At 40.1% G+C, this 71,889-nt stretch overlaps 4 protein-coding genes across 4 annotated transcripts; 1 reads left to right on the forward strand and 3 right to left on the reverse strand.

The window, feature by feature from the left end:
- Window positions 1–4,200: 4,200 nt before the first annotated feature.
- Window positions 4,201–7,843, reverse strand: LOC118795545 (elastase-1-like). The gene is made up of 7 exons (XM_036554116.1): window positions 7,810–7,843; window positions 7,404–7,510; window positions 6,944–7,050; window positions 5,858–5,986; window positions 5,486–5,622; window positions 4,782–4,927; window positions 4,201–4,398 (listed from the first exon to the last, which is right to left on the reverse strand). The coding sequence occupies exons 1-7, from the start codon at window positions 7,841–7,843 to the stop codon at window positions 4,201–4,203; spliced, it is 858 nt and encodes a 285-aa protein (XP_036410009.1).
- Window positions 7,844–9,818: 1,975 nt separating this feature from the next.
- On the reverse strand, window positions 9,819–26,247 carry ttc21a (tetratricopeptide repeat domain 21A). The gene is made up of 29 exons (XM_036522365.1): window positions 26,221–26,247; window positions 25,837–25,966; window positions 25,265–25,375; window positions 24,769–24,935; window positions 23,865–23,987; window positions 23,293–23,450; window positions 23,040–23,124; window positions 22,788–22,886; window positions 21,581–21,773; window positions 21,303–21,400; window positions 20,946–21,140; window positions 20,581–20,710; window positions 19,746–19,903; window positions 18,863–19,072; window positions 18,149–18,387; window positions 17,498–17,570; window positions 17,186–17,296; window positions 16,836–16,974; window positions 16,273–16,373; window positions 15,829–16,017; window positions 15,271–15,381; window positions 14,977–15,058; window positions 14,486–14,636; window positions 14,229–14,390; window positions 13,563–13,743; window positions 12,862–13,086; window positions 11,115–11,235; window positions 10,293–10,360; window positions 9,819–9,982 (listed from the first exon to the last, which is right to left on the reverse strand). Exons 1-29 carry the CDS (start codon window positions 26,245–26,247, stop codon window positions 9,905–9,907), a joined length of 3,915 nt encoding a protein of 1,304 aa, XP_036378258.1. The 3' UTR covers window positions 9,819–9,904.
- Window positions 26,248–26,749: 502 nt separating this feature from the next.
- gorasp1b (golgi reassembly stacking protein 1b) lies at window positions 26,750–32,205 on the forward strand. Its single transcript, XM_036521979.1, has 9 exons — window positions 26,750–26,935; window positions 27,720–27,800; window positions 28,330–28,533; window positions 28,752–28,838; window positions 29,207–29,337; window positions 29,543–29,684; window positions 29,988–30,099; window positions 30,478–30,624; window positions 30,807–32,205. The coding sequence occupies exons 1-9, from the start codon at window positions 26,873–26,875 to the stop codon at window positions 31,139–31,141; spliced, it is 1,302 nt and encodes a 433-aa protein (XP_036377872.1). The 5' UTR covers window positions 26,750–26,872; the 3' UTR covers window positions 31,142–32,205.
- Window positions 32,206–42,160: 9,955 nt separating this feature from the next.
- Window positions 42,161–57,680, reverse strand: wdr48a (WD repeat domain 48a). Its single transcript, XM_036521019.1, has 19 exons — window positions 57,609–57,680; window positions 53,786–53,926; window positions 53,397–53,475; window positions 53,163–53,245; window positions 52,873–53,002; window positions 52,156–52,244; window positions 51,076–51,177; window positions 49,829–50,053; window positions 48,811–48,885; window positions 48,179–48,281; window positions 46,605–46,702; window positions 46,399–46,506; window positions 45,533–45,629; window positions 45,031–45,126; window positions 44,731–44,836; window positions 44,504–44,591; window positions 44,218–44,294; window positions 43,714–43,906; window positions 42,161–43,599 (listed from the first exon to the last, which is right to left on the reverse strand). Exons 1-19 carry the CDS (start codon window positions 57,654–57,656, stop codon window positions 43,504–43,506), a joined length of 2,034 nt encoding a protein of 677 aa, XP_036376912.1. The 5' UTR covers window positions 57,657–57,680; the 3' UTR covers window positions 42,161–43,503.
- Between the last annotated feature and the right edge of the window lie 14,209 nt (window positions 57,681–71,889).

A 71,889-nucleotide genomic window follows, 5' to 3' on the forward strand; every position in this document is an offset into this window, starting at 1 on the left:
TACAGGTGCTGAAAAGTTCCCATAATTCCGCAATATACATAATGGACATAGCTGGTGTCAGGCCGCTTGAAGCCTTGGAATGGCAGCACTGCAGTTGAGAAAGAATGTTGCACTTTATTTTGTGCAGTCACACTTATTTCCACATGCATAAATGGCATCAATGTTGCACTGAATAATACCCCAATTACAAAATAGAAAGGTTTTTTTTTACATAACACTGCAGAAAGAATTGTGTCTTCCTGATCACTACTCTGAAACATGGCAGGTTACTGAGACAGCAGGTTGACCCGTGGGTCTGAGGTCACAGGGAGCTCCCTAGGTGTAATCCTCAGTGGAATCCTTCTTCAACAAATAATGTGTCACGGCGGTTTAACAGCCAAGATGATCTAGACTTTTTTTTTCCAGCATCACGATTCCAATGAGATATGATCTCAACACCTTTTTTTGTGTTCATGAAGTCCCCTAATGTTTGAAGTTCATGGTGCTGACGTGTTGTGTCTGCCCTCATCCTTCTAAGAAGCTTCAGTTCAGGAGACTTCGCCAAGCGCTGACTGCGAATCAGGACTCCTGGAAAAGCCAACACCTTCTGCGGCCGCATAATAACCGCTCTAAGCAGCTTTACCATGAAGCAGTTGTAGAGATGAGTTAGACCTGTTGTCACCTGCTCAAGCATCTCTGTTGTCTAAAGCGTTCACTCTTGTTTTCAATATGGTCCACAGGAAATAGTCAATCTGATAAATAAGACACAAAACAGAAACTGATGCACAGTTTAATGGGAGGAGCAGACCTAACGAGCCAGGAAAGTACATATGCAAAACATGTGGATTATCCAATCAAAATACAATGTGCAATAAAAAATGTTTGGTCAGCATCAGATGAAGTGCCATAATCTTCCTCCATGCACAGATGAGAATTATTATCCCTTATAGCGCATATGACACAGGCATTACAGTAACCTTGTGTTGCATGCAATAATCTGTTATGTTCTTTATTTAAGCTGTATCATGTTTTCACTAATAAGTAAAGAGCAAAGTCACAAAATGTGGGAAAGATATCCAATGCACGATTTTACGGAGCTTTACCATAATGGATAAGATGAAAAGCGAGTGGATCCACCACTTGAAGATTTTGATGTGCATATGGGAAGGCATAGTTGTATTTCAGTGCTGTTTTCATACAAATGTAGTGTATAACTCGACACAAATCAGCGTTAATCAAAAAATAAATCAGGATGGTTAAAACTGCCATATTTTGTTTACTACGGAGTGCAAAAGACGTGTGTAAAAGGAGAAGATAAATGTAGAATTAGAAATAAAGCTATCACTGCCTAATAGTCTCGCTCTAGACATTCAGCTAATTTACTTACCTGTGCATGTTCAGTAACCACACTGCCCAGTGTACATTGTAAATTTGTCCCATCATCCATTGTAGAACAAAACAAATTCAAGAGTGTAGTTTTCACTACACCGTTAACTACATTGCTTGAAAAATAATAAAATATCTGATCATTAGACTGGCAAGTTCCCATTTAGCCTGGCATGTTTCAAATTTGTGAGTCACAAACTTTGCTGGTACACATCCTCCAAACACTGCCATTGTAAAAGGAGTGGTATGCTCCAACTCATCATGAGAAGTCAGCCATGGGTTTTCTTGACACAATACAATAAATAACAATAATACAGACTTTTTCTTATTCTGTCATATACTGACAGGGGCCAAAACACAAACATAAAGCTATGCTTTATCAAGTATTTGTAAGCTCCAGTTGAGAATATTTTCCAGATGTGCACTTTAAAAAAGCTCTCAGCTATGTTGTATTGTCTTCAGTTGTACTAAAATGTATTCAAGACATTCTGAAAGTTGGTCTCTGTGATGTTCCAGCAATATTTTGTTTGCATTCAACCTTTGTAAACATGTTATTGATTAGGTTCACATTATACCTGCAGGGAAAATAATGAATGGCTTTGCTATGATGTTGTGACTGACTGTAAATAACTTTGGTCCATTGGAATTGCATTGTAAAGTAGTACATAGGGATTTGCTCCCAAAAAGCATTTGTGTTGAATGCTATGGTACCCTTCAAGCAAGTTAGTTAATCTCAATTGAATCAATACCTCTTCAGATGAATAATGGCTGATATTTAAGGCATACACATTGCCATGGTTAAAATACATCAATAGCAACATGGCACCCTAAAAATACTGCATGGCCACAATCAAGCCACAACATACAGTAGCTTGATTGTTGCAGATATACTTGGGTAAGCTGGGTTTCAGAAAGTTGGCTTGGAAAGCAAAAACACTGAGAGAGAGGGATTATTTTTCATATATAATAGACTGCCTAATTTAAAATTCAGCATTGAGCAGAGATTGTTCTACAAAGCAAGACAGGTCCTCATGGGTCAGTCCACTGGTTGCATGAAATCTTACATAATACATCAATATGCTGAAGAGAACACATGTACAGGTTCACTACATAGTTCAGATCTGGAATACTTACATTCATCTCTAATGTGAGATGGATTGCAGACTATTACATACATACTGTAATAAATAATGTAGCTCCACCTGGGGTTTTTTTAAGAATAGTGGGCAGATAAGCGTAGTTAGTGTGAAAATACAGCAATACTATCACTATAGAGGACTGGATCATAGGGTCACAGACTATCCTTTGAAATCAGCAAAGATCTTTTTCTTTGTCTCTTGTCTGCTTCAGACATAAACTTGGCTGGTGAGCTAATGTTGGCTTGGAGAGAGCACCATATACAGGCTATGCTCATCATAATTGAGTCATTCAATAGAATTGATTAGAGCATCAGAAGTTCTGGCCCTTAGATCTGAAAATGGCCACAAATTAAGGATATTATGCTTGTGGCTTTTGGCATTCTTAATCATACGAGTTGTGCTGCAACTATCATCCATGGGGAAGTGCCTCCCTCTTCTGTCTTTGGAGAGAAGTGCAGGACATTATTTTTTTTCCCACATTGAGCTCTTTGCTCCACTTTGAATAGCTTTCTGAATAAACACTGACTAAAACAAATAAGATTATTGACAACTCATTAGCGCAGAAGGATAAATGTTGGTAGAATGAATTTTAACGGGCAAACATTTTCTACACATTTCATCTGTAACTACCTTCAAAACCTACCCTTATCATCATAAATTTTGCAACCCATACAATCACTTCATTTTCAAAGCTGCACCATCAGTAAATAGACATTTTGGAAACTGCTATTAAATGAGCAAAACTATTGACAGAACTCACACAGATTGCTAACCTATATTTCTATAGCAAACATACTATGGATGTTAATTAAGCAAAACGTTTTGTGTACAAAACAACTATTCCAAGTAAAATTAATATACGTGTAATGGGTGCAATGTTTAGATCATACTGTTATTGAATATATCATAGATGTTGACAAAAAGCCATCCAACAAACAAATTTTAAATGGTAAACAATTTCCCTTTGATTATATCCAGCATCATTTCCTCTTTTCCATAAAAATCAAATAGGTTTTCATTTCTTTTGCACTGTCCAGAAAGAATGTCACCAATGTCAGAAATACAGTAAAATAATGTTTACCAAAATTCTTTTAAGCAGATCTTAACGGTCCTCAGTTAGCAGAGAGTGATGCTGAATGGAAAACAGAGGAGCAGTGGGTGTGAGGGGGGTAGAGCAGAAAATGACACAACCACAGTGTGCTTTATCAAATGTTGCCTTTTTATTTCCTGCAGAATGTTCTGTTCTAGTCACTTGTTAGCTTGACATGGCCTGTAAATGAAAGTCAGATTGGTTATTGACAGAAATTGCAGTAAAAATCACTAGGCTCTGGTACTCAGAGTTTTGTTTTGCCATCGATAGACCTGTCTGTCCTCCTTTTTGCACAGAGGGGGCAGGGACTTTGATTAACCATATGATGCACACTGAAAGAAGCTGATTCGGGCAATTAAGACGTGGTCAAACAACAATCTAATGTTACCTCTCTAGGGTTTGCCAGAGCTCTTTTGAGTGTTTTTTTGATGTTCTACTGGTTACAACAAAGTTTATGGTAACCGCAGTAAATGCAGTTCTCTGAGCTGTCTGCCACTGAGAAGTCAGGCTATACTTTTGATGGTTTACTGGGAGTCATTTAAAAAAAAAACCTTGAGATCAGTTTCAGAGTTGTCACAAACACACGGTACAGCATCAGGAACAACATCAAAGACAGGCACTGCCATCATGCTGATGAAGAGAGATGACACTCACGCTGTACAGCCACTCTATGAAGGAGGACACCCTGGTGAAGACTGTGGGTTTGCGGACCATGTTACAGTTGGCAGCAGGGCCGTAGCTGACCACACCGTGCACCCGCCAGGCGCCGTCAGTTAAACAGCTCAGGGGACCCCCAGAGTCACCCTGTGGCAGTTGTGGAGAAAAGCGGTCAATTCTACATCACAACACCCTGTCGCCATGACACCACGACAGTGGTAGGAATCTAAAACAAATAGACGGGAGGCTGAGCTGGTGCACTGGTTGAATTACCAGTAGGTAATATTTTATATTTAAAAGATGAGATGGTGGAATCTTTCAAGGGAGGTTGATGAAAAATGTCTCTGATGTGACTGTATGTTAACTGTTCACCCAGCACGCAGCACATTAGTAAAAATGTCTGAGGCTGGGAAACTGGTGGCAATGAGGGGAACCGCGACTCCCATCACAAGCGTGGAAACTATACTGTGCTTCACATGAAAGTGATCAGCGGTCAGATCTCAGTGGGTCTGAAGACAGTAGCGCTTCACCTGGCAGCCGGCTGTCTTCCCGTCTCCTCCAGCACACACCATCGTCTTCTTTGCCAGACTACCCCACCATGCAGAGGAAGAGCACACCGAGTGCTCAACCACCGGGATGGGGGCCTCCTGAAGGATGGCGGGAGTGCTTCCACCAGCTGAGAGGGGGAGAAAACCATAACACTGTTCTGAGCACAGTGGCTTATGCGAGAGGAATACAACCTTGTATCAACGAACATTATATGTATTACATGGGTTCACAGGGAAGAAAAGTATCACTGTTGCCACTGAGAAAGGGTTTGCTCTTCAGCAGCTCAACATGATATCAGTCCTGGATAGTTGAACTGCAAGATTCATCTACGCTATATGGCTGTTGTCCCTCAACCTGTTGAAACCATTCAAAAATCTGCTGATAAATATCATGAATACAACTGAATCAGTCCAGGCCAGCAAGATCTACATGTTCAGAACATAGGTGTCTGCACACATTCAGCGTACATCTTTGATGTTCTTGGCAAACTAATTGTGGGTAAAGCTTTACTTGCAATTACTTGCCATTATTGTTTTAATTGTTTCAGATAATTACTGATAGGTAATTCCATAGTGTATATATATATATTTATGTTTTCAGATGAGGCCTGGGATTGTTTGCCATTGGATTTGGGCGGTGGTGTATGGCACATAATGCAAAAAGATACTTCTGCTTTCACACTCACTCGCAAGTAGTCCCCATCCAGTCAGATAGCAGGTGAAATCGTGGGGCAGGACCTGGCCAGGGTATGGCAGGTCAGCAATTTGGATGTAACCATTGTCGTAAACTGGAGTCTTCAGCTTCAGCACGGCGATATCATTTCTGTAATACATCAACAGTATGTTCCAGTACACGTCTGGGGTATGAGTGTTGGGTGACTGAGTACAGATGAGCCTTTATGGCAAAATCATTGTACACATGCTACATGCTTTAAAAGATTAAAAAAAAATCTGATACATCTGTTTTGATTCCCCCTGCTTCCTTGCAGTGGTTTGGTCCTGATTAAGAAGAATTCTAGGGTGAGTTCTGAATTCCATATTTCCATTTTTGTATTTACCCATTGCCAAGGTCCCCTGTCCAGCCAGGATGGATAATGATTTTTTCCACAGCTTTAAACTGCTCACTGCCATCGTACTCGTAGAGGTTGTACTCTCCTGTGACCACGCGGTAATATCTGGCCTCAGGGCTAGTGCCGGACAGAGAAGAAAGACCAGAACTTTTAGAAAGACATTACTAACAGCCCATGGCCTCCATACACTCTAACCAAAATCTGTGTTGACCCAGACTTTGAGCAGTACACTTGAGCATCTATTTTATTGTTTCTTAAACAATGCTCTGATTTTGTCACTCAAATAAACAAAAATGTTGTGTAAGAATAAAAACATAACTGATACGAAAAGTTATGGATAAAGTACATTGCATTTACAGACTTTGTAATTTTTTACAGTGTTAAAGTGGAAGACCCCGTAGACCCCCAGATTTAGGTCATTTCACAGATACCAGAAAGTAGTGCTGATCTTTCTCTTGTTAAAAAAGTAGAGAGGCCAGTAGTTTCCAGCCTTTAGGTGGATATTTACTCAATCATGTCCAGACTGATTTTATGAGAAGACAAAAGGCATCAGACAATATTTAATGCATCTTATAAACATTGCTGATGCCCCCCTGAATGTCTACTCGGTCTACTCTCTGTATGTTGGGATTATTTATAGTAAGTGCTGGAAATTTTTTATGTATTCTGAATTTAACCATAGCAACAGTGAATTTTAATTCAACACCATCTTTATTAACAGGAATCTGTCAATGAAATCCATGTCAATCAACATATCTACTAAGGGGCAAGGGTGCCCTTTGAGCTCAACATTAATCCCTCATAACAACAGCTTAATTGATATTCAATTTGATCCAGATCCCTGTTTGTACCCTCATCATTTAATTTTAGTGAAGGAATGTACTGGGAAAAAAGTGCTGTTTATTTATTTATTTTTTTCTAGACCTGGGTGTTGTGAAAATGTTTAAGTGGTGTATGTTGCATTAATGTGCAATGGGAAACAACACAGAATATTTCTGTGGTATCACCCAAAATATCTTACCATGATATTTAAGGAAATGTTGGGACACCAGCTTCAAGCCTTAAAGCGCTCACCTGAGTATGCAGTGTGCAGCAGTCATGATGTAGTACGCAGCAATGATAGTCCCGCCACAGATGTGGTAGTAGTCATTAGAATTATACGAGTCATATTGCAGTGAGACCTGTGGGTACATCCACAGGACGGACATGATTGTGCATGAAGCCCAAAAACAGAGCATCTCAGGACTTACAAAGGGCAAGTCATGTAACTGCCTTATTTGGTTTGTTTGTGTTTCCTTTGGGTGTAAGGGCTTGTACCACTAATACTTAATAATGATCAATTATTAATATTCATGCAACTGCGATTAAATCTTACATAACAGCTAAGCACTCAAATTTGTCTTCATGGAAAGAAATACAACAATACAATACAAATGGTTATTATTAATGACATGCTACTCAGACATCAAATACCGCCCTTTTTCACTGCTATATAATGTCTGTGGAACTTTTTTCCATGACAGAAAATTTTCACCTGCCATCTCCAGGTGTTTGGTGGAGCATCCCAGCCACCGACGACCCGCTCTGTCCGTCTCTCATTATGCACTGCATGATTGAGGGGTGCCCGACCATAGATCACCCCTACACCGCAAGTTCCCCAAAATCAATGGAATTAGTACATTATAATTCAAATGCAACATACAACAGCCAACACAATAATAATTAAGTAGGAGAGAAAGTTGGACAAATTAAGGTAAAAACGACAGCAAGAAATAGTTGTTTTCACAGACTCCTACAAGATAGGAAATGAGTCCATGTAAGAGCTTATTTTTATGTGCAGGAAAGGTAATTATGTGCATTCTTAAAATAAGGTAAGCCATTGTTTAAGTAATGTAACTGCATACATGAACCATCTGAAATATGATTTTAGTGCTGCTTACCAATGCAGGACAAAAGAGCCACAAACCGTATCATCTTGGCCTGGGTCAGTAAATTGGTACATCTGTGGCGAGAGCATTTATACCTCTTAACACAGATGTTGTGCAGTGGAAAGAGACTGTTGCGAAAATCAGGATTCTGATGAAACTGTTCATTTGACTTACCAACTGAGATGTCAAGATAGGATTCAAGGGCATTCTCAAAAAACCGAGTGTACACAATCTTTTGGAAGTGTCCATACTAAAATATTTTCCCAAAATGCACTCTTAAATATACATTAACATCTTCCACTAACATGACCTTACAGTGACGATTTGTTATTAATCTTTAGCCGTAATTATTAGAAGCATTTTTATGAGCAATTTAATTGAATTGAATCCACACAAGCGTTTATATTTGGCAGCGAGTTCTGTGGCTGGATGATGTAAACACTGCGTGTTAAAGGCTGTGTCAGATTACTGTGGGATTCCTGCAGGTGATTCTTCTCTTGCACTGGGTAGCACAACAGCTTTGATTGGAAGACCTCTCTTTCAGATGGAAAAACAAACTATTTATATTTGTGTGGGCTACTACAATGGAATTATTTTCAAGAACAAAGTCCAGAAACATCCATATTATACATGCATTTTTATCAAACAGAAAATGTCTTCATCACACCATGGATATTCTGCTTATTCTATATCATACTTTCATAAAATATCCACATGACCCTTTTTATATAATTTACATACTATATTTTCATATTACAATGGGGATAAAAGGTTCAAACATTTTCTTTCATCACTGAAAGGTGTAACTCAGCAATCTTTAAATAGCTTCACTGCAGGTATAAAAGGGTATTGCTATGCAGTTTTGAAATCTTTTCGATCCACACATCTTCGTTTTTATATTTAAAGGATTAAAATAAGAGCACAGTACATTTCCATATGATGGTGCCATGTTTTCAGTGAGCATCAGAAACAATGACCTCAACATTATCTGAGTTAGAATTAAGAGATGTTGGATCAGTCATGCTGGCACAGTGGTAGGCACTGCTCATTGCTCAGTATATTTGGGAATCCCAGTGCTACTCCACTGAGTGCTTCACCAGCTTTCAACTCCAGAGAGCCTCTAATAAGCTTAATATTGAATAAGCCCTCATACTTACAGAAATAAATATCAGTATCTGCTCCATATTTTTACACCATTTTACTCTAAATGGACTAATATCATAAGATTATCTTCATGTGGTGACGACATACTATCTGACATGAGGTGAAAAAAGACTATCTATCCAGTGTGCATTTGTCTGTGTATACACGAGTATGTGTGGTGTGTATGTGTGAGTGTGTGTGTGCGTGTGTGGGTACGTGTATGCCACTTTGTGTGCAGGTCTCTGGCTCAGCTGTGTAGCGCTCACTAACTTTTTAAGAAATGTCCAGTTGGATGGCATACAAAAATGACAGCTCATAGAGGTGCGTATTACCCCGATTTTTGTGTCTTCAAGTATTTGTTTCAGTCTCGAGTAAGTACTGCTAGTGGCTACAAATTCATTCACTGATATCCCCTTGAGTATGAATTGAAGCATTTAAGCCCACTAGTCTCTGTATTTTTCACATTAATTTACTGACCTATTTTTTCCATTAAAAAAAAACATTCACAAAACAGACCTTTGAAATGACTGCATAATGTTTGGTAAGAAAATTGATATTTACGTTTGATATATAATATTTCAATTAATATTTGATATTTCAGTTAATTTCAGTTTGACATTGTAAAAAAAAAAAAAAACAATGGTGGTAAAACTGAACATGTAGGTAACTGAGAAAAATATACAAAGACATTAAAACCGAAGAAGGAAAACAAAATCAGTCAAAGTGACCACACACGTATGAAAAGTCACATGTACCCCATGTTAAACAAATAAACAGAACTGCGCCACCGCAGCATAAAGCATTGCATAACAAGAGCGGAGGAGGCGATTACCACAGCGGAAAAGGTTCATTTGGGGTTTGGGGATTTTGGCCTGAGAAATAAATGTAACATGAAAGTTTCTCGGAAGAATGCACGCCTCTCTGTGAGGAGCAGCAGGCCTATGTTTGGAGGCCCTACTCGGCACTAAGGCCTCAGCGCCAGCTGGGCCCGCTCCAGAATTTCTGTCCGGATCAGTGGGTAGCCAGGGTGCTCAGTCAGAACCTGGAGGGAATAATAATGTCAGCCTCAGTGAACTGCTTCCATTATTTATATCATTATATTACCATTCAAAGAAGCGCAGGCAAAGCCAGGACAACTGGTCTCTGGATAACACTGCTCTGACATATCACAGCAAGACGTCAGCACTATCACACTTTTTTTTGAAACTAAAGTTTGACTAATTATCTCGGCTAATTAAGAGAGAGAGAGAGAGAGAGAGATAAAGAGAGAGAGAGAGAAAGAGAACAAAAGAGAGAGGCTATCTATTTGGGATACTCAGATTTTACTAAATTTGACAAAGGACCATTCTAACCTTGCGACAAACATCTATTGCTTCTGTGTATCTCTTGTATTTCAGATAATTGAAGGCGAGCCTGAAACCTGTTAATTAAGAGAACAGCACAATTACTACAGAACATTACTACTTCTGATGCAAATACTACTATTGCTACTACTACTATTACTATTACTACTACTACTAATAATAATAATAAAGGAAATGTGTCTCAATACAAATGACTTGATATGAGTTTACATTTTCTGATCCTGTACAGGTTCCTTTTCATCTGGTTTAACTTTGTTTTTATTAGTAGAGCTCACATGTTATCTTGTTAAATGTATATAGGTGTTATTATAACAGTAACAGTAACAGTAAAAAAAAAACTGTTTCTGTATGTTTTTACCACATGTACAGTTTCCCCCATTTCACACTAATGACAGTTATCATGGTCATATAAATAACAACCATGCCACATCCAGAGCCCTGTCCTCTATAGAAATAGCTGACTTTAAAGTATGCTGTCAGAACAACTGAATTATTATTAAACACCTTAACGTGATGTTAATCGTGGCAGACATTTTAGCCAAGTGAAGCAGCAGTTATGGCCTTCTGAGCGTGCATTGACATGAAGTGTGTGAGGGCGTATTTTTTGTGATTCCTCCAGTTGTTAGGTAGGAGGATTTGGGAAACATGATGGATTAAAGCATTCTCTGCCAGGATCAGATCTGTTTGGCTAGTAATGATATCCAGTACATTAAAATTCCAGACACTGTTTGAGTGCTTATTTTGGCAAAATGGGCCAACACTGTGAATAAACTGGCTGGTAATGCTAACTAAACCCTTTAGAAAACTCACCCATGGAGGGGTTCACCCGGTTGCTGTACTTCCAGGCCTGCTCATAGTAACCAGCAGCATCCTTGTAGGACTGCTCATTCTCCATGATGAATCCCAAGTACTCAAACGCTTTGCTACAAGACTACAAAAATGTAAAGATGTCAAATTATTCACACACCTCTATTAATCCATCGCTCCTATTAATATGTCCAGCAGGGCCAATCAATGAATGTGACATATAGCATGCAAAGTACACAGGGGCAGCTGTACGCTAATTACCAGAACTGGAATACATTTTGAATCATGTCCATGCTGTAAGAGCATATTGATACAGATTGATCTACAATCTTGATACAGATGATTGATCTTTTTCATGCTATGCCCAGTAACATTTGTTTGGAGCTTGACAGTATGAATGTGGAAACTGGATTAGGAGGTCAAAACACTCCAGAACTAAAAGTTGGTCGGCTTCCCAAATAAGAATGGTGTGTGAAAAAGAACCAAAAGGCTCATCCACTTACACCACACAAACACTTGTAGTTGATAAGTCTGTACAACTGCATCAGTGAACAGCAAAGCAATTCATGAACTATTGAAAACAAACCATGCCTGTTTACTACCAACTCAGGAAAAGACTTTAAGTGCAATGCTGATGTAAAGAGAGCCTACACCAAGTGACAAAGCAAAACTTGAGCCGTGTGCACTGAGGAGGCGGTGGATGGTACGTGCAGGAATGTTCACATACCAACTGGGTCCTAACTCCCCTCTACCACACTCTTCCAAACATCCTCAGATCTACCGCAAGTGCTGGTATTATTGCATCTCATCCAAAACAGCCATGTGATGTGAGGTGAAGCGTTTCTGTAGATGCTGAAGCAGGCAAGCAGAGTAGGGGGGGGGGGGGGGGGCGATGTGTCTGCTGTGCACTTCCAAGGCCCTTCTGCCAGAGGATGGCACAGACGGCAGCTCGGCTAGGTTTCCGCTTACACGTGACCTGACCTCAGACGCGAGTGAACCCTGGTCTCCCGAGCAGCTGCTGAGGCTGATAAATCATGCCAGTGTTTTTCCACGTGGCACACAGATGCCGCGTTCACACTCCATGGCCGAGACCTTTGCTGACGTGACCCGCGGAGGCCTTTTCATTTGTTCGTCTTTTCTCTGCCTGAGTATTTACGAACATCTGCCACCGAGCGTGCAGGAAAACGAAAATCGAACGTTTCAAAAGAAACAGTATTATTATTCAGGCTGTAATTACTTAAAATTTATCTGTTTCTTAAATAACAGCATGTTATTCTGAGAAAGGTTATGAACTTGGCGAAGATAAAGTGTCAGATGGAATTAGTTTGTTGAGTGGTTGCAAACTATACAGCTCTACATCCTATTGCTAGGACAGTGGGAGATACCCTAATACTGAAAACGTTCAAAAAAATGTCCTAATACTGCCAACATTCACCATATTGATACAAGGTGATCAGAAGGTCACTTATGAATTACAAATTGTGCCTTTGTATCAGCATCAGTGTTTGAACTTAAAAATGGATGCGGGGTACCTATGTAAGCAGAGTCAATGAAAAAACTTTTGCAGTTTATTTACAGTTAACGTGTAGTCTTTCGATGAGAGATTTAGCTATGGAGAGAGGTCCCCTGGACCCGGCATCCATTCCATCAGTCTTTTGTGGTACAGGAATGCACTTTCCTTTTCTTTCCTCAGAAGCATCCAGCGTTCTCAGCATTGCCACCATCACTCTTCAGAGGGCCTGAGACCTACCTTGTTGTAAAGGAGGCAGCGTTTTAGGAGGTCGGTGGCGATGTCATATTTGCCAGACTTGATGTAAATGTCAGACAAGAGCAGCCAGCTTTTCTCCAGCTCCTCTGCATTGTTCTCGGTCCACTCCATTTTCGAGAGTCTCTTCAGCTGGTTCCTGGCTCTGGGCGTCTGTTTGAGGATCATGAAGGCTTGGGCCATGGCTAGAAGATACGCCGCATTGTTCTCCTGAAAACAAGGAAGATATTTTACCTGAAAACGATCCTTTTCTGTATCACACCCACGGGAGAATGGTATATACTGTCAATTTATTACAGACAGTACTACAAGCAGCAGATAGATAGATTAACAAAGAGAACGTATGAATAATCATAGTTCTGTCCATTTAACGTCTAATTACTAATAAACGTAAGTGATTCATAAGGGTGACATCAGGGTGGCTTCAAACACTGGCAGAAGCAATGCCTAATAACAATACCAATATAAAACAGGGATGGATAAAAACATTGAATAACCTGCTAAAAGCTGTTTTTTTATACTCCAAAACAAGTTTCAAAATCTATGAATCAGTAATTTAATCACAATACATTCGGTAAAGTATTCATTAAAAGTATGGGATTATCAGTTTTTAAATTTACATGGGTCCACGACTCAGGAAATAAGTTAATCTACCTGTATTTCTAATTGATGGAGGATAGTTATACCTGTGATGAGGCCATTTCAGTGAAAGCCGCAAGAGCCCTCTCCACCTGCTTAGGCTCCTTGGTGGCCATCAGACAGTGGCTGTAAAGGAGGGCCATTTTGTCCTCCCCCTGTTTTGTGCGAGGACGGTAACCCTTCAGCAGGTTCTGCGCTGTGGTCACTCCCCAGGGCTCGGACTCCCTTCTGTCATTGTTGATCAAATAATTCATGCAAGTATAGGCCAGAGGTAAAAAAAGAGGAAACTTCTTTAATTTCATGGGATATCGCCTTAAGGTTATCTTCAGATCAGAAATGGTAATGCTGCATAATGTGTCTCTCTACATTTCAGAACCAATGCGTCACACAGATCGACCAAAATTATCCTCACAAAAATGTATTTTATGAGAAACACAATGGGCAGGCTTTGCTGCTGAACTCATCCACAACCTTCGGCCTTATATTAAAATATTGATGTGCATGCGTTCACCATTTATACATTTTAAACAAATCAGTACATATGCATTTCATAAATAGGTGTTTGAGTGGAATAACTCAAATAACTTCCCTGGGGATGGAGCACGTGTTGCAATGCTTCTCTGTTAAAACACCGGTTTAAACCGGTTTAAAGCTCAGATTTGTCTAATGCTGGCACGCTCATTTGCTGCTTCCCTCTGCTGCACACCATTTACCTCCATTCCTCCTGAGCCACCTCAAACACCTCCCCTCCGATGGTGTCGTTGTCAGGGTTGAGGCAGATCTGGATCATGTGACACAATGCCCCCTCCCCCCAGTCTGTGTCCCTCCGGGCCTTGTTGAAGTGCATCAAAGCTTCATTCACTTGGCCCACATGCCTAAAGGCGAGACCAAAGCAGAAGACTAGCTACGGGTTCTGTTTTCCTTTCGACTTGAATATGGAGTCTGTGGATCTCGAAAGGACAAGACTAACCAGCAGTACAGTCCCTTGCAAAAGTTATAGCCTGGTTCTATGGGAGCCCTGGGGTGGTCCTTCTCGCATTTTTGAAAGTAGGCTGGGACGTCGTCAAGCTTTCCTGTTCTTCTGAGCATGTTTATGAACTTGGCCAAAACAAAGTAGTTGTCTGTCAAATGGAATTAGTTTGTTAAGTGGTTGCAAATGTGTATGGGTTCCATGTTGCTAGGACAGTAGGACATACCCTACTACTACAAACATTCAAAGAAATGACCTAAGGACACCAACATTCAAAATATTCACATAAGGTGATCAGACTGTCAATTTTCATTTTGGATTCTGTCTTTTTGTCAGCATCAGTGCTTAAAGATCATCTTTAAAATGTATGTGAGTTACCAATGTAGGCCAAATGAAAAAAAAAAACAAAAAAAAACTACAGCACAATGTATCTGCAGTTAATGTGTAGTGTCTGGAAAAGAGATTTATCTGTGGAGAGTGGCCCTCTGTACCTGTGGTATGCTCCATAAGTCGTTTGTAGCATAGGACTGCAGTATCGTATTCTTTCCTCCGAAACAATAGATCTGCCATTAGCTACAGAGAAGATTCCAATAAACAGGCCAGGAGTGAGTAGCAAAGCCTCTATCCCTTTTTGACAATGCACGTGAGAGTTATATTCATTTCCATAGGATATCAAATATCTTTTACAGTATATAAAAATTAGCTGAAGCAAATGTAAGGGGCAGTAGTCAAATATATACACAAAAATAGGTTTTGATGAATTTTCTAATAAATTGGCCAGATACCATGGATGCCTCTTCATTGTCCTCCTGGTTCTTCAGCAACACCTGACACTGCTGATAGCAAGCCTCCATGTTACCCTGCTCTAGGCGCAAATGGGCCAACTCAAGGATTATCTGAGACTGAAACACAGAGCAAAAGAAAAAAAAAACATTCTGCTTCTTGAACCACATTCCTAAAAGGCATACAACCTCTCTGCGTCCTGAAGTGTTGCGTTGCTTCTGTTCTATTTGCCAATCTGACAGGTTCCGTGCAAGTTTGCAGCATTAGGAAGATATTTCACCACTCCTCGCTACATGTCATATTAGTATGCTGCCAGAGCTTGGTAAAAAGACGTTCCCCCCCCATTAGTTTGGGACTCAGAGTGAACCTTCAAACCTTGACCTTGATGAATAATTCTAGACACATTTACATTCACATGTCTGTTTAAAGAAGAGACTTAGGAGCTGTGACTCCACAACTGTCACATCAAATGGAATTCTCAGGCAATCACAAAGGCTTTGTTGATGGTGGAGGGGGCTAGGTGCTGACGCACTCAGGAGACTCATAAGCTGGTGACTTACCTGCAAGTCTCCCTCGCAGTGGGTCAGGGCCTCTTTGTAGGACTTCTTGGCCCTCTCAAAGTCACGCTGAGAACGGCTCAGCTGGGCGATTTGGTGGCAGATGGTGGACGCCAAAGTTTTCTGTTCCTGAAAAGATTCCGGCTGCTCCAGGGGGAGGCGTCTCATGACCCTCATCTGGATATTGTAGGCCTTGCGGGAAATAACCTATGTCACACTCTAGATAGCACAGGTGTCTTACAGAAAATGGTAACACATTGTCCAATATACTGGATGTTACTGGCAACTACACTTCATTGTTACAGGTGTGAAATTCCACATGCTGAATAACAAACGCCTGTGTTGCCTATCAAGCTGTTTAACTCCAAACTGTCACCACACCAAAACTAACTGAAGGTTATGGAAAATTAGTCAGTCTTGGCTTGCTCATTATAGTACTGCTCTAACCTTCTCCAATGTTTCCATAGCAGGAGATCCACACCTCTTGTAGATTGTCGCCAGCAACAGTAAATACTTTACATCATTCATCATGTTCGATAACTCATTTGCTGAGAAAGAAAACAGATGAACACCCATCAGACATATGCATGTATTACGATAAATTATGGAAGCCATACTAACACAAAACATTCATAAATACTGTAACTCACATAAATCTGAAATAAATCATCAATTTGTAAATTAAATGAAAATCACTAGTAGCTCTGTAGTCCATTTTAATTACTGCACCCCCTCAAAGATATTCCCTAAATGTATATATGTTTTATTTTATGTTGTAAGTAAATATTGAACGCTGCAATATTTGTTTGATGTTATTGTGACATACAGGTTCTTTTGTCTATATTTGCATTAATGTATATATTTATGTCCTAAGCTATACATTATCCTGGGTTTGAGCTTGCTACATGCAGCTTAACTTGAAATCTACACTACAAACTCTACCTGAAAATTTAATTCATAAGATGCTGATTGGAAATCTACTATATTGAATGCACAATATTGAAATTTACTTGGTTCATGGTCCAAAGCCTGGTTGAGAATTTTCTGTGCTCTTTCATATTGCCGCATTTTCAGAAGAAGCTCTACCAAATCGCTACGCAGGAAATCCTGTCCGCTGATCTTCAGGGCAGCTTCGTAGTAGCTAAGAGCCTGAAAGTAACGATTAACACATGTCATAATCAAACAGGGATAACTTGACATGTAAGGAAGCATCTTTTAATGTACCTGCAAGAGAATGGAGGAAACAAGTTCACCCATGAAGACTTTGCATATGGAGCCTTTGTGTATTCACAATCACAGACAGGCCAAAGAGGCTGACCCTCAGTCTCATATTATAGTACAGAATAGCACCCCCCAATACCTTGTTGTACTGATGGGTCTTCACTAATGCTTGTCCTATCTTTCTCGCCAAGGCTGCATCTCTGGGAGTCTTCTTCAACGCCTCCTGATAAACCTCAATAGCCTTTTCTGGCTGAGAAAGAGGGATAACACTCAAAACATGACATTCCATTTTCATTTTTGCTAAGGGTTGTATCGGGATATCTCCTGGTCAAATTTATTGTGTACCTCTCTGGTCACAACAGCAAATTAACCAGGTGCACACAGTAAGATCTGTTATAATGTCGTGTATGCTTCCCCCAGATCTATAACATATTGTCTAGAGGTGTAATACCTCTTCCACTCTCATGTACGCATCCCCCAGGAGAACACTGGAGTGAGGCCCTGGCTGATCCTCGTACAGTTCCCTGAAACAAAGAGAGAGAATAGTGACCCACTGCAGGAATGAAGACTAGATGATCACCTGTCTTAAAGCTTCCAAGTCTTAAAATGGTAGCAGTAACTTCAACTTAAATGATAGGCAAAGACACCATAATTTTCCAATATCAAAATCAAACAAAAGAACAATATTATACAGTCTACATTCTCCTAATGTATCTATGTCAAAAAGTGGTAGTTCCTCAGTCACACCACATTAAGATGATATCTTAGCGTTCTGTAATTGCAAGCAATTGCTACATAATTGCCACACGGTTAATGCCTTAGGATTGATTCGAGGTTAGATTTAAGTTTAATGTAGTTAATATTTCTCATAAGGGTTGAAACAGGATGGAGATAAAAAGTATTCAGATAAAATGTAATTACACAAACCACAAAACTCTGTCCCACATTTGTTAACATGTGGCTGCCATGCAACTATTTATTTTTAAATACTAGTTCTTTACAATGCTGTCAAAACAGTCACAAGGTTAGATTTTAACTGTTACCTTTGAGCATGTAAACCAAATAGTAAAACGGGTTAAGCTGGTGTGTATTTCTGCCCCACCTGTAGCATGCGATGTAGAGTTTCTTGTCTTTTCGTTTCTCCAGGTAGATTTTGGCTATCTTTTCTTTGGCCTCTGCATAATGCAGCTGGTTGGGTGTGATGCCACGCAGGAGAGTCAAAGCAGTATTGATGTCGTCTTTGGACAGAGCCAGGTCTACATTTGCCAGCGTAACTTGGATCTCCTCAGGTGTTCCGGTGAAGTTCACGATGGCATCCTGCATTACCTTTATGGCTTCGTGCTGTTGGAAAATTACACTGATTAAGCACAAAACAGTCATGATCCTATGGGTTATCAAAGAGGAGCTCACCTGTCAAGTACAGCCAATGATCAATATTTCAAAGAACGACTTTTTCTTGTAACTATGAAAAATATGCAATCGATTTCACACTTCATTGATTCTACATACAGTTTCTACATGTACAATTTACTGCAGTCACTTCAGTTCCCTCCCACTGTAATTTCTTTATTTATTTGATCAGCAGATGGTCCTGCCCAAGGTGACTTGCAGCACTTACACTTATATGCTATCCATTCAGGCAACTTAATATTTGCTGAGGCAATTCAAGTTCCCAACAAGGGTACAGCGATAGAGAAGCAAGTAGAGCAAGTTCCCCACCATCCTCTACTGTTCCCATTTAACATTTCAAAAGGGTCGTACCTCCCACCACATCATAACCATAAAGCTTGAGTGATGAGAGATGGGCATCATGTACCTGTTCCCCATTCAATCGCAGTGCTTCGGCCAGCTCCAGGTATGCGGACACGCGGTCACTGTTGCTTATGGAGGCCTCTTTGCCTTTCACCTCTCTTCTCACCCCCGGCAGGCTCATGACCATCTTCAGGCTCTGGATGGCTTCTGGAAGGTCTCCCGTCTTCTTCAGGGCTTTGGCTTTGATCAGGTGGTACTGGGGCAGCTCCCGAACCTTACATACGAGAGGGAAGTTAAACACACAACAAGTGTTTAACTGGCCATGAGTTTAACTGGTAATATAGATAAAAATTAAATAGATACAGACCTTAAATCGCACAATAATTTAATACTGAGGAAACAAATCATACAGTTGTGAGGAGAGCTTTTTCTGATATTTGGTGGAAATTTCTTTGAATGTGCATTAGGGTCATTGTTGTTGTATACTCACTAGTAAGATTTTAAACTTTTAAACTAAATTAAAAAATCAGACTATTAAAAGTTACTATGGTAACATGGTACCATAGTTACTATGGCACATGGTAAGTAAAATGAACCATAAATACGCACAAAAAACATAATGTCCCCACTCCTTATTAATTTCTTTCCCACAAAAAAATTAAAGTTCAGAGAGATCAGAAACTAATCTAACAATAACTTAAATTGACCCCTTGGGAAATACATGGTTCGTTTTTGATCCTGAACATTTAAATTTTACTTTACTTCCACATGGCACATATTCAGTAAACAAAAACACTCAGTACACATACACAAAGCAGCAATTTATCAAACATTTGGAAAAATACAGAAATACTCATAGCACACAATTTACACTGAACACTGATAACATGTTTTCATAGTTCTGCTCTGCTCTCACCCAACATAACCCTATGCTTGTCTCAGCTCACCTGAAAGTTGTGGCTCACTCCTGTCTCCAGGGACTGGAGGCATTTTTTGAAGTCCCCCATGGAAAGGTAAAGGTGTGCTTGCAGCAGGTGGACTTCTGACAAGGTTGGGTCCAGCTCCAGACAGTGTGTTAGAAGGCTCTGGGCAGATGTGAGGTCACCTTAAAATGGAAAGGGTTTGACAAGGGCATGTATGATCCACACAATAGCCTGATTCCTAATCAACGGAGAACCAAAATAATAGCCATGTCAATGGGCTGGCCAAACAGGTAAAATCAAGGCAGCACTTTTTCTCCAGATACTGTTCTTCTGCCATCTCCTGGGGAAGACACCGGGCCCCACCCACTGGAGTGATATCTAGCTCTGGTAAGTTGGACATCCTCTCAATGGAATGCTTTAGTCTAAAGGGATACATGAATGCAGATGCTAATGTAACTGTTTTGCCTTCTAGGCCTCTTGAGGGTGTGGGTCCCTAGTTGTGGAATAACACATGGTCCAAGATTCTATGTGGCTGTGTGGCTGGAGGCATACTATCCACCCAGGGAAGTAACGTGTGATTGGTACAATGGGCATTATTTACTCACAGTATAGAGCATATAATCTGGAAATGTCTTGTTTTATCATAACTGTGGACTTCAAACACATTGCTAACATCTATTTTCATTTACAGCTAAAACAGGGTCACTTTTTGTGAGACTGATGCATGTTTGGACTGTAATGATGATTGTTGGTTTAAACTGGATGGGCCTCCTGTCTCCCTCCTCCTTTCAGACCTATGCCAGACATACGAAGGGAACATTTTTCTTTGCTTTTTTGTGTTGGTATTTCTTGAACTTACCTGAAAGAAATTTCACCTTGGCCATGAGGTAGGCACCAGGTAAAATTCCAGGAGCAGTTTTGACCACGGGCTCCAGGATCATGGCAGAGTGCATCAACCCAAATGGCAATGGCTGACCAACAGTACAAGGCTGTCATCAAGAAGGAGCAAAAGAAGAGCCATTATATTTCATGTAAGAAACTGAAACAAATGTAATTATGATTCTGACGTATAAACACGTCAAGAACTGAATGTATGTGAATTCCATTGGATAAAATGCAGATACCAAGATGTAGACTAGTGCCTGTGACAAATTGTTCTGGATGATTCCATCGGTGTAGTCATTGAGAATGAATCTTTCCCCAGGTTAGAGTTGCTCTGTGTACCTGACAGACAGCCAGGTGTGTCTTCACCACCTCAAAGAGGAATGCGGGGTTGAGCTTCTCAAAGTACTCCACCCCCAAGGGCAGCCCCTGAATGGCAGAGAAGTGCAGCTCGGTGGCCTCCTTCAGCAGGGAACTCACGACGTCCGCACCTGCCCCTCTTTTATGGGCTAACATGGCCTGGAGAAGGCCCAACTCCTGCCAGTCAAGACAATGGACATTACTGGCCGTCAAAGAATTCTACGGAATTTTGCTCTATGGAATCTCATTGAAAAAACATGCAGGGAGCAACTATGCCCTGCAAAGCCTTCGCAGAGCAAACAGCGACAGCCACAGAGGCTGGTGACAGTGGTGTCGTACCGCTGATTGGCCGATGGACTGTTGTATTTCGCCAAGGAACTCTAGCTGCTGTGCTGCTTCTTCAAGCTGCCCTTGAAGCAGCTGGCAACGGATCACACCTGCAGGTATACTGTGAGTCAGTATTCTCACGCCTGGTGCTGAGCCGTAAACTATGGCACCATTTTTGGTGGTGGCACAGTGCCGATGGTTAAGTGGGACCTTAGATCAGTTACAGCCATCTGTGAGCTATTGTGCAAGCAACGTGAGTGAGATTATTCTACAGAACGGGCAGAAAGTACCTGCCAAGGCTGGCATACTGCTCCCATCCAGTTTGATGGCAGTAGAGTACCATCTCATAGCCTCTTTAATCTTGTTTTGGAGGACAAGTAGGTAGCCAATTTCAGTGGCTATACAAGCGTCTGTTGGTGCCTTGGCAAAGGCACGTTCCACAAACTGACACAGAGTTTGCAGGACTTCTGTGTTGTTTCCACACTATAGCCAGGAAAGAAGACACAGTACACCATTATACAGTTGTTTAATTGTAAATGGGCTAAGATGCAATAATATCTTAGGGTATAACCTTTCTGTTAGGTTTCTATTTTAAAAAAAAATCTTCTGTACTAGCCGTCTTCTGTACTTCTGTAATCTTCTGTACTGTCTCTATGTTGCAGGTTTTGTTTGCAGATATCTGTTTTATTGTTGCAGGATATACAGGAGCATGGTACTGTAAATAATTAATTTGCATTCCTACTGCGATCTTTTGCCTATGAGGAAGTCAGCTAAACCTGATTGATGCACTAATTGTAAGTCGCTTTGGTTTAAAAGCGTCTGCGAAATGCCAAATTGTAAATCGCACTGATTCAATTCATAAGTGTCCTGTTCCAGCAAACGGTTGATGAAGCAAGGTGAGGTTTACACAAAGAACACATGAAAGCAATAGATTCAGGCTCTCAGTCTCAAATTCCCAAATGTGTATGTTTGCTGGTACAATCTGTTCCGCCTTCTCCATGGAAACATGACTCTAGGGACTGGAGTACCCTCAAAAGGCACCAAACTCAATTACACTTTGTTTAATCAAGCAGAGTTTGGGAAACTAGGTTAACATGTGAGGAATTCAAAATTGTGCAAAGAAGCTAAATCACTTGGTCGTAATTATAAAAAAGAAGAATTTGTGAAAGGATTCTCATGGATCAGATGGTTGTGTCTTGAAGGTTAGGTATTTCACTGCACTAAGCAGTGCCTGAAGATGCTCCCGTGCCTGGATATTTTGGAAACAAACGTTAATGTCAGAACTACCTACTGCTGTAGCACAAAAGGTAATGAATAACAACAATCAGAAATTAGTGCATCAATCAGGTTTAGCTGACTTCCTCATAGGCAAAAGATCGCAGTAGGAATGCAAATTAATTATTTACAGTACCATTTTATGTGGTAAGGGGAAAAATGCTTATCTCCTGAATTGTTGATTTATTTGGCCCCTAGTGTGAGTAAATAAACAATGCTTACCATTCTGCTGATGGGCACTGTAATACTGACATGCAGACTTGGTGTGGAGGGCTCTGTTATCTCCACTGCACTAAGCAGTGCCTGAAGATGCTCCCGTGCCTGGATATTTTGGAAACAAACGTTAATGTCAGAACTACCTACTGCTGTAGCACAAAAGGTAATGAATAACAACAATCAGAGACTGGCACCACTTAAGCTTCTCAGCAGAGCAGTGCAAGCATTTAGTTTTCTTGATTTTGTGTATGTCTTTACCTTGATTAGGTCACCATCTTTCGCTAAATCATGGACTGCCATTATCTGAAGAGCTTTCAAATTATGTCCGTCTTTCTGCAAATTCCTGCAAAATTCAATTTAAAAACGTGTGACTGTGTTCCGAAAAAGCAAACAACAAAAACTGTGATAAAAATTTGTTTCACATTTTATTGTAGAACAATTGGTCTGCTGCTAAATGACCATCTGACAGAGGGGTGAAAGATTACTGAAGGCCTGCGCTGCTTTAACTGACCGGGATGCGGTGTCCAGAGATTGTTCCCAGTCTTGTTGGGCCAGAAACAGATTCATCTTCAGGGTTAAAGCTGGGAGGAAGTCAGGATGAGAGGCAATGATCTGGTTCACCACTTCAAGGGCTCCTGAGAAGTTCTGTTTTCCCGTGAAATACCTAACCTTCAAGACACAACCATCTGATCCATGAGAATCCTTTCACAAATTCTTCTTTTTTATAATTACGACCAAGTGATTTAGCAGACACCCTTATCCACGATATGGCTCGCTTTATACCTCTGAATAAACCAATCAATGCCATTTCTCCAAGCCCTTGGCGTAGCCTATTATGCACATTCTGGTGATTTAAAATGAAAAAGAGCTTTGATTATGCAACCAATTTAACTGTCAAAAGTGAAGACGGACAGAGATTCACATGCACTTTGAGGAAACACAGTAAACCACATGCAGTAGCCAGCAAAAAATGCTGTGGTATTTTTGTAATCTGTGCAGCATATACCCTGATATTTGAATTATTTAAAGTCGTTTCTATATAAGCAAATTAGTACAACAACAATGAAAAACTTCATAAAATACCTTTCCCATCAGCCCAAACACATTCTTGGAGTCTGACATCCCACTGTCGAAGTATCGGAGGGCCTTGTTTCTGTTCAGATCATTCTCAGAAGTGACTTCAATCCACCCCTTCAGAATTAGCCCCTGTTCAGAACGATATTCTCAAATGTTTTTCTTTTATGAAATTATGATATTGGTGTACATGTTTTTTAAGGTGCTTCTTATAGTTCTATGAAAGAACAAACCCAATGAAAAGCGTTTAGCTGCAAGTTGTTTTGACTTGTCAAACATACATAACATTAGGTTTAGGCTCCATTTTCAATAATTAAATTATAAGACAAAATAAAATTACAAGAACAGCCCTTGGTGTACTTTAAGGAAAATAATTAATTCACAGTATACAGTACTCTAAGTGCATACATGCAGAAATATGTACCTTACATTATCAATGATTCCATGCTGTGAACATCTCAGTATCATATCTCACCTCACCCCCTAACCCATGCTACCTGCAGTATTTGCGGTTTATTTTACATGTAGTATTGCAGTGTGTTTTGGATTCAGTGATCTAGTGACTGAGTATGGTAGTATACTTGGCTTCCCTTCTCTAGTCAGGTTGGACAACTTGTGGTATGGCTTGAATAGTGTTATGCTCACACTCACTGGTCTGGGAGTGTTGTAAGATTGGTCTGACACTTGCTTATTCAGCTTGAATGGATACACTTCTGTTCTTTTGTGCTTGAAGTCACTCTGGATAAGAGCATCTGCTAAGTGAATGTAATGTAATGTAATGTAATGAAATGAATGATACATAAACAAGAACGGATAACTTGACTTTTCAGTAGCATGCACCCAGGGGCGATTCTAGGATCAGATCTTTGCTTGAGCACCCCTAAAAAGAGTCTAAAATTGCCAATGCATGTACCTCTCTTGAGGAACTGGACATCTTGAGCATTCTGTCCAGATAGTCCCTAGCTTTGTCACCACGGCCCATAAGCCACAAAAACATGGCAGCATAGTACAGGGCCTTGTCGCCAGCTGCCTTGCGACTTGCTTTCAGCTGAGAATCAAGCTCCTCCACAGCATCTCGATCTTGAAACACAGGAAGAACAGAGACATTTTCCCACAGCAGCTGTATCCTGCCTGGAATAGGATCCCAGAATTCTCCAGTCTGAGGCCCAGAGCCATAAGCGCCCATCTACTCTTGTGACCTGGCCAGCCTTCATTCATTGCCACATCATAAATTCAAACAAATTTGGGAAAACTGCAGGCAATATTACACTGTACACAATTTCGAGTTAAACACATTACAGCAGGTAAGATGGGCTTCATAATACACAATATAAGAGTTTTGCATTGTGTGCAGCTCGGGAGGTTATTTTATCTGTCTTCATGAATGAAATAATGAGGTGTCCACTCACCAACAGTTTCAGTCTGCTTATGCGCATAGATAAGAGCCATGAGAGAGCACAAGGAGACATCTGGCTTGTCTCTTATTTGCTCCAGATCACGAATGGCCTCTTGAATACGACCTATAATTTACCAAGCAGCATGTCAATTCAGTGTATTCCTCACTGATGTCAACCAAAAACCAAGCACAAAGCTAATAACAGGGATCAATCAACTTCTGTTATTACATTTGACTCACAATACAGTTCAACTTTTTTTTTTACAGTTGGTGACTTCATCATCATCGGTTATAATGAAAAAAAAAATTGTGTTGGTATAGAATAAAGAGCTTGCATTTACTCTGAGACATAGGAGAGGACAAATGTATCCTAGACTGAGGCTAGAAGTAGTTAACCCATATTTTCCTCCGTAAATATCCAGCTGTATAAACGGAGAAAACGGTAACCTACGTAAGTTTATCTGGATAAGATATCTGTTAAATGACAATGATATAATGTGTCGATTGTTTCTACGAAACTTAGTCTACATAGCTACTTCACTCATTCACATATGCCGACTAGTCTTGCTATATAAGAGGTGTTACCTTCCATCAAAATTCCATGGGCTTTGAAAAACAGCAGAACTGGATCATTACCGTACAGTTTTAAATACTGCACTGAAGTCATTATGGCTTGGCGGTAGTATTTCTCCCCGAAATAATACACAAGTGATGCCTGAAATTAAAGAAAAGCCATAAGAAAACGACCCAGTCTTATGAACGTGTATACACATTATTATTCTATCTTACAAGCTAGCAAGCTAATTTGGATAAAATAACGACCTAGCTTGCTAATAAGCAAGCTTTCTACACAACCAGAGACTTAGCAAATCAAACATCCTCAATGTACAGTTGTAAGCTACCGTTAACCATTCAATAAGTCAGCCAGTTAACATTCAGAGCAATCCAAGATTTTTTCTTTAAACTTACTAAACATGTTGAATCACTTTCTGCCATATCCCGTATTGATTTGTCTTGTGGGTAAGAATTCCAGCTCGATTTACATAAGTTACTATTAACTGCGATAGCTAGACTGCCTAACTAAAAAACTTAGTCTCTTCTGTGATTCACTGCCCCAAAGTTTGGCGTCTCTGGTTGCTACACAACCTCTAGGCAAATCTCTTTGTGACAGGCCTACTAATCGAATGCAGATGCAGCACAACTATCTGAAAATTACATGGCATATGTGTAACGTATAGAAAAATATGAAGAGAATACGCAGACTTGTAACGTTAATCATGTCAGCTATTACATGTAACGACGTTCGTTTTATCTTTAACATCATTAGATTATTTGCAGAGGGCGTTATTCACCATTCTCCCCATTTATATCACAGACCACGGTGTTCTATGTATGCAATGTAATACTTCCAGTCCGTCTGGGTAAGTACGTTAGGTAGCCAGCTATCGCTGTTTGTCAGCTAGCTACTTTTGCCTTCCTGCACGAGTAATTAGCTAGCTAGCCGCACAGAAAGCGACATCATGGCTACAGAGTAATGAATCCATCTTTCTTGTTTCATTGCTCTATACCCAAAATAATTTTTCTGTGATAGTTCTGAACAGCGTAGAGCATACAGAGCGATATGGGTTTAACTCAAAGCTCGGATGCACCAGAAGGAGGGACGGATGGGTATCACGTTCATGGGGTAAGGCTGGAGCCTAGTACTTGACAACTTTCACACCGTAGCTGGCTAGCTACTTTCTTGGATGTCGCTAGCATGTCTCTCCGGGGCCTTGTCACTCATAACGATGCTACTGGCCAACTCTCAGATATGGCACCTGTGTTAGTAACATTAGCTGTCTTAATTGTGTAAGATTAATCGCTAGTAATTTAGCTAGCTGACTAGCTCACCGAACAGGTTTTAGGGACAGCTTCAGCTTGCTAGTTAGCTAGCTAACAAGCTTGATTTCCAGTCATAATGAAAATAGCTAGACAGCAGTATCTCTAAATTATTACTGTTATTATTAGTAGCTAATATACAGCATGAGTAGTTCGCTTGCTAGGTGTTTTGATACTTCGAGAAGCAAAATGTGTACGCTAATACAACGAATATTGCCACGTCACGGGTTATATTTGAAATAGCTTGGTGTCTTAACACGCATCATAACGTTAGCTGCATGTAACTCAGCTTTGTAGATAAAACATGCACACCCGAATATCTAGCTAGCTGGCTAGGTAGTTATCACATATAAGTTACAGCAAGCTATCACAGACGACGAAAATACCAGTACTAAGTGGTTAACAAAATACTTGCTACGCTATTTGGCTGCAGTCAAGTGAATACTTTGTTTACAGTTATTGATAATGGCATGATTCGTCTATGGTAAACTACTTAAAAATAATATAGTGAATTTGTATTAATACTGAGTGTTTCTATATATTGCTTACAGAAGAAAGTGACATTAGTCATGAAGTTACTTTTTTGACAGGTTCAAGAGAACTCACCTGCTGCGAAAGCTGGTTTGGAGCCATTTTTTGATTTTATCGTATCAATTGGAAATACCAGACTGGTAAGAAATATACTGTAGTCTATTACACCTGCTTCCAGAAAACATGCTTTCTTATATTAGGCATTGGATTTCCGATTTTGGGAAGCACTGTCCAAGCTGTTATTGACTCATTGGTAGCATAACTGCTTCAACTATTCTTCCTATATTGATGGAAACAACATCACTAGTCCTGGTGTTGTGATATATTATTGTTTGTTGTTTAATATTTATTACTTTGCATAGCAGTCCTATTCAGGACACATACAGGGCAGGTTAGTTACATGAGAAAAACAGTTACGGCAAGAACAGAAAAAAGAGGGACCTGTGCAGGTTACTTACAGTTCGGTTTTTTGCAGTTAGTGTAAAAACTAGTTAAAGTTAGTTAAAGATGGTGGTAATAATAATAATAAAGTTTAAAGGTAGCTTGAAGACCTGATTGTCGGAATCCCCCAGGAACAAGATTATGCATACCCATAATGAATGAATAATGAAAGCCATTGGGTGCAAGGGGGCTATTTCAAATGTTTGATCAACTTTGTCCTCTCCAAAGAATAAGGAAAATGACATGCTGAAGGATCTGCTCAAAGCCAATGTGGAAAAACCAGTGAAGCTGGAGGTGTACAGCATCAAAGCCATGAGGATCCGGGAGCTTGAGGTGGTCCCCAGTAACATGTGGGGAGGGCAAGGCCTGCTCGGGGCTAGTGTCAGGTTCTGCAGTTTTCAAGGAGCTAATGAAAATGTCTGGCATGTCCTGGTGAGTCAATCCAGAATATTCTGTTGGAATCATCATCCTTCATAGTGCAGTCTCAAGAACAGTGAAAAATTACATCAATATTTTACATTTCATGATTTTCTAACTCCACCCACCACTTTGGGTGAGCGCAAAGGAGGCTTGATTTAAAGAATGTACCAAATGTTGACTCCTTTTTGATTATAGAAACAAACTAGCTTTCCATGTTTTTTTCCTTTCAGGATGTGGATCCTCATTCCCCAGCTGCTCTAGCAGGGCTGCAGGCTTATACAGACTTCATTGTTGGAGCAGACCAAGTGCTGCAAGATGTAAGATTTTCAGGCTTAATTTCACAAAACTGCCCAAGAGACACAAAAGATAATGTGGAAAAGACTTGCAAAGTCAGTAGCAAGTCTTAACTTAGACCTTTAGTTAAGTTTGCACCTGTTAACATTTACTCATTTATCTTGAGAAAGCTGCATTGCTTTGGTCCTTGAGCTCTGAAAAATGAGAACTTTCTTCCATACTAGCCATACTTCCCACTTTATCCAGCTGTTAATTTCTTAACGGAGACAGTTCTTTCTGTTGTTTGAGTCAGGGAAGTGAACTCAGCATCCACCTAGTAATCCACCTTGTAACAGAAATCCCTCTCCACCCTATATCAGCTAATCAGTTGACCTGGTTGTTGCCCATGCAGTCAGAGGACTTCTTCTCCCTCATCGAGAATCACGAGGGAAAGCCTCTTAAGCTGTTGGTATACAATACGAAGACGGACCTGTGCAGAGAGGTGGTTGTTACGCCCAATGGAGCCTGGGGGGGAGAGGGGAGGTAAGAGGAGTGGCACACACGCTTCCCAACAAATGATCACTGTGATCTGTCCATGTCAACCAGGTCCCAAACTACTGCATCATATTTGTAAGTCCCACTGCACTGTCCCATACATCCACCTACACTAACCTGTGGCAGGTCTGAATGTACACAGCAAGTGCTGGAGCAGCGCAGAGAAGAAGTAATGGATGTTTCCCGTTTTCAGCTTAGGTTGCGGCATCGGCTATGGCTACTTGCATAGAATCCCAACTCGACAAGTATCCCCAAACAGAGATGAAGTCACCCCTGCTCCTCCTCAGCCTGAAGAAAATATTACAGCCGAGATTCCAACCAATGGCTATACGGAGGTATAAATCTGCTTTGTTATATTATTGCCTCAACGTGTGCTGTTTGATTAGTACAGTATCAGAATAGTGTTGCATCCTACTGACCAGACAAGTATTTCACATGCAATATAATGTAAAATATGTTACATACAGACTAACTAGAAATTCCTTGGAGACTTGGGAGGCTGTTTAAGAAGGTTAACAGCAGACTTGTAGACTGATTGAAGGATGGAAAGATATTTTTCTTAAATTGACTTGAGTGTTGAATCTTGAAGCTTGCGGATCTGATTCACACCATTAATGATCTCACTTCCCATACTACAGGTGTCCCTTATGGCAGCTTCTGGCCAGTTAGAAAGGGGAGAGGAAAGCCTGGGTCAGGAGCTTTTTGAGGACACACCGCTGCCTCCCCCGATCCAGAGAGTCATGGATCCAGGTGGGTTCATGAACAGCTGTGGACATTCCGCTTCCTCTTGGTCCTCCTTTTCCTTCTTATAATCTGTCATTTAACACCAGTTCTTATCCAGGGAGACTTGCTTTACCTGAGATAGTTCCAGTACAAAAAAAAGTCAATGTCAGTGTCAAAAATGTATTCTCTAATTGGTGGGTCATTTCTAAATCTGTTTATCAAATTTTATTTTGTTTTGCACCCTTAACCATAAAATTGCCATTGAGAGAAATAATAATCAAAAGCGCCATATTCAGAATTCATAATCACAAATAATGTCTTTTTTGTTTGGAACAAGTACAGTCTTATACTCTTAGTACAGTCTTATATATTATCAAGCATCACTCTGAATTTCCTGTCTCTCAGATCTTTCTGCTGCTCCAGTCCCTGATGTCTCAGAGATATCAGAAAGAGTAGACCTGTCTGTCTCATCCTTCGACACGACCAACACCTCCCTGCTTCTTGGTGATGGTGGCACATTCAGCTCTGATTCACCAAATGTCTCTGGTGTTGGTGAGTTTGATATCTGAATGTCTGCGAGTGGCACGGAAACTTCTGCTGTGGTCTTACTAGCGATTTGGATGCCTAAAAAAATGAAGAGGTTAAGGCTGCACAATGTGAGGTTTTCTGAATTTAAATGGAAATGTGGGCCCTTTCTGTCCTCTCAATTTTCCTGTCTTTTCTCTGTATATCAGAGGAGCTGGGAGATGGTGAACTGCCATCTTCAGTACCAGAGAACCTGACAGAGGCAGTGACTCAGGAAACTACACTGGAGCAGGCTGTGGACCTCTCCCCTTCCCCTCCCCTTGATACCCCCCCATCGGGTGAGAGCATCGATCCAGACGTCACAGGGGCAGCTCAGCCTGAAGCGGTCAGTTTGTCTGAACAATCCTTGGACTTGGCACAGTCTGATGTTCAGGAGGGAGGTGACCAGGATGGAGATGCCCAAGATGGAGGTGCAGAGAATGGAGTTTCTGAGGATGAGGATGTTGGCAAACAGATTGCAGCTCCAGAGTTTGGATTGCAGTAGGCAATCTAACTAAGCTCAGCCTACTGACAGTGTTGGAGAAAATGGCACAAAATGTGAGGACAAGGGGTAGGGCAAGGTGTGACAGTGCTCTTGATTGATATTAATATTGCCATTTTTAGCTTTCATTACAGATCCAAAGCCGCTTAAGTATAAAGTATATAGATTTGCTGGAAGGTGTGTTGGAAAATGGGAAATCACAATTTTATGTATAAAGGCTGTTCTTTTAAGAGAGGCAGTAGTGTTTAGTTTTTTATAAGAACTGAATGTAGTGCATGAAAAGATGTTTTTTGTCATAGCATTAATTGGTTGGTCCTCTTCTCCTCATATGATACAAAGACACACAAGAAAACATTAACCTGGTGTAAAATATCTCAATACACTAATTGGGCACTGCCTAAAATGGACATCCTTTGTCAAAAAGATATGAATCTCTCTTCAGTCAGATGTACAGTATGTTGTGCAGAGTTATGCATAAACAGTTTTTAATTTCATTGTCAAATTGTAAATCTGAAGAGTATAAATAAAACAGCATTATTTTCAGATTATATTATTCAGGCAGGAAATTGTACATAGCACCATTGAAGGTAGGCTATCGAGACACCAATTTGAGAAGGCATTTAATTTAAAAGTGTACCATCAGTTATTGTGTTGATGCACTACATTCAGCTCTACTGCTCAGTAGGTTGACGTGGAATTGTATGAAAATGAAAATGTGTGTATGTATTGTCAAGAGCAATGCTGAGAAGCTGAAATGTCGCCTTACTTATTTAGTCATTACCTCACACTAACTGTCTGCAGTACCTCACACTAGCAAGCCAAAGCTCTGAAAACTATAAACACAAAAACAAGTGCAGCACATGCAGTGGGTGCAGGGAAAGTATCAGTTACATTCACAACCAAACAGTACGCATAGAAATTTCTTTTGAGGTGGGAGTGCTTTTAGAATAACCTGGACCGTTTCAAATGTCCTCTGAACAGTCATTTATTTTATTTATGAGATTACATGCGTTGACAGCCTGAAATGTTTTTTATAATGTACCTTAATTGGACTTTCTTAGTGCACATTTGACAACGATATTTATATTTTAAAAGATCATGTTTATTTACTGTGGTTAACAATGTTGAATAACTCCTTTTTCTAAAACGAGGAATCATTACAAATGTTAATGATGCTCCTCTAGTAAAGAATAAGGTAATATACTTGAAAAAAAAAAAAACTTTGAGGAAAAGTCATTTTTACAAGATTATATTTGGTTCAAGGGTTTTGCTTTGTAAATGAAAAGCAAAGAGCAATTATGCAAAGAATAGCAAATAATAATTATAGTTGGTACGAAGTGAATGTCACTGAATGTGCCAAAAAAAAAAAAAATCAAAAAGAAGGGAATAGGACAATATGCATCTTGGGTAGAATGTGTTTCTTCTCGCATCGAACTCCTTGAACAGAAGCATAGCAAAGAATCAGATGGACCAGAACCTCCACACCCAAATTTATAAGCTTTTCACATGCCCCGTCATATATTACAAAAATGTTTACAACACTAATATTTTACTTAAGCCCACACTGGATGTCTTCTGCGTGTTTGTTAGTCTGAGTAATGGCAGATTGATCTATGAATTGCCCTGTTTTACATGCGTGTTGATTGTGTAATTTGATTGTGCATTTTCAATGTATACAGTCTTTGTATCTATTGTAAATGCTGGTTTCTAGTTAAGTGTGTTCCATGAGTTGTATGTGACTGATTATCATTCAGTGTTATATGAATATAAAAGGCATTCTCTTTATGTTCATATGCACTATTAAGAAGGTCCCCCTCTGACCACTCCAGTAATAGGAATGAGGAGAATGTTTTAGCCAGAACGGCAGAGTAAACTTGATTTGACCAAGTTTGATTAGGTTACTTGATTGCAGCTTTTGGGGTTCTGTAAAATGTATTTTAAGTGTGTCCAGTTTATTGTTTTTTAACTGATCGTATGCAAATGAAATCCAGTTGAATTGTATCACATGGTGTCACTCCCAATAGTTGGATAATTTGACGAATCAATTACCTTGACCCATATTCATGCAGCTACAAGCCTGAACAACTTTAAATGGTTATCTGTACTGCTCCATAGATCGTTCCTTTGCTTTATCCTTAATAAAATGGTGAAATTGACACGAATGTTAAAATATTTGGTAAAGTGTCGTAAATGAGTTGGATAACTTTGGTTAAATGTGTCTGGGAAGACATTCAGTAGGTAGCATAATGTTTTTTTTTTTTGGTTTTTTGTTTTTTTTTGCATCAGCAGTTGGTATTTGTGATATGCCAAAGTTCTTATTGTTTCAACATCATTTCATCATTCAGTGTAGTGTATTTACCAATGTGTAAATGCATTCAGTCATGTACACTGTTTGAGATCAATCAGGGGCAGTGTCTATGCATACATGGGAATTCCTGTTTGTGTGAGGGGTTGCAATTTATAGGCAAAAGTGTACCTTAAGTATGACTGATTTAAATATAAAGCCTACAAAATTTAGCCTTACACATTTTTGTGTATAAGTAATATTTTGTTTGGGGTTAAATTATTAATAGGCCTAAGTATTTCAATTAATTTTAATTTTGTTACGCTAAAATGCTCTGTTAGTCATGATTATATGAACCAGGGTTTCCCTGCTTTGAAAACAAACGCAAAACAAAAACTTATTTTTGGCACTCTTTTTTTAATCAAGTTTGATTATTGATAGAAGTAAAAAGTTGAAAGTACAATTTCCAAGTTCAATCATGGAGGGTGGTAGATTTAACATAAATCAAATTTTAAATTGTTGCAGATTTTTGATGCAGATTAAGTATAAATGCTCACAATTTTTGTGTGGGAATGGTGATGCCGGATAATGGACTGTTTATCTTTAGCTTCGATGTAATGACTAAGCTGTAACTAGCTTGAAACTGAGTCTTGAAAATAAACCTAATGTGAAACTTTTGCATATGGACTGATCTGTTAACAAGTGCCCTCATCGTAAACAACAAAAACAAAAGATTTCAATAGCAAAGGAAGCATACCTGCCTCAGGTACAGACAAAAACTTCAGGGACATTTGGCATCTAGCCCTATGCCTCAACGGAGACAAGCAGGATGCTGAGTTGCTTAACTTAACACACCTACCAATTGTACTTGATTCCACAGATGCATTGGTTGCATCCCTGATGGACCGGTTGCAGCGGCACCTTGTCAGCTCTAAATGCAGGTAAGGATGCTGCCGCATGCTTCAAATACATTTTCACTGAACCGTGCACAAAGTAAGCTTGAATTAAACACTAAGAATAGCGTGCCCTTCTTGGATATCGGTGCTGTGTGTATGATCTGCATACTTTTCTACTTATGTAAGCTTTTGAAAGTTGCCCTCATGGCTTCACCCGAACATTACAGAAATTGTTCTTTCTCTTGAACACCAAACGTGATTGTGGGCATTGTATTGGAATGGTACAATATGGATGAAGCCCAAGACCTTGCCTCAAAGGCTGTCATGTATGTGATCAGGGGCACAAGGAAAAACATCATTCTGCTCTGTTCCAAAGTTGTTGAGGTCATGAAGTCAAAACGCAGGTACTGCGCAGTCTGGTCTGCAGTGTCTCCAACAGAAGTTCCTATGGGTATCGATAGTTATTCGGGAACATAATCAACAAGTTGGCAATACAGGCTCTTTCCTGTTTGCCAGGTGTTGCTAACCTTGGTGGGACTGCAGTTTTTTTTCCCTATGAGAACTGAATCACTTTATTCAACAAATTACTCTCTAACAGAGTCATTAGGTTCTCCATTAGGTTTCATGTTAGTTGTAGGCATGATGGCAAATTATCCAAATGTTTTATTTATCCTGTCTGTTTTTAACCAAAGTAATGTCATTATATTAAATGTGGAAAATCAACATACATAGACAGTTCTGCATGATACAGCCGTCATTACATTTTCATTTGCTCTTGTTTTATTTGTTATCAGTGATGATACAGAGGGTGCCGTATTCTCACACTATGTTAATATCAGTGTAACAGTAGTGTAGATGTGACAGGTCCTCAATGTAAAATCAGTAAGTGCTGTCTAACAGCAAAGACATAAAGTGGCAATGCAAAAGCATTACCCAGCCCTTTAAAAATTTAAGTCTATGCTTCAGAAACCATTTTCCATTCGTATCGATAAAATGGTTCTTGTAAACAGGTTGGAGCACATGGTACAAGTACAGCAGACGGAAATCAACCACCTGCAGAAAGCTGCATCAGCCATCCCTGATCCTCTGGTTCACTGCTTTTCCCCGAGCACTCCCTCCCTTCTTAAAGCAGTCCTCCACACAAGTGTGTTCAGTTGAACGAAAATATGTCTTTGAATATACAAATCACTTCTTATAGCAGACAAGTAACTGAGAAACAAATTAGTGCTTCACTTCTGCTATCCATGTGGTTGACAAAGAGACAGTACACAATATATTTACTGCATTACAAACGTTTTTCTTGCACAATTGCTGTCTTCCCAGATTTGGTCAGTGAGAGTGCTGCATCCTCTGTCAGCATGCTTTAGGGCAAATAATATGCAACCATGCAATTGCTTTTTCATGCTTATGTGTCAGCTGAAACCAAGAGGGAGAACCTGTTTGCCAGGATAAACTCAAAAGGATCTGTGTGTATGTAATGAAATTAGATCCTACTAGTCTTTTTCATTCCTTCAGAACAGAATGCCGATACTTTGACTGAATGTTTGTTAGACATATTTTTTTCTGCCCAGTCTATAACAGGTCCATAACTACTGAGTCTCCTCAAGTTGAGATCAAGACTAGTAAATAATAAATAAAAATTGTAGAGGGCAGTGGCTGCTTAAAAGGGGGACAAAATAGATCACAATACATACGAACAATCTAAGATTACAAAGTAAAACAATGAGAGTTCTCTGTGCTGTTACATTACGTCATTTACATTATATTACATTACATTACATTACGTCATTTAGCAGATGCTCTTACCCAGAGTGACTTCCAAATAAGTTTGCTAAGAGTAGTTAATGAGGAGTATTGCAAGAGGTCAGTAAGATACTGAATTAAGTGCTAAACTAGTGTAGAGTGCTTCTTAAAAACAAAATAGGGATAGATAGGATAGATAGAGAGGAAGGTAGACTAGAGATACAGCTTGAACAGATGAGTTTTCAGCTTTCTCTTGAAGGCACCCAGGGAGTCTGTTCTATGAATCTCAGCAGGAAGCTCATTCCACCAGTGTGGAGCTGGTACTGAGAAGAGGCAGGTCCAAGAGATGCTGCTGTTGTTTTTTTTGGACACAGAGATGATCCGAGGTAGCAGAGTGCAGCGCTCTTACTGGTTTGTAGGCCTTGATCATCTCCTGTATGTATCAGGGGGCAGATCCATTAAGTCCCTTAAAGGCTAGTAACAAGGTCTTGAACATGATCCTTGCTACAACTGGCATTGCCAGTAGCCAGTGGTGGGACTCAAAGAGAGGTGTCACATGGGTGTGCTTGGGGAGGTTGAATGTCAGTCGGACTGCTGCGTTCTGGATAAGCTGCAGCGGTCAGGCGGCATATGCTGGGAGGCCGGCAAGCAGCAAGTTGCAGTAGTCCAGACATGACAGGATAGGGTCTGGATCACCACTTGGGCTGAGTATTCAGAGAGATAAGGTGTGATCTTCCGTATGTTGAATAACAGGAATCTGCAGATCCTGGTTGTGGCTGCAATATGCTCTTTGAAGGACAAGTTGCTGTCCAAGGTTACCCCTAGGTTTTTGGTAGCTGTAGTTGTTATTACCTTTGCATTGTCAATGCAAATTGAGAGGTTCCTCGGAAAAGACATATTTACTGGGACATCTCAGTCTTCTCAATGTTCAGTTTGAGCTGTTGCTTGTTCATCTAGCCAAGGATATCAGTGAGGCATGCTGATATTTGAAGAGTGATGTCCATCTTGGGATGGAATGAAATGAACAGCTGTGCATCATCTGCATACAAATGATTTGACAGCCATGTGCTGTTATGACCTCTCCAAGTGGTCTTCAGGAACCGGGGCGAGAGCTTTAGAGAGGTATTGGAGTAGAGAGAGCGGCCTATAGTTATAGAGTAGTGAGAGGTTCAGAGTGGGTTTTTTAATTAGTGAGTGGACCCTTGCCTGTTTAAGGGACTCGGGGACAATGTCAGAGGTTAGTGATGAGTTCATTACATGACAGAGATATGGAAGGATGGTGGGTGCAATTTCTTGGAGGAGAGGTGTTGGTATTGGGTCGAAAGCACTAGAGGTTGGTTTATGAGCTGAAATCACATCGAGGATGTCAGATTTGGGGAGAGGTGTGAGAAAATAGAGATTGGGGGTGATTTTTAGGAGAGACTGTTACTCCAGAATATGGTTGAAGGATGAACATATCTTATCTACTTTCTCCTCAAAGAAATGAGCAAAATCCTCCGCAGTGAGAGTAGTGACAGGTGGGGGTTAAGGAGGAGAGAGGAGAGAGGAGAAGCTTTGGAAGTGATTACCTTGGTCATTAGCTGCATTCCAAAGCCCTTCTTGGAAGTATTTGAACTTGGCTGAGGCTTATGCAGCAGTGAAGTCCACTAGGAGAGACCTATTGGCCGGGAGGTCATTCTCTTGTCTGCTTTTCCTTCATTTCCTCTCTGCAGCTCTCAGGGTGGATCTGAACTCAAGCAGCACATCAGTCAGCGATGGAGCAGGAGTGGACCTGCGGGGGTTGGGGGGGGGGGGGTCGGGGTTGGGTGGGGTGGCGGTGTAAGGACACAGATGGTGGAACAGGTCCTGTTGATATTACAACGCTGTGTAGCTTCTCCTGGAACACATTATAGGTCAAAACATACTGTGCTTGGCCCGACGCAGTGAAACAATTTGTAACCTGTTATATGGCTTGCTTGGACAATTCTGAATCACTGATAAAAGTGAGTATGTTCTTTGCATTTCCTTTGCCTCTCGCGGTTGTTTGCAGGCTTTTGAAGCTGTATGTCACAGGGATGCAAGTGAGGACACCCCACCCCCCCAAGCTCAAGACTTATGGGTGCTCAATTCAGTCAAGATGGAATTCTACAGGTGAAGCCTGCCTCCATCACCGTGACTCGAGTTGCCGTGGACTGTGGATGCTGTCTCCATCTCCCTGGAGTCAACCCCAGAATGAACAGAGCCGGATGAACCCACACCAGAGTCTGCTGAGCCTGTGTCCGCTGTCACAGGACTTGTTCCATCATCTACTGGTACAGATGACAGCACAGAGGCTACATCTGTCTCCCAGATTCTCTCCAGAATCCCTGTCTGCTGGGCCCTTGTTACACAGGCCTATTAATTGTGTGACTTCATGTAAAGATTTGTATGCTGCATTTAAAAATGATAAAATTATAATGGTTGCAAAACCAAAATGTCAGTAACATTTTTCTGCATGTATCTTTGTTTTATAGGGTTTTAAAAAATCCCTCATTTTAATATGCACTTTGAACACCTGTTAACAAACATTCTGATATTTTAGGATAAACACACCTGTGCTTAAGTCAAATTATACTACATTTTTAAGGCAGAAACAATTTTTGGAGTGTCTTCGTTATTCAGTTTTGGGCAGGAAGGTGAACTGTACTGAACACATGACTTTCAGCAAAGGCAACATTTTAAAAGACTGATAAATATGAAACGGAAACACTAAACAAATATCAACACTGTAGCAATCTATGCTCTCTGACAGGAGCACTGGTGCCAGCAACAGCGAACAGGAACAGAGCAAACAAGTTGCTCACCTCTACAATGTGGGTCACATCCTCCACACCAGTACTCACGCAAGCAGCATAGCTACCCAGCCACGCAGATGGGGTATCACACCACCCACGCTGGGCCATTACAGTCAGAGATTCGTATTTCCCTAGGAGAAGCTCAGGAGTCCCTGCACTTCTCTTCAGAGCAACGCCCACTGGAGGAGGAGCCATCTGAGATGTGTCAGCAAGAAAACAAGATGTCCTGTGAGTTAGGGTTATATTGACAAACAAATGAAAATCCAGTTAACGCAGTGGTCTCGTCTGGTCATCTAAAGAAAATGCTTCCAGGTTTGGAGCCATGCCATCACTGCCCTTGACAGATAATCAATTGTGGTCATTTATTTGGCTGTCATCAATCACTGGTTATGTCTGAGGGAGACAAAAAGGCACCCATAGTTCCATATTTTGTGGTCAGTGGCAGCATGCAGCTCCTCTTGAATTGCTTTCAGTTTTATAGCAATGGCACCCATTGCATTGAGTATTACAGTTGAAAGCTTCAGCTGTTCAGCTTGAGCCATTTGTCTTAGTCTTGAAGAGATACTGACCGTTGAGACCAGGATAGACCATGGCTAACCTTGCTCACATTCTCTCATCTCTCAAGCTCTGACTTCCTGACTGACACCAATGACAGCTTTACCGTATTTCCCTTCCCAATTAAAAATGCCATAATACCATCATCCTTATTAAATATAATTATGTAGAAATTCTGGTTTAGCAAATGCATAGCTGTATTTTCTACTCTTTCTATAAACAACCTCATACTATGAAAATTCTCAGTCAGATGGGGTATTCTCCAAAAGCGCTACCTTGTAAATTAGACTCAGTAGGCATGGTAGTTAAATTGATTAAGCAACTCAATAATGCAAACACTAAACAGTGCAAAAAATAAATACAACAAAAACAAAATGTCAGGGCAGCAGTGTGGTGTTGTGGTAAGGAGCAGGGCTTGTAACTGAAAGGTCCCAGGTTCAATTCCCTGCTGGGATGCTGCTATAACCTTGGGATAGGAGCTTAACCCAGAATTTATCAGCAAATAACAAGCTATCTAAATGGGTACCATGCAAAATTGCAACCTATGTAAGTTACTCTGGACAAAAGTGTCTGCTAAATGACAGTAATGTAAATATATTGTTTATTAAAAATGGCTAAATTTCAGTAAGAAGGTGCAGATGAACTTGCAGAACTACGTTATAATGAGTGGGAATCGGTCTGGAACAGTTCGCTACATTGGCCATCTGGATAACTTTGTAGTGGCCAATGCTGTCTTTCTAGGGCTGGAACTCAATGAACCCAGTAAGTCTTGGACAAATCTATAATCGAATGATCCAATGATCCAATCAATCGAACTGTGCAAATAGACATAGGTCAATATAGATGACTTCCACATGCAGGTGGAACGCATGACAGTGTTCAAGGAGAAGACGTATTGCCAGTGCTTCCAGAACTGTGGCCTCTTTGTTCCCATCCATGAGGTGTATTACAGCATCAGACACAAGACAGGGCTGAAAAATAATCTTCCACATACAGTGCTGGAACTGTGGACAAAAAAAAAAAAACTTTCTGTGGGGCGTCCCTTCAGATGTTCTCTCATGGTCTTCTTCCTGGTTTAAAACTGCTCCAACATAAACACCTCAGCACCTCCATCTGCACCCCACCGAATCCCCTCTGTACAGATGGCACAAGCAGCCAAAAGGGTGCTGTAGTCAGGACACCCGCCCAAAGGCATGACAGAGGGACACATGGGAGAGAACAGCCACCATGGAAAGCCCCAAAATTGCCCCCTGTGTTACCAACGAGCCTGTGAAAGGTCCAGTGCTCAAAGCCCCTGGTGGCACTGGAGGGACAACACAGGGCAAGGAAACTGGCATGTTAGCAACACATACCGCTGCCTCCTCTTCATAAGACATTAAGGACTTATAAGAGTTGTCCATGAATCAGACACAGACTGTGCAGGAATGAACAATAGTTAGTCCAAAGTCAGGTCAAATGAGGAACACAAATAGGAATAGGTTGTTTACCAATCTGCAATTTCAAAATAACCAAATTGCACAAGCATCTGTTTAGGTTCACACATTTTTTATGAATAGTTACCTCACAAATACTGAACTGTGTGATGATGTGTATCCTTGTAAACTGCTATATGATGTTGAGTTCAAAATCCATTTTTATTATTAATTTCGGCAGTTGACGCAAGGACTGAATGTGTTCATGTAAGAACAAGCCAGTAAGATGGCATGACTCCAGAAGCAACCTCATGTGCAAAGCCTACAAACATGGAAAGTTCAACTCAAACTATAAAAATATTACAAGACTATGATAAACTATTAAAAATATGTAATAAATATGATGTACAGCATTTTGCGGCAACCTGGATTTTAAAATCTGCTATATTAAATACATTTTGTTCATGTTTTGTAGTTGTCACTTATTTTAGACACACAACTGAATAATTGTTTACATGTGGGAAAATGTATAAATGTTTATATTGCTCAAAATTAAATTAATCCAAAGACAGGATTACAGTCATTGCAACATATTATTAAAACTGAAGCCATAACCTTTTCATGTTTACTCTAAGGCTGAGTTATGTGAATCATTAAAGTTTCTTACTTTTTCAGCGTCAACCAACAGTCAACCACATTGGCTAGGTAGTCATTATTACACTGGAATAGATACAGAACCTTTCTTAACTACACCGACTTTCCCATAGCACACTTGTGCACAGTCTAGTTACAAAGGGAGTTTCGCAGACATTGATCTTAGCAAACTACATCAATCATTCATAGCGGGCTTCAAGAATTAACCACATTGCTCATAAATATTTTCTGATTTACACACTATTTGTCTTTCCAGTATTTCATGTTTTTCCAATGTGGACTGGACAAATTACATGCTTAGTTGAATCAGTATGCTTTATTAACAATGATCTTTTAGCAAAAAATGCTTTCTAAAGAGTACTTTCTGGTTCTCATGGCATATCAGGATATGAGGTCCTTAATGAACAATCAGAACAACTCTTGAACTGAATGACTCAAATGCTGAAAGCCTTTTGTCAATTGGTATTCAGAATTTCTCTGCAATTATAACATCCTGAAAATGAAGTGAGCATAATTTCAATTTCATAATTGCCACCTCACAACAATTAGCACCATTCATAACTACAAAAACAGTGTATTCACACATTTTTATACTTGTCAATTTATTTAGCAGTTATTAAACCAAAATATACTACATATAGTTAATCAACACAGGGAGCATAAATAATACAGGGGTTGTGGATATGGCAGCTTTACATATTCCCTATAGATCTTTGCTTCATATACAGCTTGTACAACAACTAGACTTAAAGTTTCCTTTAAAATTTTAATTTTGGACTAAACCCAAATGAAAATTCTTTTAGGCTGAAATATAATACATTTGCTATAACACTGTGCAATTCCCATTGTCATTTTATACATTTCAGTTTGCAGAGCAGTTGGTGTTGCATAAAGAAAACTGACTTTGCTCCTGTTCAGCCAATACCCTACATTCCTTCACAAAGCATTCATGGCAGACAAAAATGATTTCTATGAGTAGTGACAGCTTTTCAGCAGGCAGTCATGGGTAATACCAAAAAATTGGTGTAGTGTCACTTCTAGGTACAATGGCCCCTCTTATGAACTTCAGTTGATTCTTTTCAAGACTGGAAAAAAGATTCTTCAACCTACGCTATCTCTTCACTCTCTTAAAAAAGCATTCTTTCAATGAACAATGAAAATATGCTGTGAAAAAAAAAACTTTCAAAATAAAGCAACTTGCTTCAAGTTGCCTAAAAATACATACAGGTTATTTACAAAAAACGATACCTCTCTCCAAGCTAAAAAGACCAAACCCCACCCAGCCTTCACCTGAATCATTAAGTAATGAACCCGATTGCCAATAAAGCGACACGAGCCAGGTGATTACCCATCACTCCTTTACATTTGACCAAACACTTGATTGTTTTGTATTGTTGCCTGAATGTCCACTTAATCGTCATTGTAAGCCTCACAAAAATGGAAAGACAAAACAGTGTTGTGTGTTGGAAACCGGAACGTTTCTGGAATGTAAATGGAAAACAAAAAAACAGGAAAGCGTGCAGTTTACCCTTCACGTCACAAAATGAACAACAATGTGTACAACTTCTTTCGAGATGGGCATGACCCCTCAGAACGAGAGTAATAATAAAATCTTAATTACAAAAAAAAGAAGAGTAAGCAAAGGAAAAACAGATCTGTAAAAATTAAAATGCCCTGGATATTACATCAGTTTAAATCCATTCACTGTACACGGCACAATGCGCCCCCCGTATCCGAACGTGCTCTCTTCTCATTCTACCACGTGGCTGTTTTGGAGAACAGTGATTTTTCTATAAAGCTCGAACGTTACAGAATGTACCGACTCCTCTGGAGAGTAATAACGTGTCGTGGGCCTGGTCGATGAGAGGAACATCTAACACAGGGTCGAGTGGGGCTTCTAGAGTACTACTCATGGAACCGGTACGATGAGTGTGAAGTCCAGGCTGGCGGCGGGGGGGGGAGGGGGGGGAAGGCAACTGGCAGACAGCGAGACTCCCGAGCCTTTGGCTCACGTCGACTTCTGTCGGTAGTGGAGGGTGAGGTCTCCGCCGCTCTTCCAGATAAAATGCTTAACTGTTCTCAGGTCCATGTTGGGATCCAAAACCTACGAGGAAGACATTCCTGTAACTGGGATCTTGCCACAGTGAAAGAATGAACGAAACAATGAAACAGTGGGTGGGAGTTTGGGCGAGGTGTATGCCTTGGAGTCGAGACCCACCTGGTCCTGGCACAGAAGCTCGATCTTCTCTTCAGCCAGCACGGCCATGTCTTCCTCCTTCTCCTGCTCGCCTGGCTTTTCGTTGTTGGAGGAGCTGGTGGTCTGCGACTCGTTGTCCAGGTTGATGATCTTCTCGTAGACGTGCTCCATCACCTTCCGCACTTGCAGCATGTCACTGGCTGAGAGGCGATCCCTATAAAAAATAACGGTAAATAGAAAATCATAACAGAGTTTCTTGGAATCCATTTAGCTGGTTTTAAATTGTGAACCACAGCAGAACATGACAAGAGGATTGCTGTATAAAAACTAGACTAGAGAGAACCACAGACACCTGATAAATTTTACTTATTACAATTTTTTTATATCAATGAAATAAACCTGTGTGTACTGTTCTAAGTAAATCTAAGTTTCCTGTTATTAATAGGCTTCATCACTTCAGTGTTGCCTGACGAAAACAGCCAACATTACCCGAGATTAAACATTTGGAAAAACAGGAAAACCTACTTCTTTAATGTTTTTGCCCCTGAAGAAGAGTGAGGCTGGAGGTAGAATGGGATTTTGTTGAATTTAGGCATGTTTTTCTGAAAGAAAGAAAGGAGAAAAACAGGCAATGATCATAATGTAAAATCAATGATGACTGAAAATGGTATTCTCTTTCTTAAATGAAATTTACTCACACAACTAAGCAACCAAACAATCAAAAAGGCCATTTAATTAAAACTGCTTGTAACAGTATACATAAGCCTAACCTAAGCCCAGATATTTAGCACCAGGAAGCTAGGCAGCTTACATCCACAGTGATGTCGATCACCCATTGCGGAACAGTCTCATTTAGCAACATGGACTCTGTCTCACCGCCCGAGTCCCGACACAGCAACCTGCGGAAGAAGCGACAGAGCGTGAGACAGGTAGCAGGCTGCAACAGGAAAATCGAAGACCAGCATTACATTTCACACTTTAAGAAGAAACTGCCGTCTATGTTTCTGTGAGTAGAGGAGGCAAGCGGAAGTTAAGTACCTAAAAAGAGTCCTCCCTCCTGCCTCTCCGAAGATGACCGGAGTGTGTGGTGGCACCTGGAAATAGCCGTTTCCTTTCTGTATCCTGTTCTCCTGCTCCCCATTGACTGAGATGATAGGCAACACTGACAATGAACACCATAACGTCTGGGCAGTATATGCACATTTACTTAAACACAATGCCCAAGCTTTATAGCTAACCCAACCATGATTGCAAAGGGATCATTACAAGGGATAATGGCAAATACAAGCTTGTTCTCCACTGAGTTTGGATATGGGCTACTCAGGCATAATTGCCTACCATGGTTAATCTCATTCTCCTCTTCATCCATTGGGTTAATGTGTGTTCTGGGCCAGTACTCCAGCAGAGCCTGGAGCAGCAGCCCACCCAGATTCACTGCCAAGGGAGAAGTAAATAAATGGAAACAAAGCAACTCCAACTTTGGTAACACTGTACCCCCACACTGCAGTAACTCCTAGTTTCATGTGAAATGAAATCAACATTGCATGCAGGTATTACATAAAGTGCGTTTTTTGCCCAACACCTAATTATTAATGGTTAGGCATAGTTGCTCTTTTCCCAACATGAAAACACATTTATTTCCAATTACAGTTTTAATATACAAGTCTTCTTGGTTTGCTGCAAAGACATACCGTATATTATTCAAATAACATTCACACTGAATGAACTTTCAAAGACTGATTTGATAAACCATTCAAAGTTGACCTAGAAAATGTCGCTGCTATTCTTCCATCAGATGCATTCTGTTAATACAGTAAGCAGAAATTCAGATGGATCTTACACTTTGGGTCAGACCCATCTGGACTGGTGAAACCAGCATCCTTGGCTGAGACCCAGGCAGCAAAACAGTCACTCTCATCTAAAGTGATTGTCAGCATCTAAAAACCACAGCAAAACAAACAGAAACACACAAAAACGTTTCAGAGCCTTAGTTTCAGGGCATATGATAATTTTGCAATTATTCCACCAAATCTAAAATTTCATCCTACTTTCATAACACTTTCTAAGCCTTCTTAAAAAATCTTCCCCACCTCACCTGATATGACAACAATTACAGATAACAGAAAAAGCCCATGACATAATAACACATCCAAACACATATTGCTGATGGGGGATGATATACCTCTAATAGGGCAAAAAAATTAATGCAGACAGGCAAGATCTTTGAAGATTGCACCTGAGATTATGTTACCCTGGGTACAGTCTGCATCAAAGAAATCGCTTGGTACTGATATGAACAGCTTGTCCATATTGACATTTTTATGACATGGAACATTCAATTTCACATGTACATGCTGGATTTATAAAACAAGCTACAAATACTTAAAACTCAATCAAACAGAGAACCTTGACCTGGGTGCAACAAAGCATGTTACATACGGTGTAATTGTTAATGAAAGGCCCACTCACTTTACATGGGGATTTGAAAAAAATGTCACAGGGACTCCAAGTTCAATTTCACAGAGCTTATGGACCTTATGAATAGACTAATTTTCATACAGTGTGATGTGGGTCACCGCATTTCATATGGAATCAGAATTCACGGTCTGCCTTCAGATTCATTAAGACAACCAAGACCAACACAAACCGTGTAATCACACCCATATGCATTTTCAGTGGGAGCTTTGCATCAGTTACAGAACATACCCCTGTTTTCAGATCTACCGAGAACCAGTTTGGCACGTACACCATCTTGAACCGCTTTTTAATTTCTTCATCAAACTCCACCTTTCCCAGATCTTCAACTTTACATGCCTGGAGAAAGTCAAATGTGTTAAGTCAGAAAGCATGTTAACCAAAGAGCAAATCCAAAAAAAAAAAAAAGGCAGAGGACAAAGGACAAGAGCACGCACCTTTAGAACATCCCAGTATGCCACATTGTTGTTCGTGTCTTTGGTAAGTATGTGCCTTTTGTCGTTCAGTATGTGGCACTGGATTATGCTGGCTCCCCCTACAGGAGAAATATATGCAAAACAGTCAGCAGGTGCAGAGAGGGGGATGTGGCTGACCATACACGAACCTCTTCAAATGTTTCCCTGGGCTTTCATGTGACACTAAATAGAATTAGGATGATTAAAGAAAAGCTTTAATCTTCACTCTCTAGCCATTTGCAATATGGATGAACTGCTAATTTAGTCATTTGTCTTAGCTTCATCAATTTACAAACAAATAAAAGAGAATCAAGGGGACTACATTCTGTGGTAGATTTGACATGAATATTCAAAGTGGAAACATTTTCATCAATGTTAATCTGATTATTTCTATTTATGACTAACACCCCATGCTTACTAAATAAGAACACATTTCATGCTCAGCACTCCTTGATTTAAAGGGATATGGTACAGAAAACAACACTGAAATAAAGTAACAGCTTATATTGCTTACATCAGTTTAATGTTAAATTAATGTTAAATGTAAAATGTCAAGTCAATGACCATAAAGAATCTAAGTGACCCACTCTTTACAATTCAAAAGCCATGTCTATCCACAAAGGAATGTACATACTGTATATAATGTGTGAATTCATTTCATGACAAGATTTCTCAACACAAAACGTGTTTATCGCTATGGAACAACTACTGTGCGTTATTCTTCCAAAAAAAAAAAAAAACCAAAATAGAAGCAAATGTTCATGTACTGAACACATATGCCTTTGCATCGAAATTAGTGTGAGAGCTAGACAGCTTGGCCAGCTGTACTGCAATGTCCCAAGGGAATTAATGACTTTTCTCAACCGGAGTTAGCAGAGGGGTTGGGTGAACTTTGCAAGTCTATCAGAAAGGTTTTGTCTATTCATATCCTTTTTGATCCTCACACACGCTGCAGTTTCTCTCGGGCTGGCTGAAATGTGCTATTTTAGTAGCAACTATTTCTCGCTAAATTTCATTAAAAAACTGAGCACATATTTGGTTCTGGGGTTTTCGTAGTTGATATTCCCCTGGTGGAGGAACACAGAGATCCTCAATCTTTTTAACACTTTCGGAGTCCTCTATGAAGAGGATTTTATGCATTTTGCGAGAGGGAGAAAAGCACAGGTTAAGCTTTCTTAGCACACAGGCACCCTGCTGAGGCACAACACACCTACACGATGCAGTGAAATTACTGCTGCCTCATCACAGCAATGAGAAGGCAACCCATTCATAATGAGAGGCAGCAGCCCCCCATATTTTACAGCAGCCTGTTTATGCAGTAATGTCCCACGGCTGCCTCTTGTCCCTCCACCCCTTCCTAAAGCAGAGGCCACGCTAAAGAGTGGGGTCATGCATCGTTAATGAGCATCCGAAAAACCTTCAGCATGCTCGTCCCTCACGGAGCGGCCGGCTAATGGGATCTGACGTTCAATTGGAGCGTTCCCCGGTAAGAGGGGAAAAAAAAAGCTACAGACGCAACGCTTCCCTCCGATCAAAGCCAATTACAGGCCGTTTACCTTTGATGACTTGTTCAGGTTGCGTGCACAGAGGTGTCAGGGGAGTGCTGCAGTCGTTGTCGTAATCGCCAGATGTTCGGAAATTGTGGATGCCCTTTAGAGACTGTGAAAAAGCACAATGGGAGGACTACACGTGAAGCCAGAGTTACAAGCGACATCCCAAAATCGCACAGCAGCAACAGCAGGAATAATATTTCACAGGAAAGTCCACATCTGATCACACAAGTCAAACAGATGATGTAATCAGTTCCATTATTTTTGTATGTTCTTGGAAATAAGTACACCGCAAAGATAGTTCTCCTTTGGTATCAGTAGAGAGAAGCGGGACGGGAAACGTCCACCTCGTAAAAATAACGACTAATTATACATAGCAATAATGAACACCAATCATCGTCATAATGACGATAATAATACAACCCTTGGCGGGGCTGTTAGGGATGAGTCATGCTCCAGATCACTCAAAACTCATCTGAGGCCGGCTGAGTCCCAGGAGCCACCTGAGAAGAGACAGGCCCATCGCAGCCCCTCCTGCGGCAGCGCTCTCTCACTCGTCAGCGCTCTAAGCGGTCCCGGCAGGTGGCGGCTCCGCTCACATCACCGCGCTGACGGGTGCGGGCGGCGGCTGTGCTTACCCATTTGTTCACGGAGGACTTGGTGGTGGAGACCCAGATGGCCGGAGGGGGGTCGGCCGACCTGTCCAGTTCCATCTGAGTCGGGGGGGAGACACGGAGGGACGAGACGGTGACATGATTACACGCGCGCTGCGTGCGATGAGCAGAAATGATGTGCGGGCATGCCTACGACGCAGACGCTTGAAAGCACTGAATAAAATTTAGGCATGTGCCCGCACCCGTTCCTTAATCGTCTGGCGCGTACAGAGACACCAGTGTGACCCCTGCTGAATTGTCTATGGCTACTGTCTGGAATTTTCGCGACCACGTGTTGCGTGAAAGTTGCCAGAACAGCGTTTATCGCAGAGACAACAGCAAACAAACGATAAAATAAGCATATTCCTTGTGGTGACAAATATAACTGTGTTGCAGCGTTGATAGTATCTAGCCAACTCATTCAGCACTTCTCTTAATAAAATGTGTGTGTATGTGCATGTGCCCGCTTCTGTACTTAGAATAATCTGATGGCTAGGTAGCTAGTTATTAGAACATTTGTTGGAGCCAATCAGCTGACTACAGTTTGTTGTCAAGGTTTACTGCTAGCAAGTTTAACATTTCTTATCAGTAATGACCAATCATTCTCTTTGCTGACAAGAGTGTTTTTAACTAAGTTAGCAAGAGAGCGATAAATAAGAGCAAGTCTCTGATAGGAAAACAGATAGCCAGAAGTAGTTCAGAGAAGTAGTTGTTTGAGAATAAGATGGACACAGCTTGCTAAAGAAGACATTCTTCAAATGATTTGTTTAAAAATATGCATTAAAGGGTTAAACCCACTGGCATCTTATAAAGTTTTTTTGAAGTCAGTTCTCAATGACCTGTCAAATCTGTGTGGATGTGGGGGTGGTCAGACACGGGCCTGCAAGCTACAACTTTTGGTGCATACAAATAAATGAATGAATAATCACCTCCCGCCCATGACTTGACCCAGAAACTAGCAAATGGGCAGTGCAGTCCCGGCTTACAGGCTGCCGGCGCTCACCTTGAGAACGGGGGCTTTCTCCTCGCAGATGAGCACGCGGATGTCGGGGTTGCGCAGGTCTGTGCAGTAGATCTTTCTGTCCCGCCCCCCGGAGTAGACGTGCGTGAAGGCCTCGTTGACCTGCAGGGCCCACACGCCCTCGTCGTGGACCCTGTAGGTGGCGATGCACCTCTGCTGGCCCAGGGACCACAGCCGGATTGTGCCATCTGAGCTGCCGGACAGACACTGCGGCACAGGGAACAGCACCGACTGCGGCCTCAGCAAGCAATAACAAGCACTGAAATCAAAGCAGATTTTTACACGACGGAGATCTCCCGACATAATTCAGAATTTTGACAGTCCAAGAAGTGACGTCAGAAATCCAGATTTAAAAAAAATCTGACAGATCCGTGTTGTATTTCCGTCACGGCTCCGATGATTAGCTAAACAACTACGGCCTTCCGGCAGGCGGTCTACCACCTTTGCAAGGTACTCATGGGAAAAAGAAAAAGTGTAGTTTGGTTTTGATATGCTATCACCTTAAGGTAAACAGTTATAACTGGTTTGATCCCTGACCTTTCCTTAATTCTCATACAGACATACTGGTAATGTAAAAAAATGTAAATAGTGAATATATTTTGTCGTCTGTGTCAGCAACTCCCTAAAAGATGACAGCCTATAAAACTGAAATCATTATGGCCTTGCTTTGTTTGAGTTGACAAAATTGCTGATTCCTGCATACATGCAATAATAATCCAAAACATATGAATATACACATATGAACAGAGTCCTACTAACTCTTAGACAAGTAGGTGTGCACAACCATCAACATATGCCTCCTAACTGCCTTGGAAACTGGACCTTCCAGTTTAGTTTGGTTAATCACTAAAGTCAATACACAAGTCATGTCTGCCTTCAGTATCAAAGAACATGGACTGATTTGTCCTGGAATACCACAACAAGTATCGACAACAAGGAATCCTTTCAACAAACACTCATTGCAACATTTAATTGTCCACTTCAAATAAACAGCAGCTGACAGCTTAGCTATTAGTGCACGGTAGCTTAGTGAAACTATGTCTATATTTTTCATGAGTTATTTTTCTCATCTCAGCACAAAAATAATGACTTAATATGCCTTAATATGGCTCAATATGCCATCGGAAATACATCTGAAGTCAGATAACATGATGAATGCAACATGATGGGGATTCTCAGATGTCTCTTGAAACTACACAGTGCAAGTGTCCTTTCCCAGTCAGCCTTACCTGTGTACCATCCCTATTCAACAATAATGATTTCACATTGTCTGTGTGTCCTTTCAACTTCATTAGCTTTGCACAGGTTCGCGGGTCCCAGACTCTCAGCACCTATCACAGAACAGACACCGACTGAGAAATGTAGGGAAAGACAAAATCTGAGAAAATCTGAGACTTCAGTTAAGCCCTTGGTTTGCCACAAGAGAGTAACCAATGACTTTGTATCCACTCAAGACTCCTAATGGCCTTAAATTGTATAGATGAAATTGTATACAGATTTTAAACTGGAATAAACTGCATCTTATTGTGTCTGTGGACTTCAAACAGCCTTCCTACATAAGGATGCAGGTCATTAATGCCTTTTTCCTGAATTTCCCTGCCCCATCCTCACTGAGTAGAGGTGGTAGGTTCAGGATGAAACAGGAAGAGGAAACTGAGGATGGAGGAGCAAAAAAAAAAAAAAAAAATCCCTGAAACGATCAAAAAGGATAGCAAGGCAACCTGACACAACATACCTCTGACGATAACTTAAGGCACAACTGAATATTACAAAATTGCATCAGATAATGCAAAGACTACGGACAACTCAGTCAGACACAGGAATACCACTGTCAAACTCATTTTTCTGTTACTCCAGAAAAAGGAATTGCCACTTCCATCTCCAATACACAAGATTGTCCAATGCAATATTACTTCATCATGATCGCTATTTAAGGTGCTGTATGACGTCACATGCTAAGCGATATTTATTACTGCCATACACCACATCAGCTAGAATAAAATATTAACCCAACCCCCTTTAAAATAACAGTGGAATGGAAATAGTTTGTGTTTAGTTATACCACACCAATGGGGGCACAGCTAACACATGGGAGGAATTCAGTTGCGAGAGCATCATGTTGCAAAGCTTCTCGCAACGTTTAAAAGGGTCTACACTGTACAATAAAAAAAAACTAAACTGTACGTGTCTTCGGAATTATGGAACATATATTTTAGCTCTTCAATATTTCAGCCTCCATAGAGCTTTAGGCTAATGGAAGTCAAAACATCCTCAGCAGCCAGTTCACAGATTTTAAAGTGGAAACCAACCTTTTCAGTGGACCCAGACACAATGACGGTTCCCATTTGATTCATGGACAGGCTGTAGATGGAATCCTTGTTCCCACTCAGCGAGGAGGCTGTGCGTACAGCGTACAACAATGCAACGATCAGTTACAGAACTGCGCTCTCAGAACAGGACTAAAGGCCCAATATTGTTCTGCATCGGAGTCCTTCACAATGCACTACATTCATTCCCCATCTATCTGTAGGAAGAGCTCAGGGCTTTGATGTCCTTGATACATTCGGAATTAACATATCAATAGGTATTTGTTTCTGTGGGCCACAAAATGCACAAAAGAATAAAATGTCAGCATAACCCTAGCTTTTGATCATTTAGTGCAACATCGTGAACAAAGTACGAACATAAATGCATTCAGAATGATACTACCCATCTTTTATATTTGTTCAGACCTTCTACAGAAATTGTATTCATTTCTAGAAATTTCACTTAATGAATGCCTGATTTTAACATACTGAAGATGAAGTAGGACCAAACCAAATTATAAAAGGGGTTGTTCATTATGAACCCCCAGAATCTTGCATTTTTCCTACTAAGACATGCTGCCAGGCTTAATCTAAACACATATTCTTGACAGCTTTATATATATATATATATACAGTATATATATACACATATATATATATATAGTGACTATCACACTCGGCGATAGTTCTAAAGTGCAGGAAGGACAGGACTTTACTCACTGGTGACAGTATTGTTTGAGGCTGTCAGTGCCGTAAGTGTATTTACATCCCACAGGAAGATCTGTCGGTCAAGACCCGCCGATGCTACCAGCTCCTTGTCTTTTGCATATGCTAAGGCTTTGACATAGTCCTGTGCAGCAAAATACATCAATTAATGCCATCATTCACAATGTGCCAATGTGGTAAGTGCTCTTAATAATTCTAATTGTGTGTGTCTGTGTGTTAACCTTCATCAAAGGTATACAATATACGCGGGGAAGCATGGTTATTTGGTTAACCTATACAGTTACCTTGTGTGTTCGCAACGTCGACATGCAAAATCCCTTATGTGCATTCCAGACTTTCACAGTGGTGTCAGATGAAGCAGATATCACTATAATACAGGAAAAAAACACCATGACCATGGATGCATATTCTGCACAGGAGCAAATCTGTCATGAACTATTCATTTACCCCAGAAAATGAATTGGCCACCTGTCTAGGTTTCAGAGCTGTTATAACGCACTCTTTCCTCATGCACTCACAGGTCTTTCCGTTGCAACAGAGGACAATATCGTTGACCCAGTCTGTGTGATGCTCCATCGATGCTATGTATGGGTCTTGCTGCAATAGATAAAGACCATGTTGCCAGGCATATTCAGTAACTAACTTAGTTACTTAAGAGGGCCTTTCTGTTTTGCCTCAAAATTAATCGCTACACCACAAAAAATTACGTGACCAGCTGTTTAATATTTCTTCCTAATTTTGTGATTAACTCATACATGTACAACAAAGTATTAAGCGTTATACACCACTGTAATATCCACATCTCTAACAATTTATCAGCTTTGAGTCACCAGTGTTATCCGAGATTCATGGATGTAACAATAACATTGCGTCACACTGAGGAAGTTTAAAATAAATCACATATTACCTTGTGTTGGTTGACACTCCATATCCTGATGATGGAGTCCCTTCCAGCAGTGAAGAGCCGGTTCAAGGCTGGGTCCAACTGTAGTGCATTCACCCCATTGCGATTGTACTTCTCAACCTCATCTCTTATGACATATGACACCTAGAGGCAAAGAATTATAACACTTGTATGCACTGAGAAGCACTACCTAAACACAGATTTTCTTTGTCTGCTGAGAGTGGCCTTGCCAGTATAATGGAGCTTTTGAACAATAACCTTTGAGCAGAGTATGGAGCAGCAGTATTTATTTAGAGAGAAATAACTCACCTTTGCAGCACATCAGTCACACACATAATTGTTCAGCTCTGAACAAGGCAGTCATGCTTGACATGCACAAACGTATAATAATATGTCTTCTTCCGTGTTTGACTACATAACAAAACATTACATTACATGCATTTGGCAGATACTCTTATCCAGAGCAAATTCCAGCACAAAAAAACATAAGTATATCCAAATCAAACATCCACCCGTGGGAACAAACAAACATTTCCCTGTGGAAACATCACAGGAAATGTGTGCCAACAGTCTGTATCCCTCTAAGAAAATGGGAATCTCCATCTCAAAGTCTCAATAAATTAAATACAGCATTGCTTTGATGGAAACCTGAATAACCTGTTGCTCTAGGTTTAGATCACTGCTGGTAGAAAGGCATCTCTGAACTCCTCAGTTTTGTGTGACAAGAAGCCTCATTTATCAACAGTGCGCTCGTGTGTGTGTGTGTGTGTGTGTGTGTGTGTGTGTGTGTGTGTGTGTGTGTGTGTGTGTGTGTGTGTGTGTGCGATTTTATATATGATATACATAAAATGTGTGTGTGTGTGTATGTGTAGGATCATTTTTAGACATTCTACGTAGTTTATCAATAAATGAGGTATGTGATACAACTTCCCCTTTCCATTCAATTTTCAGATCACCCTTCTGAACATTTCTCTCCGAGTAACCTTCCCTCAGCAGAGGAGTGTGACTTTTAATCATTTAGGAAAATTACATGTGGGAAAGTCAGCGGACTGCATCTGCAGAGAATATTTAAAACACAGCATGAAACAAAATGTAAATGAAATGAAGTAACATATCAACTTGGCAATAATTTAGGTACGCAGGAACATGGCAAAAACATTTCTGAATTACAACATGCACTGTACCTGTCAGTCTGCTGCAGCAAAATGAAATGTGTCAATTTTGACAAATTAAATAAATAGCATGCATTCTAGCTTAAAAAAATGATCTGTTTTCTATCAATATAGAACTTTGGTGGGACCAAAGTTACTGCAAATGATGTGAAATACATGACACAAATTACAAGTGAAATTGTGTACACATACACATTCAAGTCTGTGAAAGAATTTACAAGAGCCTTCATAGTTAAATTCTTGGCTGTGAATCCATCCAAGCTCAGTTTTAATGTCACATACAGATGCATCACTCACAGCAATGCAAATTTTCTGCTAAGTAGCATATTTTTTTCCATTGACATACCAAGGAGAGATCCAAACATTTTTCTTTTTAGCTAATTCTGTGATACTTGAACCTCAGTATCAGAATGCTTTCTCTTTTCCATTGCATCTATGAGAACAGTGCACCATGAACTAGATCTAGAATTTCCACCCATTCTTAAAACTACCCTTTTTTGGGCAAAGTCAATCACTTGCACAGAGGAGATAATTTAGAAGCTAACAAAAGCAGTGACCAGTTTGGAAAGTACAACTGCATCATGAATCAGCATTGCACTGCAGTGTTGCAAAACAGAAAAATGGAGATGAGTCATAAAATTAGTACATTTAACTGTGTACTAAATGTTCTAAGCATCACCCCCTGATCCTGCAGATAAAGTAACCTATGACTGCAATGGTAAAGACAAGATGGTGTGGATTACGTGAATTAGGTTAAGATTGGTGACTGTTTTTTGATTGTTTACATCTTGAATGACAAAAACAGAACGCAGACTTTTCTGACAGAACGTAGTTTCATTTTTATTTTTGGGTAATTGAATGTTTGAAAGACCTAATGTTCAGGCAATGCCTCATGCCTTTATGAAACCTGTTGTCACAAGTGGACAAATGTCATCATTGTGCCATCTATCAAGAAAACCAATGTGACTGGACATTAAAAATGAGTCATAATAAAGTTGTTTAGTATAGTCAGTGATGTCAACATTAACATTTTTTAATCTTGTTTTGAAAGAGTTTTTGCAACAGACCATTGCGAAGGGCACAGTGACATTTGTGACTAAGAGAGCTGCAACAGCTTGCTTCAAAATTCTGGCAGTTTATACCACCTGGCATTGCTTCCATGAGAATGGAAGTCAAAACAAATAATGGCATTAGCCCAGCATTATGTTGCCACCAATTTTACTGTAGCTTCCCAGTATTTTTACTAGCTGGACAAGCAAGAAAGAAGTTACCTACACATAATGTCAACAACATCTACCAATGTGAGAACATCTTCACACACTGTGCAACGATGGATGATGATCATGTTGTGTACACCATGAACAGTCAATTAGGGAGCTCCATACGGAGCCCCTCAAAGAGCAAAGAGCAACAATGCCTTCGAAGAGGGAGGACCGGCGGCACATAACAAACACTCGAAAAATACGCCGTGTAACACATCTTGCACGCATGACAGCTTGCAGTACCTAGTAGGGATAATAGGCTGATATCGATACTGGCTTCAACAAGCCAACTAGCCACTTAACTATCCAGATCTACATGAAAAATAGCCACAAAAGTTCCATCTCCGGATATTGCCAAACCACACTGTGTATTCATTTTGAACATATGTTTTTGCCATGAAAATTGTACGCGTGGTATTGTCTGCAACGTCGTGTGTAAACTTTGAGAAGCAGATTCCGTTTCAGAATGGGACTCCCGGAGGAAATAAAGGACAAATGTTTTTAAATGAATAACAAAATTGCACTGCAATTTCATACGCACCGGGGAGGCATTCAGCGGTATCTAGCAATTCCCGGCATTGCTTAACGTGAGCTACCTAGCTAAAGTGCTGAGCCAGGTATAAAACGTCAGTGGCACGGTTTAGGTTTCTGAATTATTGCCTAATTAACATGGCATTGAAATTGTAACGGTTCTAGTATCTATGATAACCATCTTACTGATCAGATAAATGCCTAAAAACCTAGCACATTAGCTTGTTAGCTAACTAAGAAAGCCAATGTCTAGCTAGCCTAGCAAGTGTTTCTGGATTACAACAGAACGCGGCTAGCGAACAACCTTTTCAACCCTCTTCGGGTTCCAACATAATATAGCTAGATAACCAGTTAGTCTACATCGGAATGCAACAGTAGAAACGCACACACGTTGTAGTGAAACTGACTGAATGCGAGACCGGCTGTACATGCAACCAAGATCCCACGGTATGGCCATGCAAATCGATTCCCTCACGATCCGTGATATCACCGTACAGTGCACGTTTTATTCAATGGATTAAACGGCGTTATTTCACTGGTCTGTTCAGTGATATCAAAAACAACAGAACTATATGTTGGTAAATACCCAGCTGAGCTATGTATGTTAGCAAGTTATTTTGTTATCTCACTTGATAAATTACAGATCCTGCTCTTGGCTAGCTAAGCTAGCCAGCTAGCTAGGAGGGAGGAGTGACCAGCACTTGCCCTCTTCGCGCCAGCTAAGACATTGCTAGGGTATCCAATGACCCCTTTCAGCTTCTAAAGCAGGAACTACACATATTGACCGAGGCACTGCATAAAACAAGAGGCGTGAAAGTCCGAATGCTCATGGCACATTATTTGCAAAGAATAAGAATTTACCTGTACTTTTCTCCGCCCAGCAGCATTCTGTCTATGATGAGCCGCCATCTTACATGTTGACAGCTTGACGTCACTTCCACCAAGGAACTCAAAGCATGAGTTCCGGAAAGACTGTAGCACTCGCTTATCATTACTTGCGGGAAGAAGTTTTTGTGACAAGCTGTATTTCTGCTGGAAATTGTTTTACAGAATGCCATAGTTCATTTATAAAAAAAAAATGTCTGCTAACATTACATCGCAGAGCAATTTAGCGAGCCATATAATGATAGTTACAGAAGTGACGGAAAGTGAGGAATGGCAATGATTCCAGTCTACATAGGCGCAGTTATCTAGTCAGCTATTCAATTGAGAAATGCATCTCTGTACGAGTTGTTTGTAACCGTGTTAGCGGAAGGGGGGGGGGGGGGGGGGGGTGTTTTCGGGGTTTTAAATTGATCTTTATCAAGCGTTAACCAGGGGCTTGGGTGGGATTTGAACACTTTCGAGGCTATGCTGTATCCTGATTTAGGTAATCACAAATGTAAACAGCAATGGGTAGATAGTGGCAATATTTAAATAAGGATAAACCCACAGCCGACAAATGTAAACCCAAATGTCCCGTAAAAGTAAGCTTGCACAAGCAGTAATGTTTTAGCTAACTTTGCTATGTTCTCATACTGTAACAATAATTTCTAGCTTACTAACTACTAAATGAGTTGCAGCTTTTTGACTTCTATCTCGATATTCCTTGGTATTGGCATTTACTAGCATTTAACTTGTTTTTTCTTAAACCTGGGAGCCAGTTTTGAGTGTCTGAAATGACTGAGATGTATGCATCTTTGGAAGTCACAGGAGGGAGGCTGGCAGGGATTTGTTGGAATTTCACAAACGTCTTAATAAGAAAAGCTGAACAGACTTGGGCATGGCTATTCTAAAATCCTCCTTTTAGCTTTAACAATGCTTTGGGGTCCAGCACAGTGTCTCTTGCGTGCCTGTCCCATACACCACTGTATGTACAGTCCGGGGTAAAACCCCTAGGGTTATCTCGTTTTAGAGAGCTAGGACACTGAATGGGGCCCAGTTCTCCTTTCTTGACCTGCCCACTGAGTGTGGAGTTTTCACCAGCCTTTTCATCAGCCTTTCCTTTAACATCTCTTCCCGAATAAGGTTTCTTCAATAGCATTACATTGCCTAGACTGAAGCTCCTTCTGGTGAAATAGCTGTTTACACAAGCATTAACCAGGTCTTGTCATGAGGTTTTCAAACTTGGCCCCACTTACCATCAGCCATTTGACAGAAGAGGGTAATATGATGAAATAGATAATGGCATTTGACAGGTGAAAACTGAGTTCACAGCCTTACTGTGTTGAATGCCAATTTCTCTGGTGCAGTTTCCTTGTAGGCCTATCCTTCTGTTGGTGAGTTGGTGTGTCTGTCGGAAAAAAAAAATTGCTGATGTTCTTATTTCTCCATTTGTTTAGTGTAATGAAAAAAAGCCCAGAGACAGAAACAATTGACCTATTAATTTTATGATTCATGGCTACGTATAAATCCCTCAAGCACTTGAGCGAGCCCATTGCTGACCTTTTTCCTGACTGATTTAAGAATACCCTTGATTTCAGATATTAATGTACAAATAAAGGGATTGGTAAAAATATTCCTAACAAGCATTTTGGAGAGCACTTTTGCTGAACAGTATTGTAATCCTGACTGAAAGGGCTAAGTCTATTCTAAAGTGCTAAAACTCCAAAAGTGTCAATACATCTGATTCAATGATCAATTCCAACACAGAGAATTAAACTGATTCTTTTTGAATCTAGGACTCTGAGGGAATAATGCTTAGCAGCATATTTATCACGAAAGCCTATCTGACCTAAAATTATTTTGTTCTATAATATGAAAGACAGACCGATGGGACAAATTCAAACCACAGCCATACCATATACACAACTATGTCCCTTAGTTATGTAACAGTGTCTATGTGCTTGACAGTTACAGGCCTCTTGTTCGTCTTCTCTTTCACTGCAAATAATCCTTACATGGTACAAAGGGTAAGCTGCTGGAGGTAGATAAAATAATAGAAACGGCAAATAAATAGGACTCCTATTCTGAAGTAACAAAATTGCAATTAAAGGAGTGTACACATGTTTTGTATTAATAACTATCAGTTCTAAGTACTGTGTTTCTAAAAAAGATGTTTTAAAATCACTACAGTTTACAATTTACAATTTGGTGTTTTGCAGACAATTTTAAACCAAAGCGACTTACAATTAGTGCATCAATGAGGTTTGGCTAACTACCTCAAAAGCAAAAGATCGCAGTAGGAATGCAAATTAATTATTAACAGTACCATGCTCCTGGATATCTTGCAACAATAAAACAGAAATCTGCAAACAAAACCTGCAACATAGAGACAAGGTTAGTACAGATTTTTTTTTTTTTATATACCATACAATATAAAAACATAACAGAAAGGCTACACAATAGGGGACAGGTAGATTCCGAAAAGGTGGGTTTTCAGGCTCCTGTGGAAGATGGCGAGTGATTCCGCAGTTCTGATTGGTGAGGAAGGTCATTCCACCAACCCAGGAACGAGGGCAGAAAAAAGACGCGGCCGAGTGGAATGACTGCCAGGATCCCGAAGTGAGGGGACCGCCAGCTGTCCAGAGGAGGTTGAGCAGAGAGATCTGGTTGGAGTGTATGGAGTGATCAAAGACTGAAGGTAGGACGGGGCAGAGCCTCTTGTGGCCTGGTAAGCCAGCACCAGTGTCTTAAACCGGATGCGGGCTGCTACTGGAAGCCAGTGAAGTGCAGTGAGTAGCAGAGTGACATGAGAGTGTGTCATTTTCTAAACACTCTTGAGAGATCTAAAAGTTTTTGAAAGAGGTCAAATAGTTGGTACTTGAATTGCAGGTGAATTGCAGGTGCATCAGTCGTGGAAACAGAAAAATGATACAAGGTATCAATGGGAACGGTATCGGAAATCGGAAATCATGGCAGTGTATGCCAAACAAGAAAGAAACTGTGTCAGGAAAGAGGAACAGTGGTCACAAATCAAAACTCAACAACTGGCATAGACAGACACTCAACAGGATAATTGCTGAAAAACAAAAAAACAATAGCTTCAAACAATTTCCATAGAACTGAATGTCTTCACAAAGATGATTTTCTTGGTAGGACTGCCATTCAGAAACCGCTTGTAACCAAGGTCAGTGCACAACAATGCATAACTTGGTGTATTGAACACAAAACCTGGACTTCTGAGCAGCGGAAGACAGTAATAAGGTGCATTTTTTCTTTTTCCTTCATCTGGATGGGCTTATTTTTGAAGAATGTCAAAGGAAGGCCTTCAACTCACATTTCCTGTTCCCAATGGTTAAACATAGGGGTGGATCTGTTATGGTATGGGCAGGCATGGTGTGGGAGTCATTGGGTCTGATTAATACTATTTATGGCTAAGTGAAACAAAGCCACTTTGATCCCTGTGGTGCAAACATTGTTTCACCAAGAAGTTCCCATAGGCAAAGGGTGGACCAACTCCTGATTAGTAAATAAATATTCATATACTGTTAGGCGTGTCCATTGTTTTGTCTACCCTGTAAATTTTCAATACAATGTGAATGGCATGTCAAGGCATACTACTACAAAGGTATTGGTTTGATTGCATGTTAGATTTATTGAAGATATGAGGATATTTTGCGCAAAACCATGAACACTCCTACCAAAGCCATATTCCTATATCTGTTTAAGGCCCCCATTGCACTTGGCAGCATGTCTCTTCAGCATCATGTTTTGTGTCTGATTAGTCCACCCTCCAGTCAGTGCTCCCATGAGTAGGCAATGACCTCTTCCACATCATGGATGAAAATGAGTTATTAAGCACAATTTCCCCATCCCCAACCCCTCAGTCTGATTACACTCATACACTTCCCAGGTGATCAAAGTACTCACAGATGCTTTGTGGCGGCCTCATGAGCTCCAGCACTTCCGTGATTTTGATCTGCAGGCTGTACGACTCAATGGGACTTCCACTTCAATAATGCCTAATTCATTCCCTCCTCCCTAAGGGTAAGACAGTAGAAGGTGGGCAGTTGTACCATGCACTCTTGTGGGTTGTCATTAAAACTAATGGCAACTAATGTGCTCTTTTGCAAGGAGATCTGCAATACAGATCAGTAGAATGAGGGGTAGCTTTCTTGACATTGCTCAGGGATATTGACTTAATTTCCATTAGAGGCACTGGGCTAACATGAAACATAAATCAAACGATGACTAATCAAGGAATGAATTGTTGAAACATTAATATATTGCTGTGCTGTAATAGTATTTCTAAACTTTACACCCTTTGAATACAGAGATAGGCAACTTTGATACAAAAGTGAATAACAAAATGCTGGCAAGTTTTAAAAGTAAAAACATTCAAGTAAAATATTGAGATGATATTTTTTACCTAAGACATACATGACATTAGAAAAAAAGTATTCAGCATGCACAGTACTGTAATTCTGAAGATCAAAAATTCTCATATCAAGTGCATGATTGGGTTCCCCTACCTGATTTATTGACCATCTTATCCTAGATTTCATGGTAGAAATAATTTAGGTCAAGGAAATTCATCCTAGCTGTGTTTAGTACCACATGATTCTTGAAATATTAGAGCCTCCATTCGTGACAGAAGTTGGCACTATCAACTGAAATACTTTACCTCTTCAGATTTCACTTGTTCTAAAATGAATTCTGGAAGAGTGAATATTGAATCCTGAATCCTGACACATTTTTAAATGTTGATTTTGAAAGGAAATTACTGGTATATTAGCAATAAAATCCACTTTCCATACAGGAAAATATTCTTTGGAAGTGCTTGAAAACACATTGATTTCAGATAAGAGAATTCTCAGTAATGAATTACACACCATGATGACAGATGGGGTATAGGCAGTTCCATTAAATTATGAATGTCTGAATTGGGCCTGGGGGTGTTTAGAAAATATTCAGCTTGACATCTAGCTCAACCCGGCCTTGCCGATCAAAAATGGGAGATTGATTCAAGTTAAAACCTGTTGCAAGCTGTATCTTCTCTCTGCTCAATAAGCTTTTCAGCAAATATTCCTGACTTCAGTTGGAAAAAGCTCTCTAGACACTGCAGGTTATGTACACCATCACTAGCAGTAATGCTTCATAACAAAGTGAATCTCTTTTTCTCCTCAAAATTCCAATCTTTCTGCCACACCAGTATCACCAGTATCTGTAATTTTATTTAATTTTCCATTCATTCCAGTATTTTTTTCTCTCAACAACCTATAATATCTCTAATAAATGCATTCAATTTGCCTAAATGTCTTAGGCAAGAACATGGTATTTGTTAGGCAGCAGAAATTCTCCTTCAGTGGTAAATTAAGCCTTTTAGTAAACTGTCAGAGATTAAGCCCAAATAACCTTATTTAGTTATGTAATAAGTACCTTACCAGCTTACATCTACCAACATATTTTCCCAAGCTAATTGTTGCAGGTGCAAAGGTATTTCCACTGAAAGAATTAAGTTGTTAGCTAGATAAAGCCACCTACTGATTATACAGTAAATTGTAGATAACCTGTTGGAATAACGTGTCACAATATCATGGGTAAGGAAAAAAGCTTATAAAAGTGTAGGCATCAAGAATGGTGCTGTATGTTTGTACTACTGTATTTGTATTCCACAGTATAGTAATGGCCACAGTTGGTTGATGCAGTAACTTGCTATAACTCATATAGAATGCTTTGCGTTTCTGTCTAATAAAGGCCAAAATATTTGTGTTTATTCCTTAATGCATACATTGCAGGTTATTGTTACATATTTTAGTCAGTTTTCTAATTTAACATCAGTAAAGTATACTTTTCAATGCAGTTAATTCTGTATCCTGGAAGTACTTATCTCAAAGATTGTGGGAAAGGATTTGTTGGAGACTGAACCCTTCATATGTGGAGGTGGAGGAAATGTACCATGGAAAATTTACAGGTAATACTTTACTTTGCTAACCGTGGCTTATCATAGGTGGTGTCACCCCTGATTGCCTTAACTGTGACCAGCCAAACTTGTTGCCAGAAGACAGCATACATTACATTATCACACCCCGATCTCCAGTCCTGCTACTTCGCTGCCCTGCCTATCAAGCCAACTGTGTGCCACGAACCAGACATTCTCCAGGATACATTTTATAATTACTGTTATTTACTACTGTCTATCAAAACTCAAATGTCTTAAAGTACATTGTACAATTTCAAGTATTCTATGTAATTCTATCTGCCCGGTGCCGGCCAGAAGCAGATGGGCTCCCCCTCTGACCCGGGTTCTGCTCAAGGTTTCTTCCTGTAAATTAGGGAGTTTTTCCTTGTCACTGTTGCCTTAGGCTTGCTCTCAGGGGGTCTCAGGCCTGGAAAAAATGTAAAGCTGCTTTGTGACAACCTGTGTTGTAAAAAGTGCTATACAAATAAAATTGAATTGAATTGAATTGAATTGAATTGAATTACCATAACAGTATATAACCTATGCAGGTAGAAGGTTAGAAGGTAAACCAATGAACTGCATGAACTATACTATACTATATACTATGCTATACTATACTATACTATGTCTTAGCAATTGAAAGATATCTAGTGAGGTAGTTACCCTGTATATTAGCATATAATTTAAAGCTATCATGACCTGCTAATGTTTTCTGGTGAGCTTGCTGAATGCAGCGAAGGAGCAGCAAACTAACCACTTAACTAATATATTGGTGACACTGAAGAAAACCAACAGGGCTATTGAGACACAGTTTTTCTAAACTACTTTGAGAGATCCACTAAGCATGCTGGACTGCAGCACTTAATAACCACAGTGTGTTTCTGCACTTGAGAAAAGATGTAAAGACACGGTTAAAGCAGTTATCTGAATGGACCGGTTTCTGAGAGGTGAAAGTTTACTATTATGCAATGAGTCTGTGAACAGCCACTGGAGGAAACTGATGACTGAAGATCGGCCTGCCATTCTAGAGATATCCTGAGGAGGTCAGTGCTGAGCTGAGGAAAATTTCACATTTGAACCCTCCCTTGTGATTCCACCCCACTGCAACCCCATTCCCATATTGTTGCTGTTGCCAGTTCTGTCAGACGTACTGACAGTCAATGACAAAGACACAAACCGAGAGCACTCTTGCCTTAACAGTGACAAACTGGCAGGTATGTGGCATTGTCATTCAAAGAACTGGTTTATGACCATACCATTACAGGCCATATTCCCAGATGGTGACTGACATTGTATACTTGAATAAGATATTGAATTTCCTCTGTACAATTTTTTTGTAAATGTTTTTTTTTTTTTTTTTTGTAAAATCGAAAAGAAGTTGGGTCAGACGTGCGTCAGCTTGATATATTCAAGCATTTCATCTCACCCACTAATTCTGTGATGATAATGTAAGGGAAATTAGAAATTAGAAAGATTAATTAATTAATCTTACAGCAGCTGTTGATGTATTGTGCAGTCCAAGTTTGTTTCTGTTTGGAAGCAACGTATTTGACATTTAGCTACCATAAGCATTTTGTGTGTGCAAGCATTTAGTGTGTGCAAGCTTGTTTGCCTGTTAAATTATATATAATAATATATTTAAGAAACAAATACACGCACACACACACACACACACACACACACACACACACTGTATATGGAGAGAGAGTTGTAGAAATAGCTATATAAAGTAAAAGTATGGTGCAATAATAAGGAGCAAGGATCTTCACCCAAAATTTGTGGGTCACTTTCCCAGGTGTGCCACTTCTGTTGTAGTTTTGTGCAAAGTATTTAACTCAGATTTCCTCAGTAAATATCCATTTGTATAAATGGCTAAAATACCAAAAGTTTAAGTAAGTTTAAGTAGTCTATGTAACTCAGTCTGGAGAGTGGAATATCTCATATGCCAATGTCTTGTAATATACATACCCACATATAGACTATCACCACATTTCTTGCTTTCTAGCTAATGGTGGGGTAAAGCTAGCTATCTAGCAAGGTGTTTTGGTTTTCAATGAGAGACAAAATTCCAAGAGTCAGTTCTAGGTACTAGTTTATGTGCCAGTATTAGTCCTACTGCTTATGCAAGACAGTCCCCCCCCACCCCAACTCCTACAAAAATAAAGTAAATAAATACATAGATATAAAAGAAAATAAATAAATAGACATATAAATAAATAACACACTGAAAACAGCTTACCTAATTATCATTTCAATGCATCCCCATGATGGTTGTCAGATTGTTTGACAGAGTTTTCACACTATGTCTTTCATAAAAATACTACTGCTATTTAGTTTACATCATTTGGATAATTACTGTACATAATGCTGGCATTTTCCACTAAAACATGATGTGACATTTCAGAGTTCTGTATTTTGTCCTAATTATTTACCATGTGTGAGAATCAAATTTCCATGTTTTTTTTGTGTCATTGACTTCCAGATTTTAACTGTGAATATCTTTATATATAATCCTGACATATCCTTTCCTTCATGACGGGACACTAATGTGGTTTCATATCTGTATATATCTACACATGACGGAATGTCTTTCTTTCACAGTGTTTTCAAATACAGTACACCAACAGCAGAGATACGTAAACTGGCCCTGCTGCTGGGGCTGCACTGTGTCCTCTTTTTCAGTGTCTTGTGTGCTTTATGTTCAGCCCAAGGCAGCGTCTGATTCTCCTCATCAGTCTTTGTTTATGACAACACTCCACACAAGAACGCTGGGGTTTGCATAAACCAACTCTGACCCAGATTAACCTGAGGACACACACACGCACACACACACACACACACACACACACACACACACACACATACACATACACAGCCCCAGTGCATTAGTCACTGTTGGCACACTTAGCACACTGGCAAAACCTCTATCTTTGTGAAGTAATGGCTGACTTGCTCCATATTTTTATTTCTCCTGCTTTTCATGAACTCCATAATTCTACATTACGTATTTTTTGTTTGCCTTGTTATTCAGTTCTTGCATTTGTTACATAAATACACAAATTTATTTGTATAATACATTTCTGTTATGTTGCACCTTTTGGGAGATCTTCACAGAAAATGAGAAACACTTCACAGGAAATAAGAACCTTGACCACCACTGACATGTAGCGGCAACCTGAGTGATGCATGGTAACCATTAAGCACCAGCAGCTCAGACATTGATTGTGGTGGTGAGATAATGGTTCATTTGTTAAACAATCGCTGTAATTGGTTTGAAAGTTATACTGCGATTGAAGGTTACTCCCTGCTTTTCCCACAGGGCAAGGGGATCTTACATGACCACAAGAACTTCATTTCTCTTCTGAAAAATGGATAACATCTTGGAACAAACCATCCATCACATTGTCTGGAGTTACATTTTATTCACTGAAAATATGTGTCTTGTTCTGGATATTCATATTCCTATAAGAATATTTCTAAATATTGCCTAAATATGTCTTTTTCTTATGTACTCCAAATATTCTAGGTTTACTTTGCACTTTCCAACCCAGCTTTAACTTGCTTTTAATCCAGGGCATGGTTGGAAAAACAAAATATGCTAGAAGGGGCATGCCAGTATTGAAATTTGGGAATGATGGAAAATGCCTTTCTATATGTAATGGCATTAAAACATGGATTACATGAATACAAGAATTGCACTATTGTCATGTTAATCTATACATTTAATTTTGTATGCATATGAAATGATATGCTAGAATATATGACTTAATTTAAACATTTATAAATTCTATAAAGGCATCAGCACAGAACACATTATATGTTTGAAAAACTGGAAAGTCCACAGCAGATTGCTACATGAAATATTCATGTATTATTTGTGCGTTTCCTTGGACTTATTCAGGTCTGTGAGATGCGATTCAGTGAACCACAGAAACAGTCCAAAATCTAATATTCTGTGAAATGGATTATGGTTGTGACTATAGTAGTAGGCATCACATATAATGTTTATGATTATGGTCATAATGGTTATTATTAATTATATTATACTAATATATGTTTGCTGGCAAATTTGAATGCAAGTAATTATGTGAACTAACCATGGACCAAGGTAATATACTGCATTTGCAGGTTTTAATTTTATAGATACACATTATATAGTCTATCCATACATAAAATCAACAAACAGACCCTTCACATTTACCACAGCCTTAAACGGGATGCAGTTGCCTTACTCTCATTCTTCCTAAAACCTCAAACCCAAAACTACTCCATTGTCTGTTACCATAACACTTGCCACGTTATGTTGGATCTACTGCTGATTGCGAATTATATTCAAATGATATCGGAAAAAAAACTGACTTAAGACTGAATGAAGTAGGGCAAAAAGGGACATCTTCCGGTGGACCGTTATGAGCACTTTGAAAGAGGAGCTTTCTGGAAGAAGAATATCTCATTGTGTGCGACATAGCGTTTGGGGGCTGGGTGGCAAGTCGATACCTGATCTATCGGAGAACAGGTGCAGCAACGTCATTCTTGCCCTCCTGCATTAACCCAATTACAGTAATGCAGCTGAACAAATCGGTCGTCTGCCGGCAGAGGGAGTTGCGAGTTCAGGTTTGAAATGCATTTTAATTTGCATCCAGAGGTACCTCCGAGCATTTTCACGTCTAGCATAGCGAAACTGGAAGTTGAGGAGAGAGAATGCACGAATTCTTTTGCGATAAATATTCATTTTTAAAGGTAACAACACATTTGTACAATGCGAATGCCTATTTTACTGAAGAAATATTTCTACGCCAACACAGATGCTTCAATTAGTTCTTGAAGCAACTATTTTTGAACGTTTCAATTGAGAGTAGGGAACTGTGGCACGATTAAGGATCCCAGATGCTTGAGATTGTTAGTACAGTAAATGAATGAATAAACACGAAGCTACAGTACAACACTTTCCTTCTTTATACCTTCGCAATACACATGGATCAAGCCAAACCATCGAGGTTCTACAACATAATATAACTGTAACGTTGTATGAAATAAACACTATAGCCAACGATAAGGTCACGTTATAAAACCAGCTGTTCCTGTGACAATCACCTAAAGCCCACACGGATTATGGGCTTGTATAATCATAAGGAATTTTCATGTTGTCGCCTCAGTCTGAGTAATACTTTTTACTTTGTGCCTCTCCCTTCTTGTCTTTTAATGGCATAATTGGCGTAATCGCTGTTGTCGTGTTTAACTAAAACTCTGGGTCGCCTTTCCAAAATGAAGAAATGGTGTTATATGGTCCAAATGTTACAACAGTTCAACCAGTGAGAGTAGGCGTTACCTCACAACATCTGACTTCCTCACTTCACCGCTCAAGGGCAAACAAAAGGTTTGGATGCTTTTTCGGAAAGGAGTTTCGGCAAACGCGCGAATGTTTGGAGTCGCTCCCGTCATCTAACCAACGCGTGCAATCGATTTGGTCTGTTTATTGCGTTTCTCTTGGTCTAAAGTACCATCTATAAGGAACTGGGAGGAGATTTTTGGTGGGGGACAACGCCCGTTTAAGGAAAAGCACTTGACTGCATGTGACTGTGTATCTAACTGGAGAACGGTAATAGAAGATCGATACATTAACTGATCGGAAGATACGCATCTTTTCCAAAGCTTGCAATGCACCCAACAAATCGGATTTAACGACTGCCACTAATTTTAACTGATCCATCTGGATGCAGCTCAGCAATAAAGCAAAGAACACAATCTTTTTAAAACTAATAAGCATTACATTCTAAGGCAAGTTATTAAAGGATGGCTGGGAATTTTCCTCAAAGAGAATAGTTCGACATGGCGCTAAACTGGGTGTTCCTACAAGGAAATTTTTAAGTAAATTGAAATTTCAGGTTGGCTCTGGATGCAATGCTGTAGACACAGGAGTTTCACATGTAAGTATCCTCTTTCCGTTAACACTTTTGCTTGACAATGATTGTAGTTTTTAACTTTGTTAAAGCTGGGAATAAGTACTGGTCTTCAATTTTATATAAACGAGTGCTCGTCAGGAGAAGCAGGAGATGTCGAACACAATGGACTTTGAAGATTTCTCTCTGAGCACTGTAATTTGAAGCACTTCAGCGAAAAAAAGTTGTCATGCTTTCATAAAACTACAATGTTTTAGATGTATATTACTGGTGTCCTCGTGAAAGATGATAACCGAGTTATAAGTGACGTAATATTTTCCGTTTTTCACAATAACGACTTGAAAATTAACATGAAGCTCTCAAAACAGCAAGATTATAGACGCCGGAACAAACAGTACCCTATTTAATCCTAGTCAGAAATTTGGAATCTTGTTAGAAATTTCGAGCTCATAGCGACTGCTGCGTATATTGTTGACGACACATTTAACGTGGGCTGTTATTAAAACTAAAATATATCTAATGTTAATTTGTGTAAGGGCTTTGTATTGGCACAGCTCCTAAACCCCCATATGTTGTTTGGAAATCAGGATGATGCACGCATGCATGGGGATTAGTGCCCCCTCGGTAATCATATTTAGTGCCACTCCTTTGCTGATTACATTTATTGGAGAAGTGTTATTATGAGAGAAAAAAACGTAGTTCTGTTTAACATGTTTGATTTTGTAAATGTTGAGCAATAGTAGTTGCTTACAGTTTTAGCAATAATTTCTGCGTTGTCCTTCCAGAGTACCTATGAAATATCCCCTTCAGGTAAATGGATGAAAAAAGTCAATTTACCTGGCGCACGCGCGCGCGTTGTGTTTGCGATCGCTCTTTTAGTATTTAGTATTGAGTATTTTAGATCGCTCTGCCTGTATCGCACTCACATAGAGGTACTCCTCAAACAACTGTTTCAATAGTGAAATATAAAACGGATGCGCGCGATGCGAGGAACTGGACATCAGTTTAAACAACAGGTGTCTTCTGAGTATGCATTACATTTGGCTTTAGATTTACAGTTTCAAAACAATCGCACCGCGTTGTTTGTTAATCCACCAGTAAGCAATTCTCCGGAGGGACTGACCTTTCAAAATGAAGTGCTGAGTAAATCGGATGCGGAAGCAGATGCCAGACATCGAAAGGAGGTTTAAATACATTTACTAGGAAAGGATGTGGAGTCCGCTGTTCTCTTGTCCAAGGTGCTGAAAGTCAAGGCGGAGGATTTAGTTTATGTCGTTTTTGTCGAGTACGGCCCACTGAAGAAATGCTTAGTAAAGATGGTCGGTAAACAACAGGTGAACTGATTGTCGCACTTAAAATGCAGGGTTCGTTAAATTCGCCTTTCGCCAGCTATTTCTACGACAAAGAAATAATGACAAGGTCGTAACTGTATCTATATACTGATCTTGTATTTGAAACATCTATCGATAAATTATCAGTTAAGGCATGATTTCGCGGCCATCCAGTATACATCTGACTAAATGGAGGTGCTTATGTGATAAAAAAAATGCATGTCGTGCTGTCATATAGTGTGAGATAAAAATAACGAAGAATTAGTATTGTTGTAGTATTTGTTAGTTTAAAACAAGCAAAAATTAAGCATGGGCTTTCCCAAAGTACGTTACAGATTGATATAGAGAGAGTAGCAGTAAGTCGTAAAATACCAACTAATCCTCATGAACGAGAAGGAAAAAAAACTCACAGACCCCCCCCCCCCCCCCCCCCCCCTTGATTTTGCTTTTGGTTGTAAACATTTGGAATCTTTTCAAAAGCGGGACATTGTCATAACGACAGCTATTGTAGTAGGACATCATATTATGATTTCACTTATAGTAACAATGTACAGTACATGAAATTAGTTGTGATATATGAAGACTTATTGGCCAATAAACCCTCTATTATGAAAATCACTCCCAGTGCCCCTCTTTGTACTCCCCAACACCTCCGCATGCGCACATACACACAGGTTAGTGTTGTATATTTCTAAGACATGTTCTTATACTAAAAAACCTCTGCCATTGAGTTCAGTCAATACTGTGATTTAATATTCAAAGTACCAAGAGAATAGGCCATCGCCGATTTGTCGCTCTTATTCCGAACAGAAGCGTTCGTCTGCGCTTTCTGATTTCAGATTTGACGTTAATAGACGTGCGTGTATCCTGGCACAAGTCTGGCTCCTGTAATTTGTGTGCAGATTTGCCACACTGCCCAGTCATTTTGGTGCAGGGGTCATCAGCTGTGTGCAGCTAAGTGGAACCTTTATTTGGATACAAGTGATGTACTTTTGAAGAGGTTCTACTAAAAGGCTTGGCAGACGTATGCCTGCTGTGCCTACGCGTGATTAATGACCTTTTTCATTTGAATATGACTGCGAAAACAT

The sequence above is a fragment of the Megalops cyprinoides genome, chromosome 2 (assembly GCF_013368585.1).
Source record: "Megalops cyprinoides isolate fMegCyp1 chromosome 2, fMegCyp1.pri, whole genome shotgun sequence".
In the NCBI taxonomy this organism is placed as follows: Eukaryota; Metazoa; Chordata; class Actinopteri; order Elopiformes; family Megalopidae; genus Megalops; species Megalops cyprinoides.

Bases quoted from the DNA above. Each gene is read 5' to 3' on its own strand.
- LOC118795545 (XM_036554116.1), bottom strand. From the start codon at position 7,843: ATGATACGGTTTGTGGCTCTTTTGTCCTGCATTG. The intron at 7,051-7,403 runs GTGAAAATTTTC...ATGTACCCACAG, and splicing joins CAAACACCTGGAGATGGCAG to GTCTCACTGCAATATGACTC. The intron at 4,928-5,485 runs GTGAGTGTGAAA...TCCCCCTCTCAG, and splicing joins TGGATGGGGACTACTTGCGA to CTGGTGGAAGCACTCCCGCC.
- ttc21a (XM_036522365.1), bottom strand. From the start codon at position 26,247: ATGGCAGAAAGTGATTCAACATGTTTA. The intron at 23,988-24,768 runs GTACATGCATTG...CGTTCTGAACAG, and splicing joins TGTCCAGTTCCTCAAGAGAG to GGGCTAATTCTGAAGGGGTG. The intron at 14,391-14,485 runs GTTAGTCTTGTC...TCTCGCCTTTAG, and splicing joins TGCAAGGGACTGTACTGCTG to GCATGTGGGCCAAGTGAATG.
- gorasp1b (XM_036521979.1), top strand. From the start codon at position 26,873: ATGGGTTTAACTCAAAGCTCGGATGCACCAGAAGGAGGGACGGATGGG. The intron at 26,936-27,719 runs GTAAGGCTGGAG...CTTTTTTGACAG, and splicing joins ATGGGTATCACGTTCATGGG to GTTCAAGAGAACTCACCTGC. The intron at 29,685-29,987 runs GTATAAATCTGC...CCCATACTACAG, and splicing joins CAACCAATGGCTATACGGAG to GTGTCCCTTATGGCAGCTTC.
- wdr48a (XM_036521019.1), bottom strand. From the start codon at position 57,656: ATGGCGGCTCATCATAGACAGAATGCTGCTGGGCGGAGAAAAGTACAG. The intron at 45,630-46,398 runs GTATGTTCTGTA...TGTGGTTTTTAG, and splicing joins CGGTAGATCTGAAAACAGGG to ATGCTGACAATCACTTTAGA. The intron at 44,295-44,503 runs GTAAGCTGCCTA...TCTTTCTTTCAG, and splicing joins TGATCGACATCACTGTGGAT to AAAAACATGCCTAAATTCAA.